The following is a 72089-nucleotide window of genomic DNA, read 5'->3' on the forward strand; positions in this document are numbered from 1 at the left end:
ACAAAACAAGGCATAGATACATAAACTCATACAGACATACTTTGATTCATGAGAGCCTTAACAGGCACCAAATCCGTTACATAGGTGGTACCTTTACGCAGGATTTTGCAGGTAATGCAACGATGAAAACGTTTTTGGCCAAGGCATGTTGGGGGGGGTATGACCCTTGGGGCATTGTTTTTTCATTGTGATTGATGCAGCGGCGGTGTCTGCTGTTATTGTGTGTAGTGTGGGTGGAGGAGTTTCAGGAGAATCAGTGGCAGTAGGCATTGCATTTTTTTTGTGAATTTGTGTTATGGTTGTTGATCGTGTAGTGGTGAGTGTGATCTTGTCATTGAAGTTTCTGGTGGATAAAGTTGTTAGGCTTGTCAACATCGACAAGGTTTATTTGTGCATCCCATAAGGACAGTGTGATCGTGCCAGTCGTGTCCGCCAGGCAGCAGGTCTTTAGTTCACAGTCATTTTCTCTTATGGTCAATGTTGTGTTGGAAATGTCCATTGAGCAGACCAGTGCCTCCAGTTTGGTGATCTGTAATGAATAAAATGTTAATAATTGAAGTACATTATGTTCATTGATTATTAATAACAGTTTAAGTAATAAAGGGAAAAAACATTTGGACAAGCAAAGTTATTGGGAGATTTATATATATTTTTATTTTATTTTAATATTCATATATTTATATAGTAATTCATTGAGATTGTAGTGGTATTTGGTAATGTGATAAATCGTGGTAATGAATATGCACAATCTTGTTATTGCAGGCACTTCAAAATATTTAAAATAATATATCTGAAATGAGATTTTTTTTCAAATGCGCATTATTTTCCATCAATTCCTTAAATAAATAATGTGTATATGCTGCACGAAACAGGTTTGTACTAGTGTAATGTGTGCAATTCTCATAGGAGAAGCGTGGCAGGAAGAGGAACGCTGGTGATGATTTATGCCCTTTAAAAGCAGGGCTGCCAACTCTCACTCATTTAGCTTGAGACTAACGCAATGTACATTTTTCACTCACTTTTACGCCACACATGCATTTTCTCATGTAGAGAAAGATCAGTGCGCAAACAGGACACTTACACTGAATGACAAGACAGACCTTTTGATATGAAAAATTATCATTTAGGTTTGGTCCATTTTATTATTCAATTCAGATAAAATTGTTGCCGCTTGTAGATGTGATGTGATGGATCGCTGTAGTGCCTTCAATTAAACTGATCATCTTTTACTTTTATTTAAAGATACAGTACACTTGGGGAGTCACGTGATCAGCTGGATAAGATGGCGGCATAGTTTGATTCTCCTCACCCAGAATTGTTCATTTGATCGGTAATTCTCCGTTGAAACATTTTTATTTTTGTTCAGTTTGTTTATAATCATTTCAGTTGAAGCAGGATGGCAGAATCGGGTAAAAAGTCTGTATCCAATACCTCGAAAAACAAAGTTAATCGGTCTGACATGGAAGCCATTGCTGAAGCAGTGTTGGAGAAACAGCGTGACTATCTTGAATCCCGTTTTGATCAACTTCAGCAGATGGGAAAAGATACGGAAGGGAAACTGGGCGCTATCCAGACCCACTTAATGACTTTGTCTGAGAGCATCGGAACTATAAATACGGAGATGGGGAAAATAAGATCGGATGTTAAAGGTAACTCAAAGTTGCTAGCCACTCAAGATGCAATGCTACAACAGATGCAACTTAAGTTGGCGGACATGGAGGACAGAAGTCGACGGTGTAACATTCGAATTACGGGCTTGACAGAGGGTCTCGAAGGGTCTAGTGCAATCCAGTACCTGACGCAATCACTCCCTAAATGGTTTCCCTCCCTTGGCAGTCTCCAGGGTGAAATAATGCGTGCCCATCGAGTGTACACTGACAACAAGAATCGAGGGAATGCCCGCACAATGATTTTCAACGTCCTTCGTTTTACCACCTGCCAATCGATTCTTCGAGCTGCCAGGAAAAACCCTCTCACTGTCGAAGGTCGGAGGGTGAGATTTTTTCCAGATTATAGCAGCTACACTCTTAAACGCCGCTTAGCCTTTTCCCAGGCAATGGATAACGCTCGTGCCAAGGGCGTGGAGTTCTTCCTGCTCTACCCTGCAATTTTGAAGATAAAGGTTGGTGGTCGAATGGAGTCGTTCCAGTCTCCTAGAGATGCTGAGGATTTTATCAATACACTGCCTGCGGTGCTCCCCCTTTCCGGTGCGGACGATGGAATTCCAGTGGAAACTGAAGGTACAGATGCTGACGCGGACGCGTGAGCGGTTCGTCAAACAAGATCCTGTTCAGGATTTGTTTTGTTGTTCACTCCCTGGGCCTTTGTTACACAATTGCAGGCTTAGATTGGCTATTTGAATGTTTGGTTTGAAGCAGTTCGACAAGCTGCTTTAGAAGAGGACATTGCGCCGTTGAAGTCACAAACTCATGGTTAATTCTGTATTTATAATGTTAACTTGTTTATTTGAAGTATAATGGTCTGATTTAATTTATATACAAGCTACGATTTGTTTTTGGATTAAGACGACTCGCTCACGCAAGCTCGAGCAGATCTGGATCAACAACTAATGCCCGACTTTGTCTTCTTCTTGATTGATTTATTTGTATTATTTTTTCACTGCGAGGACCAACATTTTGACTGTGTAGTTTACCCTTGGACTTGATTAGTTTATGTTATTGTTTTGTATTCATTGCATATGTAGACCTACATGTTTAGGTTATCTAAGTTACCGAGATGACTATAATACCTGTTCTGGTAGGAGGCCTACAGTGTAAGAAGTGTTTTCATCACTCAGCAAAAAAAATTTATCTATTTTTTTTATTATTATTATTTTTTTTAAAGCAAACAGTGGATATTATATTTTGATTTCAACGGTTATTTAATAGTTTGTAATTCTGGGTTGAATTATCTTTGCTGCCCCGTACCCATAAATGGTCACGGATCAACACGATCTGTATGTACTTTTTATTTACCCTTTTTATTTTGTATCGTTCTATTTTCTTTTCTTATTTGTTGTGTTTATTTATTTGTATATATTTTATTTTGGGGAATGTTCACGGTGCTCTATGTTTGGCAAGGCGAGAATCATTTCACAATACCTTGGAAACCTTAATTGTAGCTATTGGCAAAAAATGGTTAGACCTATATTTAGACTACCAGGGTCTGCTATGAGAACTGTTCATGATGATCATGGGTGAATTATCTATTCTAGTATGGAATTGCAATGGGCTGAATGTACCGCATAAACGGAGCAGTGTCTTAACTTTGCTCCGGCAAAAGAAAATTAATCTTGCGCTTTTACAAGAAACTCATTTGTTAAGTAAAGATTCTGGTCGTATTGCTAATAGATATTATCATACTATTGCTTCCTCTACGGCTAGTACAAAATCCAAAGGGGTAGCCATTGTTTGCAGACGTAATCTCAAAATTAAGGTGTTGGATTTATGGGCGGATGATGCAGGCAGAATTGTTATTGCAAAAGTTGAATTGTATGGCAAAAAGGTTGCTCTTATATCGATCTATGCACCAAATACATTTGATAATTGCTTTTTTGATACATTAACACAAAAGATGTTAGATCTGACTGATTATTCATTCATAGTAGGAGCAGACATGAACGCAATATTGGACATTAACCTTGATCGGTCAAGTTCAACTGCTTCCAGGGAGCAAGAATTAGCTACTGCTGCATTACATTCGTGGGCTAGTAGTCTGGGGCTTATAGATATATGGCGGTCTCTCAATCCCTCATCAAAAGATTATACTTTCTTCTCATCCAGACATAAAACGTTTTCGAGGATAGATTTCTTGTTTTCTTCTCCTTTACTTTTTCAGAAAATTGATCATGCGGTGTTATTGCCTATCGCCCTCTCAGACCACAAAGGAATATGGTGCTGTGCTACTTTGGATGGTTTATCAAAACGAGCCACTAGGTGGCGCTTCAATACTTCCCTATTGGTTAATGAAGACTATAAGTCACAATTCCTATCTCAATTAGAGGAGTTTTTGAAGTTTAATGTAGGATCAGTTGAGGACCCCAGAATATTATGGGAGGCGATAAAAGGCTTTATACGGAGTAATGCTATACTGTTTTCTTCCAATTTGCGCAAAGCCAGATCTGCCAAATTGCAAGCTCTTGAAGCAGATTTTGTTAGACTAGATTCCACCTTACAGAGCAATTACTCTTCACAAATAGCAGTGGAATGTGACCTTGTTAAGAAAGAAATAAATGATATTCTGAAGCGACGGTCAGAGTTTTTAATCCATAGAACTAGACAACGATACTATTTCCATGGATCTAGACCTAGTCATCTGTTGGCTATGAAAATTAGATCAAATGAGCATTTTGCTGATATTTCCTCCATCAAATCCTCAATGGGCATCATCACAACTGAACCCAAACAAATTAACAAGACATTTTGTGTCTTTTATTCTAATTTGTATAAATCGGAGCTTCAGCCTGAACAAGATAGATGTAATCATTTTCTTAAAAAATTACAGTTACCACGGTTGGCAACAAATGCTTCCGTTCTACTTGACAACAACATTTCTTTAGAAGAATTGAAAGAAGCAGCCCTTGCCATGCAAAGGAATAAATCACCTGGTTTAGATGGGATACCTCCTGAGTTTTATGTTATATTCTGGAACGTATTGGGTCCCTTGCTTCTAGACATGATAACAGCTTCAGTTGAAAAAGGCAGCTTTCCTAGAGATGTTAATACTGCCCTAATATCTGTACTTTTAAAGAAAGATAAGGATCCTACAGAATGCGCAAACTATAGGCCATTAAGTCTGCTAAACGCAGATTTAAAAATGTATGCAAAGGTTCTTGCCCGACGCATTCAGGATCACATGCCCTTGTTAGTCCATTGTGATCAGACGGGTTTTATTAAGTCCAGACTCGCAGTGGATAATGTCAGGCGCCTCCTGCATATAATCGATGCAACAGTGGATGCTAAGGCTCCGTCAGTAGTGATGTCCCTTGATGCGATGAAGGCCTTTGATAGGATGGAGTGGTCATTCTTGTGGTCTGTTCTGGAAAATATGGGTTTTGGTAAAGGTTTTATACATATGATTAAAGTCCTTTACGCTAATCCCACAGCATTAGTACTCACTGGGCAATTGCTTTCCTCTCCATTTTCTATAACTAGGTCTTCGCGACAAGGGTGTCCTTTGAGTCCAGCTCTTTTTGCTCTTTCCCTTGAACCTCTTGCCCAGATGATTCGACAATGCACTGAGATACAACCTATTTCCATTCACAATACTTTGCATCATGTAGCATTATATGCTGATGATGTTCTGGTTTTCATGGAAAATCCAATACACTCTATTTCTAACCTGCTGTCTATTTGTGAAGAGTTTGGCTGCTTATCTGGTTTTAAGGTTAACTGGTCTAAATCTGCCCTTTTACCTTTAAATGAGTCAGCTAAAATATTGCAGTATCCACCTATTATTTCTGTTGTTCAGAACTTTAAATATCTTGGGATACAAATTTTTCCCTCTTTGAACCATACTGTAACGCACAACTTTTCAGAAGTAACCAAGGACATCAAGAGAGATTTGGACAGATGGATTAATCTGCCCAATTCTCTGCAGGCCCGGATCTCTATTGTAAAAATGAATATTTTGCCTCGACTGAATTATTTTAGTTCGATGATACCCCTGTCCCCCCCTGTCAATTTCTGGAATAAAATCCATGGTAATATCTCACAATTCATCTGGAACAGGAAAAGACCGCGTTTGAAGTTGACTACTTTACAGAGGAAGAGGGTAGATGGGGGCTTAGCAGTACCTAATTGTAAGCTTTATTTTTGGTCTTTTGTGCTCCGGCCTCTGTTTATATGGTTTAACCCTCATATCTCTGTCTCTTGGCGTAAGATTGAGGAACATATTGTGCATCCATGGAATTTGGAAGACGTTCTTTTTTCTAATGTATCAAATAAGCAATGTCAGCTGCGCTTTGGTCCCATAGTTTCTCATCTTATTCAAATTTGGAGGTTGGTTGAATCTAGATGCAAGATCTCCTGTAGGTGGCATACACAGTCTCCCATATTCAATAATAAAGGTCTGACAATTGGTGGCAGACCCATTCCTCCTTCGCTTTGGAGTAGGAGAGGTGTTCGTCACTTGAAAGATGTTTATAATGATTCTGGTTTGTGCTCTTTTCAAGATATTGCAAACTCATTCAATCTGCCAGCCTCCTCATTTTTCTTTTATTTACAGCTTAGATCGGCCCTCAAAGCATATGGTGTACCTTGGCAACAACCTTTGTGTGTACACCCATTGCATAATTTGATTATTGCTCAAGGAAATAGAGGATTGGTGTCCATATTATATAATTTTATTTTGGAGGCCTCGAATGCCAAACTGCCTTTAGATAGACTATGGATACGTGATTGCCCAAATTTGGATCCAGATTTTACTTGGGAGGATGTTTGGGTAAATATAAAGGAGGCCTCTCGTAATCCTGACCACCAACAGATTCATTTCAACTTTGTACATAGAACATATTTAACCCCTCGCAAGCTCCATTTAATGAAGAGATTAACCGACCCAGCTTGTACCCTATGTACCCTCAAGGTACCAGGTACTTTCTTACATATGATGTGGGAATGCCCGCCTGTTGCTCAGTTTTGGACAGAGGTAGCATCCAGATTGTCTGATTTGGTTTCAGTAACAATACCCGTAACAGTGCCCGTTTTGTTATTGAATAAGTTAACAATGTTGAACACTAATATTCAGCATAAGCGCACAGTATTAGCTGGCCTCACAGCTGCTAAAAAGATGATTGCATTGAGATGGAAACCTCCTCATTCACTTTCTGTTAAATGTTGGATTCTTACATTTCTGGATGTGATCTTTTTAGAATTGTCTACTGCTCGAGTTAATGGTGCGAATGAAAAGACAATCTGTAGTTGGAACACACTTGCTGAGTCACTGAAAGCCTGGTTAAGATAAATAATTTTTGTTTTATTTATTTACATTTTTTGCCTGACTTGAGTTGTTTATTTGTTAATCTGAGCTCCTGAACATGAGTAATTCCCTGTTATTTATATATAATTTATTTTATTTATATTTATTTTTTCCCCTCCATGTGTATATTGTATATGTATGTAAACGTTATTTTATTTGTGTGTATATGTTATATGTATATTTGACTTTGACCTTTTTTTTTTTTTTTTTTTTTTTGAAATGCCTTGTAATATTTTGTTCTTTTCCTTCCAATAAACATTTGATCGCAAAAAAAAAAAAAAAGATACAGTACACTTTGCTGAAAGGTATATGGCTCATACATTACATTGATTGATCAGTGTTTTTCAATCACAAAAAGAGGTCAATAAAATTGCAAGAGAGTTTACCTTAGGAAAGCCATATAATTTAATGTTAGTTAACAAGAAAAAATGGCTATAGAGGAGTATTTTTGTAGATATGTTCACTATATTACATATTTATTATATTTTACTTGTGTTGTTACTAGGGGTGTAACGATTCGTTTTAACAACGATTCGATTCGTATCACGATTTGAGGTTGTCTATACGATTCAAGGACGATTTTGGTTCATTTAGAACGATACGATCCGAAACGATTCAGTGACCTGAAATCGATTCAGTAACTTTTTAGCCAAAAATTGTGTGACTGAAATAAATATCTGGATACTGGTCAGTGCAGGTGAAGTTTCCTAGATTCCTGTTGTTTTTTGTAAGGGAATCAGGTATCAATTAATTATGGATATAAACAAACAAGTAAACAACAATTAATGGCAAATGCATTCAAATTTTATTTGAATAAAGTGCAACCAACAGTTTAGGTTGAATTAACAGGAAGATAACCTTTTCTGCTCTCATTTTCAATATTCAATACATTTTCAATAAAAGCACAGTAAGTGCAACCAACATTTCAACAGTAGGTTAACCTGCTACTTCTGCTTTTGTTATCCAACATAATAATATTACAATATTAATATCAAAAATAAAGTGCAACTAACTTCTCTTCAGGTTTAATTAATAGTAGGTGTACCTGTTACTTTTGCTGTTGTTTTTCAACATTAAAATAATACAAATACAATATTAATATCAAAAATAAAGTGCAACCAACATTTCTTCAGATTGAATAAACTGGCTGAACCTGCTACTACTCTCAGTTTAATAAACAAACAATATTTAACAAAAGATCAAATGTAACCAACTACTCTTCAATGACTCTAACGTACATATTTCTTTTTCAAAAATATCAACATGATCTGACCGCAGAACACTTCTCTGTGCGTTCACTATGTCATTCAAAAACTAAAAACTAAAAACTCGCTCTGCTGGCACACTGGTGTCAGGAATGCACAGGTAACATTTAGCAAGGGTTGAAAGTACAGGTAACACGTTACTAACTTAGCTCTTTCTCCTGGTGGCTTGATAATTTCTCGCTGGTTGGCTTCTCTGTCATCCGCCATGCTATGTTTTGTTTTCATTTCAATGAGCGCTGCTGCTGGTGCGTGCGTTGCGATGATGTCACAGATAGGCAGACTGAATCGAGTAACGTTTAACGCCTTTATCATTAAAAGTGCTAAGAAAAAACATCCATTTAAAGTCTGACGTGCTTAAATCCAATGCGTTATTTCCTATGATCGATACAATCGATTGATTACCTTTTAAAACGATGTTAGATCGATATATGTCGTCCGGAAGGCCAACTTGCCGAGCACAGATCGATGTAGTTAGATCGTAGGAAAATAAATCGATACATCGATGTAGTAGATGAATCGTTACACCCCTAGTTGTTACATAATTAAAAGTGAGTGAAGTGAAAAAAGTGAGTCTTCATTTTCTTGAATTGTTTTCATTTTCTTTATTGTTATTATAATGAAAAGATGGTCCCAATAATGTGCTTAAAGTGAAGTAAATTTACTTTGTGCATGATAACATGATATAACATTTATTAATGCTGCATCCTAAATTGTGGATAATTAAACTATATATCATATGCTGAAGTTCTGGAGTGTTAAAAAACAACAACAAGAATTGTACAGAATTGAAAATTGTGACCCTAAAATTGCGATACAAACTGAATTGTGGGTTTTCAGCCTCCTCTATTCAGCAGTGAAAATAGTTATAAACAACAGAACCATAGCATCTCACAGCAACACTCAGCCATGATTCAATACGGAATGATTCAGCGTTTTGAATGAATCACTTGTCAAAGATTCAGTTACTCATTCATAAAGTGCCTCATTCTGAATAAATGAGTTGTTTGAACGAATTGTTTGACTCAATGACTTGCTCGATGTTCGCATGCTTCCTATTACTGGCGGTTTAGTTTCTAAGTATCATTCTTTTCAAGTTATTTGTATGTTCAAAACATTTTTCAATGTTAATTTGATTCGTAACAGCCTAGTGTCTTATTTTAATTGAATGTATGGATAAATTGTAAGAATTTTAAATTAAATTTAGTGCATACATTTAATACAATTATGGGGAAAATGCTCTTTATAAAAGTACAAAAAATTATTTCAATAAGAGTTTTCAAACAGTGATGTGAAGTTTGAAGGGAGTAAAGCTTCTGTTTAGGACATAAAGGAAATGTAATTTTGCCAAAAGAAGAACTTTTAATTTAAATAAATTGAGTTTTAAATCAGCCTAATTCAGTGTGATATGTTACTGTATTATTATGCTTCACAATTGTAATGTAAAAAAGAATTTTACAAAAATAATTGTAATGTGATGATCGGATGCAGATATATAAACAAAGAAGATTTTAGAAGAATTTAAATAGAAGATATGGTGTCATATTTTGAAAAGTCAATTTTCCAATCCGTGTTTTTGTCTTATCCTGAACCACTATGGTCTATTTTACACTGGTTCGGATCGCTGCCGCTGCGGAGTAGCCCAGTACCTGTTTGACTCTTCTACTAAAGTTTTTGTTATTGTATTTTCAATATTATAGGCCAGGGGTTTTCAAAGTGTGGGGCGCGCCTCCTCTGGGGGGCGCCAGAGCATGCCAGGGGAGGCGTGGAGAGTGGTAAAAATATAAAATTATAGCCTAATAATTAGTTTATTGTTGAGTTTAATCATAATATGTATTTTTTCTATATTTAAATATTTTCATTTCTGTTTGGTAAGCCTGCCAATAAAGGCCTAGATGTCAGCGGCTGCTACAGAAGAAAACGAATAGATGGACAGAGAAAGAGCCTTTACACATCAGCTGACTTACCAGTAAAATACTAATTATTTACTTTTCCAAAAATGTATGTGTGATTTTTCTTCTTCTTCTCCTGTTAGAGACTGGTTGAATTATGAATATGGTGATAATGCGGTGTATTCACAATACTGATGTAAATGATAATTATTGATATAGATTGAGTGAGTCCCAGCTCATTCTCACCAGCACGTGCTTTTGCTCAAGCTCAAGTTTCTCTTCATTTTCTTTGCAGTTGTAATATTACATTTACATTATGCTGCTGTTCCCCTGAATATACATGTGTGGAAGCATTATAGTGCTGTCAATCAATTAAACATAATGTATTGTGTTGATTTTATTATTGTTTTGGTTGTTTGACCCATAATATCCTGTATTTTAATAAATATGGTTTTACCTTTTTCTTCATGAAGACACGAGAATGTTTTGATTCCAATTTTTATACCACAAAAAAACTACTAGCCTAACTAATATAAAGTTAAATGTACGAAGGCAAGGCAATGGTGGTGCACAAAATATGAAATGGGAGTTAAATAAATGTCAATGCTTTTGCGTTCTCTCACTCGTAAATAACTTAAATGTTTGTGAGCGAACACAGCGTTTCTTGAGGGAACAGAAGCCCACAGACAGAACACAGTCGAGAGGAAGACAATAGTATTCAGAACAAAAACATTCATTTAGCTGAAATATCTGCTGCTGGATGCACTGTAACGCAATATTATGATATTTGTTCATAAGCAGATTGTGGAGACATTTTAATTGTCCACGATTAAAAATTGTAATATCGTACACCCCTATTTTAATTTGCTTTCACAGAAATGTATGCATACAAACAGCATTTGTAATTTAAAAAAATGATGTACAACAATAAGTAAAATAAATTATTGTCTATTTAATTTAATCAGTATTAATATTAATCAATATTAATGTTTATACAGTGAAGTTTGCCAAATCTAAATGCATATAGTGATAAGTGAATAAAAGTAATTATCTGAAGAAAAAAAAAACTTTTATCATTTATTTTGTTTGTGGATGTTGACATCAAGATGTGTGATATAAAGTTGTAAAATATGTGAGCTGAAATTATGAATTATTATAATCTACTGTTGTGAGTCATGTTAAGACAAGAAGAAAATAACACTATATATATTACAGCTCTTGTTGGCCATGTCATGTTTTTAATGTAAAATATTTGGTATATTTATGTATTCTTTGAGGGAAGAAACATGCTACATCATTTTTTAAAGAGCAGGAAAATATAGATAATTATGATTATTTTGTGTTAAGTATAAATATTATTTCCCCCTTTATCTAGAAGGGTGGTGTGAATTTTGAGTGCTATAAACATAAGTCTACATTCAATTGATGTATAATATAGTAGGGGTGTAACAATATATCATTCCGCTATATACTGCAATAGAAAAATGCATGTGTGTATTGTGGATAGTGACAATCTGTATTGTGTATAGTTCAAGGAAAGGAAATTGTGTTTTAGTTTTAGTGTCACTGCCAAATTAAAGTACTACATATAATGTTGAATATAATATGCAATGGGGGAATATTAGTTGGTCCTGAAAATACATTTGTGTTGAAATCCAATGGCTCAGTGAGGCCTGCATAGCCAGCAATTTCCTCTCTCAAGATCCTAAAAACTAAAATGTTTTTATAACTAAAAACATATTTAAATCAGTTCATGCGAGTACAGTGGTTCAATATTAATATAATAAAGCAACGAGAATAGTTTTGGTGCACCAAAAATACTAAATAACGACTTATATAGTGATGGCCGATTTCAAAACACTGCTTCATGAAGCTTCGGAGCGTTATGGATCAGTGGTTCGGAGCGCCAAAGTCCTGTGATTTCAGCAGTTTGACACATGATCCGAATCATCGACACACACTGTTCATTAAATGTTGGTTGACTTTTTGTATTCTTCATAGAATTACTTCAGGCAGTGCCGCAAACAGTGTGAGGTGGAGCTGCAAGTTCTGCTGTTTCACGACAAACAAACAACTATGGTACTGTAGGATTACAAATTTAGGAAGGTACATAACTTTAGCATTTAAGGTAAAAATGATGATATCAGATTAGTTAGTCTGCTATGCAAATCTTCCAGGCCAGTTAGTGTTTTCTCTTCATTGTAAGTAAGATGAGCACCATTTGTCTTTAATGGCTCTTGGAGCCTCTGAGTGATTGGATTAGCATCTATGCATTTGAATGACACTGTTATGCTGATTTGAATCAGGACTGATGACAGGAATGTGTGGGGTGTGTCCCTATTTTCCTATACAACATTTGCATTGTATTGTTCAGAGTGTCTCCTCCCCTGCTGTATAATCCCTCCCCCTGAAACGTAGATAAATTACAGTGTTTGGTACTGTTAAGTTAGACTTGATGACCTCAGCGGAAAGACAGCACGTTTTCTCATTAAAGAATCCTGCTGAAGAAAAAAACCTATCCAAGTCTCCTGGTCTCTTCTTCAAACGAGGAAAAGGAAATTCACAACAGTACGTTAAATATTAAGCCTATGAAAACAAATATGGCAAGTGTGTCTATGTAGGCTTTTACTTATTTGTATAGGTAATGACATTATGTGCCTTAATGAGAGGCTTAAATGTTGTTATATATGTACATTTTTAAATATGTACAAATAACTTTTTAACATATGCTTTTCTGGTAACAGGGCTGACACAAAGAGTGTGTCCCTGTATTTCAGACATTACATAAACATTAAAAGAAGAGAACACTTACTTGTCTTCTACCATCAACTTCATGAAAGGCAGATGATGTCACTTCCTGGAACTGATGCAACTTTTGGAACAGTCCATTATCTTTAAAGAGGTGTTTTCATAAAAAGTAACAGGGTTGACGAGAACCTAGGGACCCGACTAAATTGTGTTTTCTTTTCCAAATTTGACACATGTTAAGAATAAAATCTAATCATGACTAATGAACTGACACTTAAGGCTTAAGTATATATACTATGTCTTACTTAAGACAACGGATGTTTAGTGAACCATATATTTGAAGCCTTAGTCAGTCCTTTGAAAAGCTGTTATAGATACACTTCTAGGTTAAGACGACATTGGTGCAATAGCCTGTATATCCTATAGGCTAATATGGAGGTTTTTTTAATGTATATTTTGTATCTCCTTTGTATCTCCTATTTTTGTACTGTATGATGTGTTATATGGACCTGTGTCTGCAATAAAGTTTATGGGCCCTATTTTAACGATCTGAAACGCAAGTGTCAAAGCGCGAAGCGCAAGTAACTTTGTTGGCGGGTCTCGGCGCTGTTGCTATTTTCCCGGCGGGATAAATGGCTCTTGTGCCCGGCGCAAATCTAAAATGGGTTGGTCTGAAGTAGCTTCATTATTCATAGGTGTGGTTTGGGCGTAACGTGAATAAACCAATCAGAGCGTCATCCAACATTCCCTGTAAAAGCAGGTGCGCAAGTTCCATTATGGATTGCTATTATTATGGCGTATTTACCAGGCGCACGCCAGGAGCGGTTCACAGCCGAGGAGACTGATGTTCTTGTAAGAGCAGTGAAAGACAGAGAAGTTGTGTTGTATGGGGATGGGAGAAACCCACCCAAAATAGCGTCGGTTAAACAGGCGTGGGAGGAAATAGCCACAATTGTTTCATCAGCTGGCATCCCCAGGACGTCGCACCAGTGCCGCAAGCGCTACAATGACATCAGAAGACGGGGAAAGTCCAAGCTTGCCAGCATCAATCAGGCACGCCGTGTAACGGGAGGTGGATCTGCCTCTACTCAGGACCTGACGCCAGCAGAGGACATCGCTGCGTCCACCCTCACCGATTTTCTTGACGGACAAACCAATTTGTTAGATGTCCTTATATACATATATATGTCTTGCCAGAAGTTGCCACTATTGGGCAAACAGGTCTCCTTAATTATTAGACTACAATTAGCCTGAATAATTTGTAAGCTAGATTTATGCCTATTTTTTCACATCTTCGTGGCACACCACAATGATTTCCGTCATCTCATGTGTTAATATTTTTTAGTGTAACAATTTATGATTTGCAAAAATAACTGTTGCATCTGTGTAGATTACATGAGCAAAGTGTATGCGCGTTGTGCACGCTATACATTATGGTCAAGCATGCGCCCTTAAAATAGCATAATGAACAACGCACAACGCGCCACTGACTTTAGACTAGGTTTTTTCTGGTCAGTGGCGCAATTGTTTAACCCTTTAAGACCTAAGGGTATTTTTACAATTAATTTTCCGCCTGGTGTTATTTACTAAAAAAGCTTGTAAAACATCAACCCTGTTGTGCACAGACAATTGACACACATCTTTTTTTTCAAGACAAGCTGCACTGTCAGTATATTTGTGTTGCATTGATGTCACCTGAATGTAAAATAAGTTATGGGACCATAAAGACAAATGAAAACATAAAACGGAAATTGAATCACTCAAATATTTATTGAAAACACACACAAATAAATAAAAGCTAAGCATATTTCCTCTGGAAAACAGTTTGTTCAAGTCTTTGGAGTCCTGGAACTCAGGAATAAACATGATAACTTATACAGAACCAAAACTATTTACATTTTTCCAAAAAAAGTCCAGGCGCTTTTGGCCTCTTTGGATTTTGGATATTTACTGGTGCCAAGCCTCAAAACAGTTCCTATCAGGAACTTCTCCTCAAACTTTCTCCTCAAACTTTCTCCACAAAACTACTAAAAACTGCAGCACGTCTCTCTCTCTCTCTCTCTCCTCAACACTAGCCGTGCGTCTGTCTCTCTCCACAATAATAGAGCTGTGGTTCATGCGTAATGACGCACACCAACGTGGATGACGGATCAGCCTGTCATTGGTCAAACCCTCCTCCAAAATGGCAGCTAGCATCGCGCTAGCGGCAAAAATGACGGAAAATTTATAAATTATGGACATCAAGTGGATAAATTTTGGATGTAAGCGTTTTGATTTATTGCTGAACAACTCCAAAAAGATGCACATGTTCCAGGCTGGATAGAAAACCTTCTGTAAAGGCTACAAAGACACCAAAGACACCCCCGTGATGGCTAGCTCGTTAGCTTTCTGCTGGAAAAAACGGTAAGAAAATCGATAAAAGTTTCATGAAGTAATATAGATATTTATCGGAGGTGCCGTGTGACGTCGTGGGCGATGCCGTCGGGCTCTGAGGGTTAATGGAACAGCAAAATAGCACCAGGGATTGTTTGCGTCGGAACACGCCTCCTTTTTTGCGCTGAACCGCCCAGGGAGCGCAAGTTCATTCACTAGTTTAGCGACGTGCTTCTGTGGAGGGAAAAGCGTGCTTTGCGCGGGTGCAAAATAGGAATGACACATGCGTCGATGTACAAAGTCAATTGCGCTGGGTGCAAGATAGGGCCCTATAAGTTTATATATGTTTTTTATGATAGTTTGACTTTTTTGGCCTTGACATTTCAACATTTCTGCAAGATGCTTTGCACAAAAATGTGATTAAAATCCTTTAAAAACAAAAGAAACAGAAAGTAATGTATTCTTATATTATGAGACATATTATGGAAACTAAATTATTAAATATTTTATTTGTTTTATGGTTTATTAAGATTTACAGAGCTTTTTTTCCTGAGGGACACAAAATGGCATGTTTTCATATAATGACCCAGTAGCTTCCCCAACACTGGCCCTTGAGGTCTGTTTTTCCAGACACACTTGAACAAGTGAATCAATGTCTTCAGGATCACTAGAAAGTTATAGGTCGTGACATTAAGCAAGGCAGGAGCTAGACTCTGCAGAAAAGTGAATCTCGAGGGCCAGAGTCGAGAACCCTGGTCTAATGTCTGTGATTTTAGGTATAACATTGTCTTATTTGGAGGGGTGGAGGGCTTTTCACGAAAGGCGATTTTTTTTCTTCTCTTTGTGTACAGTGTTGGGATGGGTGTAGCTAAATAATGATTTTATCACTGATACTTATCAGTACTCTCATATTTAAAAAATATATATATTCCTGTGATCAAAGATGAATTTTTAACATAATTACTCCTGTCTTCAGTCACACGATCCTTTAGAAATCATTCTAATATGAGGATTTGCTGCTCAAGAAACATTTATGATTATTATCAGTGGTCAAAAACATTTGTGCCGCTTCATATTTTTGTGTAAACCATGGTGCACTTTTCAGGATTATTGATGAATAAAAAGTTCCCTTTCGTTCAGTCACTACGACGTACGTTAGTGACTAACGAATGGGGGTTTCGCTTAGAAGCCAATCATCTTCGAGTATTCAACAGTGCCCAATGGCAGTGCCAATGCCATGGGCATGCGGAATTTGCATGCGTAACTCCGCCCCACCTCGTGGGTATATAAGGAAGTACGCTGGCAACATCGCATTATGTTTCTGCTTTGGAGCCAAGAGGATCTCTTCACTCCTTCAAGCCTGAATTCTGAAGTCTTCTCTTCAGTCTTCGAGACGAGCGGTTCTCCAGGGTGTTGGTGTGACGGCGCGTTCCAGCGATCTCATGCTGCCTGCCTGCTGATCTGTGCAGTGGTCTGCAACAGCTGTGTGTGTGTTTCCCTGGGCGCTTCGGCACTCTGCAGAGCTTTCCTCTCACAAAAAGAGCTTGCGCGTGGCACGTCTTTTTCAAGACGGTTCGCCCGTGCACTTCCGGGTGCGATCGATCTCCGTTGCTGTCTATGGGCACATTCACTGCTCGATGTGTTTGGGCTTCAGCACGTTCGGGCAGTGTTTGTGGATGCGTCATGTTCCCACTGCGGGAACGTGACCATCGCGATGTTGCGGTCGAGACTCAGTGATCTCCGTGAGGAGAGAGAGTCCCCTCTGCCACACCCCAATCTACCATCTCCGAGAGAGGTGGTACTTTGGCTGGTGGCCAGGGTGACCTGAGTGCGGTGCTGTGGTATTAAGAACCCCGACGATCAATCCTCGGGCCACGCCCCCTCTCGCACATTGCTTAACCCGCGAGTGTTGGACTGAAACAGCGGCCCGTCTCTGACGCCTCGTTCGTTTCGTTCACGCTCCAGATAGCAGTGAGATGTCGATCGCAGCATCCCAAGGTGGGCTGGAGTCCTTTGGGGATGACGATTAGGTTGTGCTCCGCCTCCGGGTGTGTCAGCGCTGCCTGATCCGACCTAAAGTTGACAGCCATGTTATCTCGGGCAGCCGCGAGTCTCGCGCTGGTGTGGAACTCCGCCCAGTCGCGAGTGCTCGTGGTTGCGCGATTGGTTTTTGGGGACGGCACCCGACAGCTGTTGGGCCCCGCCCCCAATGCCTTTCGCTCCCGAGGTGCATGAGGAGATCACGCGGTCCGGGAAGTCCCCGTGCTTCCCGCGATCGTTTGGTGGCCTCCTCCGCCTTCTCTGCCCTTGATGGGGCCGCGGCCTAGGGTACACTGGGGCCCCCTCACCCCCACTGTTGAACTCTCTGTTGCGCACTACGGTGTCCACAGAGGGCTTGACGTGGCTTGGTGTGGCTGTCCTAAGCACCCTCCCAAAGCCTGTGGGCTCGTCTACTTCGGTGGCGTGGTCCTGCAGAGCTACGGGCAGGCCGCCGCCCCTTTGCACATGCACAAGGGTGGAGCCGACCCAGGGCTCTTCATTGAGCTGCGTGCCACAACTGATCCCGCCCCCGGGCGGTGAAGGTGGCCACACGCTCCCTGGGTCGGGCGATGTCCACAGCTGTGGTCCGGGAGAACACCTGGCCTTACCTGGTGATGTGGAGGACGTTGAGCGGGCCCGCCTCCTCAACTCACCCATATCCCAGGCTGGCCTCTTCGGCGGCGCGGCTGAGAACTGCGCCCAACGGTTCTTGGCCGCCCCAGAGCAGACTGAGGCTGTAACACGTACTGCCCCGGCGGCCAGCTGCTGCACCAGCCGCCGGCTCAGTCGCCTCAGTCCGCTCGCCGCCGAGGGCGCCCTCCCTCCTCCCGCCCGGCCCCAGCAGCAGCCTTCACCCGGGCCGCGCCGTGGAGGTGGTTGAGGATGACGCCCAGTCCGCTCCCCAGCCTGGTTAAACGCCAGGCTGGAGGTGGACAACTCAGAGATGGGTTCCAGTTCTTCCCAGGGGATGGTAGCAGGGCCTCTCCTTCCCCCGGTGGAGGGCCGGGGGAAAAATCCTTCCGCTGCTGGCCCCCGGGCTAGCAGCGCTTGGGAAGAACTCATGTCCCTGTCTCTGAGGACCCAGAGACCGGTGATGACAGTGTGCGCCACCCACGGGTCCCGCCACTCGCATCCCTCTCTGTCGCCAGCCTCCTGGCAGAGCAGACCCCAGTGGAACGCGCGTCCTTCCCTGGTCTCCTCTGTCAGGACGCAGCCGTTAACCGCACCCCCACACCGGGACGCCCAACAGCCTCCCTTGTCCGGGTCGGTAACGCTGCATCGCTGCCCCACACCGGGTACACCTGAAGTCCGATTGACCCCGCTGGTGCAGTTCCTGGGAGCCTGGCTTCAGATTCCAGGGCTGTCCCGCTGGGTCGCGAAGACAGTCAGGTGCGGCTACGCGATTCAGTTCGCGCAGGTTCCTCCCTGCTTCCGGGGAGTCCGTTCCACTATGATCGGGGCCAATGCCCCCGTCATGCGAGCGGAGGTTGCCACCCTACTGGCGAAGGGTGCGATCGAACCTGTCCCTCCAGCCGAGATGAATTCCGGGTTTTACAGCCCGTACTTCATTGTACCCAAAAAGACCGGTGGGCTATGACCGATCCTGGACCTGCGCGTCTTGAACCGTTACCTTCACCGGTTTCCGTTCAAGGCATATCAGTACGCAGTTCTACCATTCGGGCTATCTCTGTCCCCTCGCGTCTTTACGAAGATTGCCGAGGCAGCCCTTGCGCCCCTTTGGTAGCACGGGGTTCGCATCCTGAACTACCTCGACGACTGGCTCATTCTGGGTCACTCTCGAGAGCAGGTTTGCGGACACAGAGATTTGGTGCTCCATCACCTAGCCCGTTTGGGCCTTCGGGTCAACTGGGAGAAGAGCAAACTTTGCCCCGCGCAGAGGATCTCTTTTCTCGGTATGGATATCGACTCGGTCGCCATGTGCGCGCAGCTTTCGAGCGAGCGCGCGCAGTCTCTGCTGACTTCCCTTCGGCAAATCGAGGGCAAGAGTGCGGTTCCACTGATACTGTTTCAGAGGCTCCTGGGGCATATGGCAGGTCCAAGTGACCCGGGCCTGCTTACAGACACTCACCCCGTGGTCGAACCTCAGTTTTCTACGGACCGGAGTGTCCTTAGAACGAGCTTCCAGGCATGTTGTTGTGACAACAGATGCATCATCCACGGGCTGGGGTGCCATGTGCAATGGACAAGCAGCCGTGGGCTCCTGGACAGGACCCCAGCGCCTTCTGCATGTCAATTGCCTCGAGTTACTGGCAGTACGGTTCGCCCTGCACCGCTTCCGAGCGTTGCTGAGGGGTCAACATGTACTAGTCAGGACAGACAACACGGCCGTAGTAGCCTACATCAACCACCAGGGCGGTCTACGCTCCCACCGTATGTCTCAACTCGCCCGCCATCTCGTTTTTTGGAGTCAGAAGCGCCTGAGGTCCCTTCGTGCTGTCCACATCCCGGGAGACCTGAACCGTGCAGCCGACGAGCTCTCACGGATTCAGCCTCTCCCCGGAGAGTGGAGACTCCACCCCCAGACGGTCCAGTTGATATTGGAACGGTTCGGCGACGCAACTGTTGCCTCCCAGGACTCTTCCCATTGCTCCCTGTATTATTCCCTGACCTATGGTCGGCACGGATGCACTGGCGCACAGCTGATCGTCGGGGCTACGCAATTATGCGTTTCCCCCAGTGAGCCTTCTCGCACAGGTACTGTGCAAGATCAGGGAGGACAAGGAGCAGGTCATGTTGGTCGCCCCGTTGGCATGGCCGGACCTGGTTCTCAGAACTGCTACTCCTTGCGACAGCCCCTCCCTGGCCTATTCCTCTGAGTCTAGACCTTCTCACTCAGAGACGGGGCACCCCTTGGCACCCGCGTCCAGCGTTCTGGAAGCTCCACGTGTGGCTTCTGGACGGGACGCGGCTGGTTTGAGTAGCCCTCCACCTGCGGTGGTCGCTACCATCACTTCCGCTAGGGCAGAGTCTACACGACACCTCTATGCGTTGAAGTGGGACCTCTTCGTCACATGGTGCTCTTCCCGCCAGGAAGACCCCTGGAAATGCCCGATCGGGTCTGTGCTTCGTTTCTCCAGGAGGGGGTGGGACGAAGGCTGTCTCCTTCCACCCTTAAGTGTACGTGGCCGCAATATCTGCCTACCACGATCTCCTGGGAGACAAAAAGGTAAGTCAGCACGACCTGATCATCAGGTTCCTGAGGGGGGCGAGGAGACTGAATCCTCCTCGCTCTCCTCTCGTTCCCTCTTGGGACCTCTCAGTAGTCTTAAGTGCTCTGCAGAGGCCTCCCTTGAGCCTTTGCGGTCGGCTGAGATTAAGTTCTTGTCTATGAAGACGGCTCTGCTGACCGCATTGGCCTCGCTTAAGAGGGTCGGGGACCTGCAAGCATTTTCGGTTGACGAAGCGTGCCTTGAGTTCGGGCCGGCTAACTCTCACGTGATCCTGAGACCCCGGCCCGGATATGTGCCCAAGGTTCCCACCACTCCGTTCCGAGATCAGGTGGTGAACCTGCAAGCGCTGCCTTTGGAGGAGGCAGACCCAGCCTTGGCATTGCTCTGTCCAGTACACGCTCTCCGCGCCTATGTAGACAGTACGCGATGTTTCAGGACCTCAGACCAGCTCTTTGTCTGTTATGGTGGAGAGCGGAAGGGAAGTGCTCTCTCAAAGCAGAGGTTGTCTCACTGGATAGTGGACACCATTGTTTTGGCTTACCAGCAGCAAGGTCGACCATGTCCCCTTGGTGTGAGGGCACACTCCACCCGGAGTGTGGCCTCCTCTTGGGCTCTAGCGCATGGCGCCTCGCTAACAGACATCTGCAGAGCTGCAGGCTGGGCGACACCCAACACATTCGCCAGATTCTACAATCTCCGAGTGGAGCCAGTGTCCGACTATGTACTCGCCCCTACGGGTGGCCGGTAATGGGCCAGGCTCAGGTGTCTTCGCTTGCTCGCCATTCCACTCCAAGGACTGGATACGTGCGATATTTTCCCTCAGGTGAGCTCCCCCGAGAGCCCTGAGCTCCTCCAGCACTGCTTACGCCGACATCAGTTCAGTCTGCCCTTTCGAGCCCAGACCCTCATGTCCGGCCAGGTGCTCCGTGTGCATGGTTCCCCTCCGGCAACCCCCACACGAGTATTTCCACCGTAAGCCTCCTCAGCGAGCAGGTGTCTTTCCCTTGGCAAGTCCCTGCCACCCCTAGGGTTAAAAATCCACCTTCGGCTGGTACCCTAGTGATCTTCCATATGCAGCCCTCAGCGGGTCATATGTGTATTCTCTAAGCCCTCCCTACGGTAGGCATCTTGGCATTCCCTCTCTGGGATATGCTTCCCAGTGTACCTTGGTATTCCTGTGTTAAGTGGGAGTCCTACGGCCTTAAGTGGCGGGATCTCACACTTACGCAGGGCACTGGATGACAGCTGAGTGGCGTTGTATTGGAACCCCCATTCGTTAGTCACTAACGTACGTCGTAGTGACTGAACGAAAGGGAACGTCTCGGTTACGTATGTAACCCTCGTTCCCTGAGGAGGGAACGGAGACGTACGTTTCCTTTGCCACGTCAGCTGTGCTGCCTGGAACGCGGAGTTCAGTCTTGGCTCCTGCAGCAGTAACATAATGCGATGTTGCCAGCGTACTTCCTTATATACCCACGAGGTGGGGCGGAGTTAGGCATGCAAATTCCGCATGCCCATGGCATTGGCACTGCCATTGGGCGCTGTTGAATACTCGAAGATGATTGGCTTCTAAGCGAAACCCCCACTAACGTACGTCTCCGTTCCCTCCTCAGGGAACGAGGGTTACATACGTAACCGAGAGGGTTTTTTTAAAAGTTTGAAATTTTAAAAATCCTATAACGTTATAAAAGTCTTTACTGTCACTTTTGATCAACTGAATGTATTTTTGTTATTGTCTTCCAAAAAATATAAAGCAGCACAACTGTTTTCAACAAATCATCATATTAGGTTCATGTGACAATTATTTTAATATTATTTCACAATATTATTGTTTTTATTGTATTTTTTAATCAAACTAATTCAGTCTTGGTGAGCATTAGAGACTTTTTTCAGACATAAACAATTGTACCAACACCAAACTTTTGAAAATTAGTGTATGTTTGAGGTTTTACTCCTAGTGCTTAAGAGATGTTGTCCGACAGGAGATCCACTCCAACAGGGCATCCGCATAGAAGCATCAACATACACAATTTATCACAGAGCCAACAATATTAAGTATACAACGCCAGGTTTATTAAAAGGAAAGAAGCTACAGCAGAGGCGAAATGCAGAAAAGAGAAAGAAGAATATAGAAAATAATTAGGAATTTAAGACTATAGATTTACTCATTTGATCAATGCAGATATCAAAGGGTTAGTTCACCCCAAAATGTCAATTCTGTCATTAATTCCTCTCCCTCGTGTCGTACCAAACCCGTAAGACCTTCGTTCAGCTTCAGAACACAATGAAGATATTTTTGATGAAATCCGAGAGCTCACTGACCTCTCCATAGACAGCAATTTAATTAACACTTTCACTTCATAGAAATGTCATTAAAATAGTCCATGTGACTCGAGTGGTTCAACCTTCATGTTATGAAGCGATGAGAATACTTCTCATGCGCAAACAAATAAACAAAAATAATGACTTTATTCGAGAATTAATAATATATTTATCAGTGAGAATATCTAGATCTAAAAATCATCAGTTGTCATTAGTACAATTATTTTAAGGTATTTTTAGACTCAAATGAACTTTATATGTATTTATATATTATAGAAATAATTTATTCCCCTAAACAATACCGTTTTAACTTTTAGACAAAGTCTCTCAGTCTTTACTAGTTTCCTAATATTTTCAACACATCATTGAACAACATGTATTTAAATATGTATGTCACCAATACATTCAACTCTGAATTTCTGTCATCTCTTGTATTATTTGTATTTGTGCACTTCTGTGACTGTAGACTGTAGCCTGTGAACGGGACTTTTATTTTGGTGTGGTGGTGTGACGTCATAAGGCCGCGCCGCGCTCCTGCATGTGTTGTGATTCAGCTGAAGAAAGGTTTGTGGTTTAAGCGTTTAAAGTGTTTAAAACTATAGAAACCATCTTCAAAGTTTTACAAGCAACGCAGATTGAATGATTTATTATTAAATGTAACATTGCATTGCTTTATCTAACATTTATCAGCGTCGTGTGAGTAAAGTAACAGAATAAACTCATGAGTAACAGAAGGAGCGGCTCATTTCTCTCTCTATCATGAATCAGTTCAAACTTGAGTTCAGTCTCTGACGAGTAGAGATGAGAGAAATTAAATAAATAAATATATAGTGTTTGTGTAATTTGTTTTCTTTTATTAGTTTGTAGTGCTAGTTTTGAGTGTTACTGAGACTGTTGATACTGAAATAGAGCTGATTGAGACACTCAGAGATTTAATGTGGATTAATTTTTCGTCTTAAACAGGACAAACACACAGAAAAACTCCTGGAGAAGCGGCTGAGATCATTAATAAAGATGGTGTTTATTAAAGAGGAGAGTGTAGACCTGAGGATTGAAAATGTATTCAGTTTGAAACATGAAGAAACTGAGGAACAAAGAAAGAAAGAGGAGAGAGAAGACGTGAAGATTGAAGAAACATTGAGAGTGAAACATGAAGAAACTGAGGAACAAACAGAGAAAGAGGAGAGAGAAGACCTGAAGATTGAAGAAACATTGAGAGTGAAACATGAAGAAACTGAGGAACAAACAGAGAAAGAGGAGAGTGAAGACATGAACATTGAAGAAACATTGAGAGTCAAACATGAAGAAACTGAGGAACAAAGAAAGAAAGAGGAGAGTGAAGACTTGAGGATTGAAAATGTATTCAGTTTGAAACATGAAGAAACTGAGGAACAAACAGAGAAAGAGGAGAGAGAAGACGTGAAGATTGAAGAAACATTGAGAGTGAAACATGAAGAAACTGAGGAACACACAGAGAAAGAGGAGAGAGAAGACATGAAGATTGAAAATGTATTCAGTTTGAAACATGAAGAAACTGAGGAACAAAGAAAGAAAGAGGAGAGTGAAGACGTGAAGATTGAAGAAACATTGAGAGTGAAACATGAAGAAACTGAGGAACAAAGAAAGAAAGAGGAGAGTGAAGACTTGAGGATTGAAAATGTATTCAGTTTGAAACATGAAGAAACTGAGGAACAAAGAAAGAAAGAGGAGAGAGAAGACGTGAAGATTGAAGAAACATTGAGAGTGAAACATGAAGAAACTGAGGAACAAACAGAGAAAGAGGAGAGAGAAGACCTGAAGATTGAAGAAACATTGAGAGTGAAACATGAAGAAACTGAGGAACAAACAGAGAAAGAGGAGAGTGAAGACATGAACATTGAAGAAACATTGAGAGTCAAACATGAAGAAACTGAGGAACAAAGAAAGAAAGAGGAGAGTGAAGACTTGAGGATTGAAAATGTATTCAGTTTGAAACATGAAGAAACTGAGGAACAAACAGAGAAAGAGGAGAGAGAAGACGTGAAGATTGAAGAAACATTGAGAGTGAAACATGAAGAAACTGAGGAACACACAGAGAAAGAGGAGAGAGAAGACATGAAGATTGAAAATGTATTCAGTTTGAAACATGAAGAAACTGAGGAACAAAGAAAGAAAGAGGAGAGTGAAGACGTGAAGATTGAAGAAACATTGAGAGTGAAACATGAAGAAACTGAGGAACAAAGAAAGAAAGAGGAGAGTGAAGACTTGAGGATTGAAAATGTATTCAGTTTGAAACATGAAGAAACTGAGGAACAAACAGAGAAAGAGGAGAGAGAAGACGTGAAGATTGAAGAAACATTGAGAGTGAAACATGAAGAAACTGAGGAACACACAGAGAAAGAGGAGAGAGAAGACATGAAGATTGAAGAAACATTGAGAGTGAAACATGAAGAAACTGAGGAACAAACAGAGAAAGAGGAGAGAGAAGACATGAAGATTGAAGAAACATTGAGAGTGAAAGATGAAGAAACTGAAGAACACACAGGTTGGTTTCATTCTCAAAGCTGAACTCACTCATTTGATGTTTTCAAGTCTACACGCTCACAGATCCTCTCATTATAACAAGCAAAGCTTATACTCAATGTAAATAATTTTTTGTGCTGTTAGATTCATTGGTTTATAGAGGGATTTTCTGTCGATCACTATAACGGCTGCACTGCTTGCTTTCTGTAGTCTAAACTACATTCACAATTTGAAGAAAAGTTTTGTCATGTTTCTTAAGAGGACCAACGTTCACATATACCGCAAAGTTTCCGGAATGACGAGCGCTTTTAATTGACTGAATCCGCTTTCCTGTTCCGCGAGTCGCTCCTGAAATGGCCTAGACCAGGTAAACCCAGCCCAAACTGCAGGCGATTTGATTTCGGCCTGTACCTCAGGCTGGAAACGTGTACATATTTCTATCCTGCTTCTGTTACAAATTTGCGGGGACCAATCAGAAACCGGCTTATTCACCTGGCGTGCTATTGGCGGGTTTAACACAATGACGGATAGTTCGGTGCACGCGTGTAACCGAGTGCAATCTTTAACAGTTCACAGTCGTCTTGTTTCAAGCGCCGAACACACTTCAATCTGAGTTCCCACACTCGCCCCCAGGGTATTTGTAACTTGCGTTTGCAAAATCTTTGCACTCACATCTAGAGCTTAAAGGGATAGAAACTTCTGTCATCATTTACTCACCCTCAAGTTGTTCCAAACCTGAATGAGTTTCTTTGTTCTGCTGAACACAAAAGAAGATATTTTGAATAATGTTTGTAACCAAGCAGAGAGAGCAACCATTGACTACCATAGTATTTTTAATCAATGGTTGCTCTCTCTGCTTGGTTACAAACATTATTCAAAACATCATCTTAGAACAAAGCAGAACAAAGAAACTCATACAGGTTTGGAACAACTTGAGGGTGAGTAAATTATGACAGAAGTTTCATTTTTTGGTGAACTATCCCTTTAACAAGTAAAACGTGACAGACATATTCTCTTCCATTTCTACTCTGTTAAAGAAAAGTTACTGTAATGTTAGCTTTTAGAGACATCAAAGGGGGAATTTCCTTAGGCCAGATTTTGCTCCTGATTAGATAAGATTAGATTATATTAGATTCAACTTTATTGTCATTACACAAGTACAAGTACAAGGCAACGAAATGCAGTTTAGGTCTAACCAGAAGTGCAATAGCAGCAAGTGCAGGATATATACAGTGGTTGCGTAAGTGCAGGACATGGATATGTACTGAATATATATAAATATGTATAAATAGAGAGATGGTTATTACTATAAACAGAACTGAATTTACAGGTGAATATGTACAGTGAATATAATATACAGATGGCTATTACTTTAAACAGAATTTTACAGATAGAGGTATACAATAATATGTTAGGCTAATATGAGGAATAGCAGTGGATTAAGGTAGTGCAATAAATTATGGACAGAGTTATCCGAAAAAAAAAGTGTAAAAGTGCAGTGGAAAGTGGTTGCATATTGCAGTTAGAAGTATGGTGCAAAATGCAAATGTAAACAGTTGGTACTATAAATACAGTCGGCAGTGCAAATGAGCATAATCCAGTTAAGATATGGTAGTGCAGAATGCATAAGTAAACAGTTGTTACTGTAATAAACAGTCGGTAGTGCAAATAACAAAGTGAAGGCGGATGTGAGGTAGGAGAGTTATCAGTATATGAGGGGAGTGGATCAACGGGGGTTTGAGTTCAGAAAAGAGACAGCTCTGGGGAAAAAACTGTTCTTAAGTCTGCTGGTCCTGGTCCGGAGGATCCTGAAACGCCTGCCGGAGGTAATAAATAGTAATAGTGTATAGTAATAAAATCATTGAGTTCAGTTAGAGAACTGACTAAACAATTAAAAACTGAACGTGTCTGCTCAATACAGCACGAGCTGAACGAGCAAACAGCTGACAGACAAGATTATCGAAGATTTGGTTTCAAAGTGTAAAAGCGCCTATTTAAGGGAGTGTGTCATTGTACTGTTTTGTTGTTGTGTTTTTCATTACGAATAATCGGCTAATGAACCCAAAATTCAAGCAACCCGCCCCCAAATTAAAAAAATTGGCTAATTCTAAACCGAAAGTTCAGTCAGATCTGTGTAGGGTTTTGCTCAATATGATGATAAGGGGCAGATCAGAGGCTTGCTGCAGTTGAATATCTAAATATCTGAATATCATAGTATAAAATACTTTGTGGAGGACGCAAGATAATTTAATAATTATAATATGACTGCGTGGTGAACCTTAATCGTATTTAAACTACTATCGCGTTGTTGTTGGTCAGATAAAATGACAGAGAAAAGAAAAACGGACATTAGATAATTTTTCAGTGCACCAAAACGCCAAATAAGTACAAAATGTTTTTTTTTTTTTTTTTGTGGTACACATATCCTTACAAGTACGATTTTGGCTGTATTATGTGTCCCCTTCAAAAATTGCTCTTGAGAAATTTCATGTTTATTGTCCCCCCCAACTTTTAGATTAAATTTACGCCCCTGGTGGCGCGTGTGTATGTGAGAGAGACGCGTGAGTGAGAGACGCAGGGGAAGGAAATGCAGCTGAAGGTTATTTGCTCAATGAAAGACATTGATGAAGACGAAAACTAAGGACATTTAATCTGTAATTTTATTTTAGTTAGTTTTGCCAAACACACATTACAGTTTTGGTTAGTTACCATTTTTTTGTAATGCCTCGTTTTTATTTTTATTTCAGTTAACGACAACCCACCTAGTTTTCGTTTTTTTGTTTGCTTTCGTTAACGATTATAACCGTGGTAATGATGAGACGAGATGAAGTTACTTGCAGTAGTGCTCCGGTCTGCAACGCTGTATCATCTTGATAGCACAACGACTCTTTGTACTTCTGTCCAACTTCCGACTTTTTGGCTATTTTTTTGTAGCTGGATATAAATCATTTGTTGCGTCTAAATATGAATGAGGATAGGGTTATTGATAAATCGAATTGTTATTGTGGTTCTTATTATCATTTAGGGGGGCTTAGGAACATTTTGGGGTAGCTTCAGCCCCCCTAAAATAGGCCTAACGACGTCCCTGATGCTGAGGATACATTACAACTTACTGTCATGTGGTGTAATGGCTAAATCAGTGTTTCAACAGGGGAAAGACGTCAATATAACTGCTTGTAAACTAAACAATGTCATGTAACATTAGCATCACATTTACCTCAGGCAGTCATTCAGTGTCAACATATATTTAGTGAAAGAGTTGATTTCTCTAGTGAATAAAATTATGCTCTATATTAGCCATTATATTCATTATATTCTACTTAACCTGTTAGTGATGTCTTGATTATTTCATGCATGTTAAATAAACCTGTCGTGAAAATGACAGACACTGTGTATAAAATTATATTTCAACAATGAATTGGAGAAAAAACTATTTTATAATTGGAGTTAAGGGTCCTGCACACTGTGCGATTTTTCTAAATCCTCTGTGAATGTTGCTTGTCAGACTGTATGAACATAATCCCCGATGTAATACATGTCACACTGTAGGATCTCAGTTGTCATTATGTCAGACTGTACGACTGTCAGACTGCACGACAGTCAGACGCGAAAAACGGACGCAAGCCAGAGACTCGTACGGACTGAGTTTTACGTCATCAATCCGTGACACGTTCAGTAACGGTGAGCCGCATTCACATACACAACGGTAGCGTTCAGCAAACAACAAAAACAAGCGCTGACATTTTTCATTCACCTGACTCTTTTCGACATGTTCCCTGTTGTGATTTGATGTTGTCACACGAAATGCGTCATCAGGTTCTGCGCTCCTATTGGTTCTTGATTTGACGGTCGTCCTAGGAGAAGTCACACTGCAGGATTGCGCCTCAAATCTTCTGACACTGCCAGAATTTTGTCCGAGGTAAAATTTGATCGCAACGGTCATTAATCGGTTGTCGGTGCACATGTCAAACTAAGGATCAAAGACTTCAGATTTTAGCCTAGGATCAGAGAAATCTTTTAGGATTTCAAAATTTGTCTCAGACGGCCAAATCGTGGCCAAAATCGCACAGTGTGCACCCGGCTTTAGAGGGTGTGCAGCTGAAGCTTGACCTAACAGAATTAAAGGGGTGGTAAAACACATTCTTTCGAAGGCTTGATTGTGTTTGTGGGGTGCACTGTAACGTGTTCATGCTTCGTTTTTAAAAAATTGCATTATTTATCATATATTTTACTTTTATTCTACACTACTCTGTCCCTCTTTGTAAAAACGGTCTGATGGTTTCCGGGTTGTATGAAGCCAGTCCCTCAAAAATACGCAATGGGCTCAGATTGGTTAGCTGGCCCAGTGTGTTGTGATTCGCTAACCGCCTAGTGCACGTTTGTGCCCCTTACCTTTACCGGTAGCCTGTGCTTTGGGTAGTATTTAGAAACAATGGCATCAATAAAACCATACCAATTTGAGCCAGAATCGGACCCAGACAATTTTAGTGAAGATGATCGAGCAGGCCCTGTTCAGTCCTCAAGAGTAAAGACTGCGGATCTATAGTGATCGCTACTGAATGGCACCGTTACTTTTGTATTTTTAGAATGATTATAGCCAAATATCTGTCGCAAGAACTATTAACCCAAAACGAACACTAAACATTGGCTTTACTAGTAGCCAAATCAAACACAGAAGCATGTTTAGTATGCCTGTAGATAAACAATACATAAAAGCTCTAATCAAAGAATAATTTACACTAATGCCAAGTTCGCTGTTGAGATTTAAAAAAAAGTTTGTAACGTTAGGTGTTTGTCGGATAACGTTAACCCCTCTTTCTGTAGCTTACTGGGTATAGGATGTAACATACATGTTTCTGGTTTAATGTCTTTGTCTGTTGTTTTGTGCCATTGAACTGGGGTTAACTTGTTTTTTGTCTCTTTTAGATCTGATGGCACTAAAAGTGGAGAGCCAAGAACTAAATAAAATGGAAGAGAAAGATCCGTATGGGCAACATCGTGATTTCATAGCTGGAGAAAAATCTTTTAGTTGCTCACAGACTGAAAAGATTTCCTCACAAAAAAAGTCTGGAAAGAGTTTAATTGAAAAACAGCACCTTAAAGTCCCAATGAGACTTCACACTGGAGAGAAGCCTTACAGCTGCCCTCAGTGTGGAAAGAGCTTCACTCAAAAAGAGTCTCTTAAAGTCCACATGAGAATTCACACTGGAGAGAAGCCTTACACCTGCCAGCAGTGTGGAAAGAGTTTCACTCGAAAAGGGCATGTTAAAGGCCACATGAGAATTCACACAGGAGAGAAGCCTTACAGCTGCCAACAGTGTGGAAAGAGTTTCACTGAAAAACGAAACCTTGAGAAACACATGAGAATTCACACTGGAGAGAAGCCTTACACCTGCCAACAGTGTGGAAAGAGTTTCGCTCGTAAAGAGTCTCTTAAAGTCCACATGAGAATTCACACTGGAGAGAAGCCTTACACCTGCCAACAGTGTGGAAAGAGTTTCACTCGAAAAGGGCATGTTAAAGTCCACATGAGAGTTCACACTGGAGAGAAGCCTTGCACCTGCCAACAGTGTGGAAAGAGTTACAGCGATAAAGGAACCCTTGAGAAACACATGAGAATTCACACTGGAGAGAAGCCTCACACCTGCCAACAGTGTGGAAAGAGTTTCACTGATAAAGGAACCCTTGAGAAACACATGAGAATTCACACTGGAGAGAAGCCTTACACCTGCCAGCAGTGTGGAAAGAGTTTCACTCGAAAAGGGCATCTTAAAGGCCACATGAGAGTTCACACTGGAGAGAAGCCTTACACCTGCCAACAGTGTGGAAAGAGTTTCACTCATAAAGGAAACCTTGAGAAACACATGAGAGTTCACACTGGAGAGAAGCCTTACACCTGCCAACAGTGTGGAAAGAGCTTCACTCATAAAGGAACCCTTGAGAAACACATGAGAGTTCACACTGGAGAGAAGCCTTGCACCTGCCAACAGTGTGGAAAGAGTTTCACTCATAAAGGAAACCTTGAGAAACACATGAGAATTCACACTGGAGAGAAGCCTTACACCTGCCAACAGTGTGGAAAGAGTTTCACTCATAAAGGAACCCTTGAGAAACACATGAGAATTCACACTGGAGAGAAGCCTTACACCTGCCAACAGTGTGGAAAGAGCTTCACTCATAAAGAGTCTCTTAAAGTCCACATGAGACTTCACACTGGAGAGAAGCCTTACACCTGCCAACAGTGTGGAAAGAGTTTCACTCATAAAGGAAACCTTGAGAAACACATGAGAATTCACACAGGAGAGAAGCCTCACACCTGCCAAGAGGTAATGACCCCTTCCTCTCAAAACATGACTCTGCTCCAGTGCACAAAGCAAGATCCATAAAGACATGGAAGTGGAGGAACTTGACTGGCCTGCACCTCAACCCCGATAGAACACCTTTGGGATGAATTAGAGCAGAGACTGAGAGCCAGGCCTTCTCTTCCAACATCAGTGCCTGACCTCACAAATGTGCTTCTAGAAGAATGATAAAATAAAATAAAATTACTAAACACAATTTAAATCAGTTCATGTGAGTATCACTGCATGTATTTAAAACAAAATGAAATATAACATTCAACCTATAAATATGTGGTTCAGTCAATATGTGAATATGTACTCTGATTATCTTCACTGTAATAAAATGAAATATGACAAACACAACTCTCTTTTTGTTAAACGTCAGTTTTAATAATCAATAATGGCCATTATAAAAGTATAAGTAAAAGGTATAAGAAGCTCTCCAATAAGAAATAAAGCAAACCATTCAGTCAAAAGTACAAAGTCAGCACTTTAGTAGGCTATGGTGGTTAAGTTAAATAAGGCATGTTTATTTATATATCACATTTCATACACAATGGTAAATCAAAATGCTTTATAGGGCTGGGCGATATAACCAAAAAAACATATCTGTATTTTTTGGTTGAATGGTGATACACGGTATACATCCTGGTATTTCCTAAGTTTTCCTATTTGGATGCAAAAAAATCAGTATAAATTTTTTTTCTAATATATTTTTTTTACATCCTGCCCAGTGATGTCCTAGAAACAATGTTGATATTGAAAGCTATAAACCAATATAGTGAATGTAATGTAGGATATACAGGTCCTTCTCAAAAAATTTGCATATTGTGATAAAGTTCATTATTTTCCATAATGTAATGATAAAAATTAAACTTTCATATATTTTAGATTCATTGCACACCAACTGAAATATTTCAGGTCTTTTATTGTTTTAATACTGATGATTTCGGCATACAGCTCATGAAAACCCCAAATTCTCAATAAATTAGCATATTTCATCCGACCAATAAAAGAAAAGTGTTTTTAATACAAAAAAAAAGTCAACCTTCAAATAATTATGTTCAGTTATGCACTCAATACTTGGTGGGGAATCCTTTTGCAGAAATGACTGCTTCAATGCGGCGTGGCATGGAGGCAATCAGCCTGTGGCACTGCTGAGGTGTTATAGAGGCCCAGGATGCTTCGATAGCGGCCTTAAGCTCATCCAGAGTGTTGGGTCTTGCGTCTCTCAACTTTCTCTTCACAATATCCCACAGATTCTCTATGGGGTTCAGGTCAGGAGAGTTGGCAGGCCAATTGAGCACAGTAATGCATGGTCAGTAAACCATTTACCAGTGGTTTTGGCACTGTGAGCAGGTGCCAGGTCGTGCTGAAAAATGAAATCTTCATCTCCATAAAGCTTTTCAGCAGATGGAAGCATGAAGTGCTCCAAAATCTCCTGATAGCTAGCTGCATTGACCCTGCCCTTGATAAAACACAGTGGACCAACACCAGCAGCTGACATGGCACCCCAGACCATCACTGACTGTGGGTACTTGACACTGGACTTCAGGCATTTTGGCATTTCCTTCTCCCCAGTCTTCCTCCAGACTCTGACACCTTGATTTCCCAATGACATGCAAAATTTGCTTTCATCCGAAAAAAGTACTGAGCAACAGTCCAATGCTGCTTCTCTGTAGCCCAGGTCAGGCGGTTCTGCCGCTGTTTCTGGGTCAAAAGTGGCTTGACCTGGGGAATGCGGCACCTGTAGCCCATTTCCTTCACACGCCTGTGCACGGTGGCTCTGGATGTTTCTACTCCAGACTCAGTCCACTGCTTCCGCAGGTCCCCCAAGGTCTGGAATCGGTCCTTCTCCACAATCTTCCTCAGGGTCTCTTCTCGTTGTGCAGCGTTTTTTGCCACACTTTTTCCTTCCCACAGACTTCCCACTGAGGTGCCTTGATACAGCACTCTGGGAACAGCCTATTCGTTCAGAAATTTCTTTCTGTGTCTTACCCTCTTGCTTGAGGGTGTCAATGATGGCCTTCTGGACAGCAGTCAGGTCGGCAGTCTCACCCATGATTGCGGTTTTGAGTAATGAACCAGGCTGGGAGTTTTTAAAAGCCTCAGGAATCTTTTGCAGGTGTAATTAGTTGATTCAGATGATTAGGTTAATAGCTCGTTTAGAGAACCTTTTCATGATATGCTAATTTTTTTTCAGGGTGCAGCCGTCAGAAAGAGCAGAACACAATTGGCGACTTGCATGATGACATACACCACAGAAATCATCAAAAGTTCACGAAAGTTTATAATTTTCTCGTGTTTAAAGCCTTGCAAAAAGCAGCGCGCACTAATCTCAGACAGAGCACAAATAGGCCACTGAATTGAGTCTTCTTTTATTTACTTTTTTAATTTATCTGTATTTAGGGTATGCGTGTGACGTCACCGTCATCTGGAGTGACTGCAGTTATGAATTGTGATCTATTTTTTTACGATCTATGATCGTGATGAACTGTCCAATTTACTACACTAGTGCCGACTATCAGCGGGAACACATCCAATCAGTTCCACCCCGATAGAATATTCTGAGAGTCAGAAGATGAAGGTTGTGTTTTCAGCAAATCTCAGCACTTTTCATATTCTTTATCCTGTATTATATTATAATTATATAAGAATATATTAAGAATAATATAATCATATAATTAATATCATACAAAATTAATAAAGTGGAATAATGCAAATTAACACATTAAAACAATTAAAACAAGACCAGACTTAATTTCCGAGTGAGTGAGTGAGTGAGTGAGAGAGAGAGAGAGAGAGAGAGAGAGAGAGAGAGAGAGAGAGGTTTAAACACACCTTTATTTTAAAACCAATTATAAACAAACATATTCATTCACCACAATATGATGATAAAATGATCATCCACCACAAAAAACGAAACCAAAAAAATAAATAAATAAATAAACAAAACCTAAAAATTCAACACCAATTCATTTTCATAGACAGTACATAAAACATGATTTATCCCCCACATTTCCATAAAAAGGGGTAGACGCCCAACCAACTTGTAATATGCGTATTCCACTCTTAGACGAGAACCCACTAGGCCCAAAAACATAAAAATTGGATTTACTGCACCTTGCCCTAATATCTTGTTTTTCCTGGTTTTCCAGATTGCTAATTTTGCATTACCAAATAAGAAATTAAGCAAAACCAAAACATTCTTTTGCTCAACAGTATACTTTGGACCAAAGATAAACAACTGAAAAGAAAACTTTTCTCCCAAAGATGTAACCCACTCTGTTAACAAGGAAAAAAGATCCATCAACCTTGTACACTGCATAAACAAATGACTAACAGATTCAATCTCTGCACAAAAAGGACAACCCACACTAACATTAGGATCAAGATGCACCACATGTCTGTTTGTAGCTATAGATCCGTGTACAATCCTCCACTGGAGGTCACCCGTCCGCTTGTCAATCGGACGTTTGTACAGGATACGCCAACTACCTTTAGGGGAAGAATCAGTCCCAAAAATATCTGTCCATTTCGTTGAGAGGACCCCAGTCAAAGAGCGTAAATTAGACACCTTAACACAGGTGACATACAGGGCTTTCTTTCCCACTGTCTCAAATTCATCCATTTGTGGGGTTTTAAAAGACAGTAGACATTTCTTCTCTTCCTGCCAGTCCCCCACAGCAGCTTTTACAGTCAGACAGGGAAAACCATACTCGAATCCACTTCTCCATCCATCTATTATAGCTGGGTTATCCAAGAAAGAACGATAGATAAAGTCCAGTTCTCCAACCACCTCTGTGGTGAGTTTTTGTAATATTCGTGTTGACTTAATCCCAGCTTGCCTGCCCAATGATTCCAAACTGGTGTGTAGTATATGACCCAGCTTTGTGCACCCAGCAGACAGTAAACGTGTACGCAAAAAAGCTGAGGATAAGAGTCTCGAAGGCAGAAAAGGGTTAAGAAACAAAGGTTCCTCCAACAGCCACATCCCAGCAGGTACTGCAGGTGATCTTGAAAAAGCAAAAACCTTCCAGGCTTCCAGGACAGATTTGTAGAAAGCAGTAAGATCTGTAAGCTCAGTCTCTTCTAGCTTCATCAGAAACAAATGCTTATCAAGTCCCATTCCACCAGCTCTTCTCAAAAGTACCACTGCAGTGTCAAACCAAACACTCTCGTTGTTATATAACAGTCTCTGGGCAGCTTGTAAACGGAAAGTCATTAATCTGGACCTGATATCCACCAAACTGTGGCCTCCTTCTTGTATCGGGAGAAACAGTACAGAAGAACGCACCCAATGTTGTCCGGACCAGAAAAAGGTCACCAACTTTCTTTGTACTTCTTGCACCAGTCCAGCAGGTGGTTGTAGCACATTAAATCTGTGCCACAAGGTGGAAGCAACCAGATTATTTACAATCAAGACTCTCCCCCTATAGGATAGTTTGGGTAGCAACCAAGTCCAGCGAGACAATCGGGTGCAAACTTTCTCCATTACACCCTCCCAATTTAACTTCTGAAACTCATTTGAACCAAAATGAACTCCCAAGATTTTTAACCCTTCTTTGCCCCACTTAAGCTTCCCTGGCAGTAATGGTACACAACATAAAGTATCTTGACCTGCCCAAAAAGCGTCACTTTTATCCCAATTAACTTTTGCTGATGAAGCCTTCTCATATAACTGGAGGGCTTCGGACAGAGCATTAATATCCTTCCCATTGCCAACCAACACAGTCACATCATCGGCATAAGCAGTAAGAGATACATTTACATTTAAAGTCATATTTGGTATTGAAAACCCACATATAGTCTTTCTTAAAATGGAAAGTAAGGGTTCGATGGCAATACTATACAGCAACCCAGACAATGGACAACCTTGCCGTATTCCCCTTTGGACAGAAATTGGTTTACTCAAATCTCCCCCAACTTTTACCATACATGAAGTACCGGCATAAAGAAGTTTTATCCAATTTAAAAAACCTTCTCCAAAATCAAAAACTTTAAGTAAATTAAATAAGTAACTGTGATCTACCCGATCAAAAGCTTTTTCCTGATCAAGGGCAATTAATCCAACTCCTAAATTAAAAACTTTACAAATGTCTAGTATGTCTCGTACTAAAAACAAATTATCCATTATTGACCTATTTGGTATGCAATATGTCTGATCTTTATGCACTATTGTATGTACATATTTCTTTAACCTGTTAGCAAGACATTTTGACAAGATCTTATATTCTGTGGTCAATAAAGAAACAGGCCTCCAGTTCTTTAACAAAGACAAATCACCTTTTTTAGGAAGCAAAGAAAGAACAGCACGCCGACATGTAACAGGCAAAAATCCATCTTTGTAACATTCACAAAATACCTCATAGAGATCAAGACCAATAAGGTTCCAAAAGTGTTTATAAAACTCTGATGTCAACCCATCAACACCAGGGGAACGCCCCGAGCTGAGCTGTGTTGCAGCAGATGTAAGCTCCTCGAAAGATAAAAAAGAGTCCAAAGCAGTCTTTGAATCAGAGTCCAGTTTAGGAAGACCTTGAAATAACTGTTCAGCACAGTCCAAGTCACAATGTTCTGCAGTATATAAACGGGAATAAAAATCCACTGCATGACGACGCATTTCTGAAATGTTTGTGGTAACCCTTCCATCAGGCAGACGGAGGCAAGCCATTTGTTTGTGCTGTGCTACTGAACGTTCCAAGTTAAAAAAATATGCACTTGGGACATCCATCTCATTTACTGAGACAAAACGAGACCTCACCAAGGCTCCTTTCACCCTTTCATTTAAAAAGGACCCCAATTCAATCTTTTTTTGTTGTAAACAATGAGACAAACCAGGATCATGTCTCTCCAACAAATCTTTTTCAATTGAATCAATAGATCTTTCAAGAATTTGAATAGCTTTTTTTGTCATATTTGTGGAATTGACAGTATATTGTTGACAAAACATTTGTATTTGTGTTTTCCCAATTTCCCACCATTGTCTTAAATTTTCAAAAGTATGTTTAGTTTTTTTCCAACATTCCCAGAAAACCACAAAATGTTTACAGAAATTGACATCTTGTAATAACTTTCCATTAAAATGCCAGTGTGAAGATTTCCTTGAACACTGTGACAAAACTAATGACATAAAGACCATATGATGATCTGAAAACCCCACTGGTAAAATTGAGCACTCAATGACACGATTACTAAGACATTTAGATATATAAATTCTGTCCAACCGAGCAGCACTCACTCTATTTTCAGATACCTTTACCCAAGTGTATTGTCTAGCAGTATTGTTTTTTATCCTCCACATATCTAAAAGTGCCGTTTCTTTTACTAAATTGGACAAGTAACTAGAGGATTGCATATGAGGTTCCTCAGAAGTTCGATCAATGGTAAAATTTTCTGTGCAATTCCAATCTCCCCCGATTATCACATTGTCATTATTGTGACACTGTTTCAATATTCCACTTAAAATCCTAAAAAAGGTCATCCTCTCATGCCCTACATTTGGTACATAGATAAATAACATTTATAAAACAAAAAAGAAAACCTTCAATTTCAGCCTTCACTAAAACAAGACGACCTTTTATAACTTCTTCAGAGCTTAAAATATTAGCTCTAGTTTCTGGAGAAAAAAGAATGGCCACACCTGCACTATAATTTGTCCCATGACTAAGTATCTGTTGACCCTTCCAGCACATTTTCCAATCAATTTCATTTTCTGCATCACTATGAGTTTCTTGAAGCAATACAACATTTAATCTTTTTAGCTGTATACTTTCCAATAACAAATCTCGTTTATGTCTATCCCTCCCACCATTAACATTAATGGAGCCCACCCTTAAATTATCCATATATGTATTTAAGAGGAAGAACGACAGACATAACAGAAAGGGGGAAAAAGTAAGAAACACCATGTGATGCATTTCTGATCAGTTATTCAAAAACCTTTTTTTCCTCCTTTCCTACCCTTTCTTATCATTGTAAGATGCTTCTTTAACCGAAAACGCTTCTTTTCACTCAAAAGATCAAAACCAACTGCTTTCTGAAGGACTGTAACAGACCTAACAAACTTCTCAATATCCGGAAAAAAATCTTTGACATTCACCTGTTTCCCAAAAGTATCATCCAAAAAAAGATTTATTTCCTCAAGAGGATATAAGGACATTTCCTTTTGAAAATCTCCCTGTAAACTATCAATATCAATAGAATCTGTTTCATCAGACATGGCATCAATAGTGTCATTGTTTGTACAGCTTAATGACCCACTCAGATGAATTTCACCAGATTCCTCAACATTATAGTCACTTTGCTCAACGTTACTGTTCTCCGCTACATTAACAGTATTTCCAGCTGTGGCCTTCTCATCATTACCGCTGCGCGAGCCGTCACTAACGCTGCACTCAGCTGACTGTACCGGCACTTCAGGCGCCGCTTCAGAGATGACGCGCGTTACCGTTCCAGTATCTATTTGAAAACCAGAATGACCTGCGATTTCATTATCAACAACATTTTCTGAGTTGATCCTAGCATCAACCTCCCCCTCTGAAACAACATGTTTCGCTGCTCCTTGCTCCTTATGTGGACAAGCAATGCGCTTATGGCCGATGTCACCACAATCAAAACATCGCAAATTACCAGTAGTCGCATAAACCATATATGATCGTCCTTCATGCTTAACACGAAAAGAAACATCCAAGGAATTTTCTGGGGAATCCAAAAACATATATACTTGTCTTCTAAAAGACTGAACATGTTTTAAAGACGGGTGTCTGCAACCTAAGGAGATCGTTCTAAACTCACTAGCAAACTTGCCGAATCTCAATAATTCACGTTCCAACGCCTCACTAGAAATGAAAGGCGGAACATTTGAAATTATGATTTTACTGGAAGGTGCGTAAAGCGGTGTAACTTGCACGAGATTCCCACGTATGACAATGCCATTTTCGATCAACCTGCTAGCAGTATTTTTCTCCTTAACGAACACAACAACCGCTTTATTCATTCGAGAGGCAGAAATAATACTTTCAAACCCTACCTCATCTCCCACTGCCACAAGAACCTCCTCCACGTTAACTCCATCGTCAGGTACACACCGCACACCATGCTGTAAGGATAGAGATGGCGTCTCTTGAGACGCCATCCTATCGCACAACTTTGTTGCGCTCAAACGTTTACTAAAACTGTCAAAAACATGCAAAAGAAAAAGAAAAGGTGAGAAAAAAGAAAAAGATATTATAGAAAAGAAAAAAAAAAAAAAAAAGAAAAAAAAAAGAAAAAGGAAAAGTTTTGCAGCTCGATTCTCACTCGACGCTACTCTCACCCCAAAGCTCCCAACATGCAAAGCGAGAGAGAGAGAGAGAGAGAGAGAGAACATCGTGAAAAACACACTCATGATAAACTGACGCTGATTATCTGGGAAACATTCTCTAACAGCAGTCAAATTGTCATTGTTAGTGTCAAACAATTTGTGAATTTATTGTAACATTAAAACCAAAGTTGCCCTGACACACGAAGCCGACGATTGACATCCGACGGCCAAGTAGCACATCCGTTCTGCGCCTGCGTAAGAGGAAATAGTTTTCTGTACCAGCTGGTGGCAGTCGTCTGTTTTTGTTATTCAAAGTGGGAAATCGGAAGAGCTACAGGGATATAAACAAAGCAGCTCATAATCTCGCTCGCCACAGACGATCACTTCTGGGGGTTTTTTCTCGTGCACTGGTTCGCTAGCTGAACAGCCAATCAGAATGATCAGATGGCCCGACTGAAAGACAAGCACCAATTCAACATGTTGAATCGGCTGAAAAATAGCCGACGAGGACCAATGTCAAGCGGTGTGGTCATTTATTAAGTGGTGGTCATTTTTTTAGGATTCTTAACTTAAGTCTCTGAGATCCTGACACCTGCACTTCTTGAGACTCCAGGTAGTTTGCAGTTCTGGAAAATGGTGGCGCTGGAGACTAAAGGGTTCCTGATGGTTTCCAAGTTGTTCCAAACCTGTATGAGTTTCTTTGTTCTGCTGAACACAAAAGATGATATTTAGAAGAATGTTTGTAACAAAGCAGAGAAAGCAACTATTGACTACCATAGTATTTTTTGCTTGGTTACAAACATTCTTCTAAATATCTTCTTTTGTGTTCAGCAGAACAAAGAAACTCATACAGGTTTGGAACAACTCGAGGGGGAGTAAATGATGACAGAATTTTCATTTTTGGGTGAACTATCCCTTTAACATTAGCATTGGACACTGAGATACATTCTTCCAAAATAGCCTTAATTTCTGAAGAGCTGGAGATTTTAATAATGATCAACTGAGTTCAGCTTTGAGAATGAAACCAACCTGTTTGTTCCTCAGTTTCTTCATGTTTCACTCTCAATGTTTCTTCAATCTTCACGTCTTCTCTCTCCTCTGTCTCTGTTTGTTCCTCAGTTTCTTCATGTTTCACTCTCAATGTTTCTTCAATCTTCATGTCTTCTCTCTCCTCTTTCTCTGTTTGTTCCTCAGTTTCTTCATGTTTCACTCTCAATGTTTCTTCAATCTTCATGTCTTCTCTCTCCTCTTTCTCTGTTTGTTCCTCAGTTTCTTCATGTTTCACTCTCAATGTTTCTTCAATCTTCACGTCTTCTCTCTCCTCTTTCTCTGTGTGTTCCTCAGTTTCTTCATGTTTCACTCTCAATGTTTCTTCAATCTTCATGTCTTCTCTCTCCTCTTTCTCTGTTTGTTCCTCAGTTTCTTCATGTTTCACTCTCAATGTTTCTTCAATCTTTACGTCTTCACTCTCCTCTTTAATAAACACCATCTTCACGTCTTCACTCTCCTCTTTAATAAATGCCATCATTATAATAGTATGTCACGTGGATCTCAGCCGCTTCTCTAGGAGTTTTTCTGTGTGTTTGTCCTGTTTAAGATAAGCATAATTAACAGAAAGAAAAGCACATAAAAAATAAATCTCCTAGTCTCAATCAGCTCTAGTTGAGTAGTTCAGTCACCGGTAAGAAAGTCAGAGAGAGAGTTAATACAATAATTTAAATAAAAAGAAACAAAAATTAACTTAAAATGAAAGCGTATCACTTAGAAATTGAGACATCTCATATCTAATGTGTCTTTCACAGGATATATTCTGTACCAACTAAGAAAACCCCCAAAATGTTCCCACTCAAATGAGGAAAACATCAAATGAGGGTCCATTAGTTAACATTAGTTAAAGCTACACTATGTAACTTTTCCGTCCACTAGAGGTCGACTGTTCAAAACAAAGGCGTAGTTTGATGACGCCACGTTTGAGCGCAGAATCTTGGGACATGTGGTCTTTACCTCACAGCCGGTGGAAGAGGCTTAATGGTGCGAGCGCGCCGGAGCTCTGTTTTGGACCATTTTACAGCTAGAGTTACACCTTCATCTTGACTACAAGTTTGCATGTGCATTCGCAGCCTTTTGCTTTGTGCAAATGTAAGTTGTAATAGTGTTTATTTTGTGTGGGCCTATCTATAGTTGATTTTTTAATCTCATATAGGATGCATCTGGTTAAGAATTAATGCAGTAGTGAAGCGTGCCGGTGATCAGCTTCAGCGCATGCAGCTCCAACAGCAATGCACAACTTATAATGACTATGATTGGGACTGTCATGTTACACATCATTAAAAAGAGAACAATATTGTAATACATCGTTGTGATTTAATGGGTCTAGTTGGCGTTTTCAGCGCGTTGTTACAGGAAGAGCACGTCCACACATTCTGAAGAGCACGCATCTGAGGTGGAGTTGGTGATACGTTGTATTACTCATATTTGATTATTAAATAAGTAATTGATTTAATGATCAATCACATCGATTCATTTCACAATCCTATAGCCCTTTATTTTGATTAAAAACCCTTCTCATTGATTTAGTGAGGAACATGGTGTCTTGAGCAGCGTTTGCACACCCTGTCATGGGGTCGGCTAGAAGCCACAGCTGTAGATGCATGTAGTGTTAAGGCTAATGATTAATCGATTAATTGATCGTTAATTAAAAAGACAATCGATCATGGAAATTTGTGTAAATTGACATCCCTAGAGGTAACGCAGCTCTGTTTATCATATTAGATATATCTGTGTGTTGAAAAGGAAGTTATGACGTTCGTTCGCTCGGCGGCTGCTATGACACTTGTTCACACTGCAGTTAGAGTAAAGCGTTTCTGCAAAATAAAACCGAGGGTAACGCAGATATGACCCATTGACAGGCGACTCCCTCACACATTCCGGTTCCTTGGTTAAAATAGCAATTTCTCACGATTTACAAGTAGTTGGAAAACTTTGGGATATTGTAAGTACTCAACTGAACAAAATATATAACACTGGCCTAGTGGTTTTTGGATATTTTACTGAAAAAATGTTACATAGTTCACCTTTAACTACATTACTTAACATGAACAAATAATGAACTGCACTTATACGGCATTCATTTACCTTTGTTAATGTTAATTTCAACATTTATTAATGCATTATTAAAATTAGGGATGCCACAATTCTCAATATAATATTGAACCATTCGGTACGGCATTCACGGTTCAATACAGGCTTGTGAATTGCGTTTTTTTCGGTTTTGCATTTAATTAATTATTTTTCTACAAATTCTATCATTTGCCTCCATCCCAATATAATGAACGTGACATACATTCACATCACACGTTAGTGGTAGAGTTATACTCACGGAACACTTATAGTTATTCACAATCACGAAAGTTTATTTGCATGCGTTTTAAAGACTTGCCGGCTCATTCGCGTGTGCGGCTTTAACATGTGCTTTTCTGAGCGCGCACACTAAACGCCTGTCAAACACGTGATTATTGAACTAAGTAGTCGTCTTACTGCGCTTATACTGTCAAATACACACAAGGTTAACATAAACACAGTCGGTTATGTCTAAAGTGAAAGTAAAATCGCATGTGTCTGTATATTAGATGTGTGCAGGTCTTAAATTGACAGCAGCGCAGCCTATAATGAACACGCTGTCCTTAAAGGGAAGTTCACCTCTAAAATAATGTAATTTACTCGCTATAATATTGTTCCAAACCTGTATTCATTTCTTGATGAATTTATATTTGAGCGAAATATCTCTTTAATGTTAATACAACAACAAAAGACAAAGAGAAAATCACTCACTGCTCTTGACTGATAAACTTTAATACAGTAGCTTTAATAAGAATCACTGTATATTTTATAGTGAAGTCTATGTAGCGTTTTATTTTTACATTTATTCATTCAGTGTCATATTTAAATGCTGCTGTACTGCTCTGAGCTGCCAGTGTACATCTTTATATATATTTATTTTATATTATACAATACACTAGAAATGTGTACAAGGGTTTTTTTTTAAAGTAAAGTTTTAAGTTTAAGTAAGGGTTTTCAAGTCTTTTAAGTAAAATAAAGAAAGTATTGCAATAAAAAAGTATTTTTTCTCTTAACCTCTTGCTGTTCCTGTCGCCTAAGAATTGAATAGCAAAAAAAAAAGATGTGATAAGCCATCAGAACCGAACCGAACCGAACCGAAAACTGTGGTTAAAAACCGAGGTATGTATTGAACCGTGGACTAACTGTATTGTTGCATCCCTAATTAAAATCTTGTTAACATTAGTTAATGAACTGTGAACTAACATGAACAAACCATGAAGGGCTGGATTTTTATGAACTAATGTTAACAAAGATGAACTAATGCTGAACAGAGGTGTTGTTCATGGTTAGTTCATGTTAACTAATGCATTAAATAATGTTAACTAATACAACCTTATTGTAAAGTGTTAAAGGTGGGGTAAGTGTTATTTCAAAACTGCTTTAGAAATGTGACTCTGGCCGAGTGCAATAACAAACTGATAGCCAATCAGCAGTAAGGGGGCGTGTCTACTAATGACAGGGAAAAGAGAGTGCTCAGTCATTATTCAAAAGACACGACACACTGGATGGACATTAGCCAAGTGACGACAGAAAGAGAGAGATGGCAGATAAAAAAACAAATGTGGAAGATGTCTGTGGAACAAAAGAAGAAGTCTCAGCTTTCCAGCGCTGGAGAGAACTCAATGAGCGAAGGCCGAGGTTGCTTTGTGTCTTCTCGATAGGCGAGTAACATTGGTTTTGTTTTGTTTCACATAGGGCTGTGCAATATGGTCAGAATAATCATATTGCGATTTTTTTTTTTTTTAATGAATATTGCAATTGCGATTTTATTTGCAATTTTGGCAATTGTTTTTGCTTTTTCAAACATGCCAGTGCACAAGAAGTGCATAACAACACATTTCACAATGAAATAACACAGTATTGATAAACAAAAATAGACAACATAAATTAAGGTTAACTAACCTAAATTCCAGTCATAACAATCAATAAACTTCAAAACCGTTACATTTATATCGTTCTGCTGGAGCACATATCTGAAGTCATGGCGTAGTAAATGTTTTTATTCACTAGTAACATTTGTTTAATAAAAAACAAATAAATTACAGTGCATTGATTCTAAAATTGGTTGACAGATTATTTTTGACAGCATTAAAGTTGTGAAAATAATTGAAATAGCTTTGGAATTATATTCATTGTGAAATGTGATCTATTTTAAATGAATTATTCATTATGCAAGTGGGTGGTAAAAAAACTGAACATGAAATAAATATTTCCAGATAATTTTCTAAAGTTTGCTTTGGCATTAGTGGCAATATAAAAGCTAATTATTCAAGGGTGTAGTTTTGGCACAGTAGTCATTTCCCTTCAGAGATACATTAATAGAATTCAGACCTACTTTAATTCATATAGGCCGATTTCCCTCAGCCATTGCTCGTACAGGTTGTAAAACCTCTCAGTTCTTTCCGTAAAGAAACCTGCACTGCATGCTGTGTCTGCGTGAGACTGTTGCTTGCTTTCTACTTCAATAAGTCAAACTAACTTTACTTTTTTTTTTACTATAGCATGATCGGAACGGCTCGCGCAAATCTCATCACCCTTTTGGAGCGCGCTGGTGAACGCGCGAAGAGTAGCCTATACAACGTTGATTCGCGCGCCACTAATAAACCAGGCTTCAGCCATGAAGCGCTGATAATCGGTCTTTTTAGTTAGCACGGGAACTTATAGCGATTATAAAAGCTCCGAACGCATGATGCATATAATTCATTAGTTAGCCTAATTCACTCACCACCATATTTGTTACGCTGTGTCCGTTCCACTGCAGTGAGAGAACTGCATGCGCTGAGTGATCTCTGATTGGTTAAAATCTTAAACGTGCACAAGAACGTTATAGTATTCTGAATTCAAATATAAATAAATAAATACAATCAGCCTTATGCGGCTTAGAAATCGCATGTGCTCAAAGCGCGATTGTTTTGCGATGGGGATTAATTGCACATCCCTAGTTTCACAGAACTAATATAAGCTGGCTTTTGCTTGAATATGCTCACGTGTCATGTTCGCTTGCTTGTCCATTTGCGATCGTATTGTCGTTCACTTCAGTGATGATAAAGACTCATTGATTTCCACACCGTATAAGCCTGGAGCGTCTAAACCTCCTCCACTGTCTGTTTCAAGCATCAGCTCACAAAGTGTGTCCGACAAGATAATATAATCCTAATATATGTTTGTTTCCTCTTTTCATGATCGATATCCCTCTAATCTTGTCATAATTGTAATTTGTGTGTTAGTTAGACTGTCGTGCTCATGCCATCGAGTTGTTCATGAGAACTGTGTTTTTGGCATGGAAGGGATGACTTTTTTCATTGAACATTCGACCTGGATTACCACAGATTCGCCATAGTCATTGTATGTGTGGGGCGGAGCTTTCAAAATAGGGGCGTGTTTGTTTGGGTGATTTGAAATATCAACATCGGTTACCAGAAAGCACTTATCCCACCTTTAACCCAAACTAATTCAGATGGAGGAGAAGAGATACAAACAAACAGAGATCTAATCGATTGATTACTGCATTTTTCATTCATTAAATCAAGTTTATCTAAAAACAAATGTTTGGAGACTTAATTTTTTTTATTAAAAATAATTGCTCTGTTGAATATTTCCCCCTAATTATTTATTTAAACAATTTGGTGGTATATATTTTTTTTCTTAGGTGCAGTTTTGATATTAACAAAACACCTCTGAGATTATCTAATTTTAACTGGCAAGTCCTTTTGATACAGAGTTTGGTTTTTATACTTCTCTCCTCACCCCTTTTTTAATTTGTAATATCACACCAAAAAAAAAACGTTATTTTTTAGACATTAATTTGACTGTAATATATTATTAGTTGGTCAGTTGTTGAATTATGATGGTCAGCATATGAGTATTTATGAACTTTGTCTTAAATGTAAGTGTCATATTTCTGTTAAATAATATTGTATTCTATTCTATTTCTGCCCAATTATATCTCTATTCATCAGTCAGAGCAATAGTGAATGGACCTAAATGACCTGATTAGATAAAAAACACTCTAACGCTACAGAGGAATATATTAATTAAAATTATACAGACCCTTGATATATTAGGCAGTTTATTTATTTAATGATTTGTAGACATCGAGATAGAAATAGAGCGATTTGAATCACTGAATCATTTGTTCAATTGACTCTGAGAGTCTAAAGCTCCGGTTCTCTCTCCAGAGACTGAACTCATGTTTGAACTGATTCACGATAAAGAGAGAAATGAGCCGCTCCTTCTGTTACTCATGAGTTTATTCTGTTACTTTACTCACACAACGCTGATAAATGTTGGATAAATCACTGAATCATTTGTTGTGAATCAATCGGTTCAATTGACTCTGAGAGTCTAAAGCTCCGGTTCTCTCTCCAGAGACTGAACTCATGTTTGAACTGATTCACGATAAAGAGAGAAATGAGCCGCTCCTTCTGTTACTCATGAGTTTATTCTGTTACTTTACTCACACAACACTGATAAATGTTAGATAAAGCAATGCAGTGTTACATTTAATAATACATCATTCATTCTGTTTTGCTTTAAACACTTTAAAAGCTTAAAACTCAAACCTTCCTCCAGCAGAATCGCAACAGATGCAGGAGCGGCGCGGCCTTATGACATCACTCTTAGATACCAAAATAAAAGTCCCGTTCACTGCTGAGTCTAAAATCACAGAAGAGCATAGAAATTCACATAAAATGAAAAAAAAAAAAAGTTTTAACATTTAATAACACAATGGTAATTTACATTTCTGTAACATTGTAAGGACACATGGTAACTTGATCAAAACAAAAATACGTTTCTGCAATGTTGTGAAAAAACTTGTGAAAAAAGTTTTAATTTTAATACAGGGATTATCTGGTAAAATAGTAGACAGACATTTCTCTTGGTGTGGTGATGTGACATCTTAAAGAAATAATTACTTAGTAATAAGGAATAAGAGACAAAAACAAATTATTATGAATTTTTTGCACCGGACTGGATTATGTATAAGGATATAATCTAATAAATCTATGAATTCTTTAAATGAACTGAGGAGGGCAGCAATACGCCACTGATGCGTCTATTCTGCCGCAGAAGAAGAAGAAGAAGAAGAAGAAGAAGAGGACGTCATAAAGCTGCGCTCCTGCATCTGTTGTTTATTTTAAGATTTAATCTGTTTAAATTTATAGAAACCGTTCAATGTTTTACGGTTTTTACAAGCAATGTGAAAGTAGTTTATTCATTATTGAATGTAACATTGTAATGCTTTATCTAACTTTAATGAAGGATATTTTGAGTGAGTAAATCGCATCCACAGCAGTAACAAAAAAAGTCTAATTTCTCTCCCTCTATCGTGAATCAGTTCATCATAAACACGTAATTCAACTTAAAAGGTGAAACTAATATATTAGTATAGTTACTCATAAAATGAGAATATTGTGAAAAGGTTCAGTATTGTGGGCTCAAAGTGTCACACTCTCATCGGATAATTAATCCAAAACACCTGCAAAGGGTTCCTGAGCCTTTAACATTTACATTTACATTTAGTCATTTAGCAGACGCTTTTATCCAAAGCGACGTACAAATGAGAGCGATAGAAGCAACTAGAACAGTCAAGGGCAACAGTGTGCAAGTGCTGTAACAAGTCTCAGTTAATCTAACACAGAACACGCAACTTTTTTTTTTTTTTTTTTTTTTAAATAAATTAGACAGACAGAGAATGAATAGAGTGATAAGTGCTATTCTTGATTGATCAGGTGCTGCTGGAAAAGACGTGTCTTTAGCCGTTTTTTGAAAATGGCTACAGACTCGGCTGCTCGAATTGCGATAGGCAGGTCATTCCACCAGGTGGGGGCGGTCCTTTAAAGAGTCATGAAACCCTAAACCACATTTATTGAGATTTTAACAAAAGTACCAAAACCTGGCTCAATGACCATGGGATTACTGTGCTTGATTGGCCAGCAAACTCACCTGACCTGAACCCCATAAAGACATTGCTAAGAGAAAGATGAGAGACATGAACAATGCAGAAGAGCTGAAGGCCGCTATTAAAGCATCCTGGTCTTCATAACACCTCAGCAGAGATTCATTTGACGATGCTGATTGATCTTCTCTACAGTGGACACACATACCGGTATGCACATTTCATACTGATTACATAATCTGAGAATATTGTTTTCCACTTGAATTGTTAGAATGACAATGGACGTAGTGTAAGCATTTTAAACGGAGAGAGGTGCTACAGAGAGTTGTCTTATACAAATGCATTGATTTGCTTCAGAAGGCCTTTATTAATCCCCCAGAGCCGTGTGGAGCATCTTTATAACGGATGGATAAACTTTTATGGGCTTCAAGACAGAAACACCCATTCACTGCCATTATAAAGCTGGGAAGACCTAGGACATTTTATTAATGAAACTCCAAATGTCTGAAACTAGAATGTCATTTATACTAGGGTGACTTGAGGGTGATTAAATCATGGACTCATTTTTATTTTTGGGTAAACATTCCCTTTAAGCAAATTTACCTGCCATAAAATTGTATTTACCACCCATGAAAATGTTTTTGCAGAACAGGCAGTTATGACTTATACTTAAAAACACAAATTCTCCTTTGAGTAAAAGTTACTGTTGAACTGTTGCACTTAAAAGTACACTTTGTTTTACTTATATTTAAGCAGATGACAAATTTTATCTGCCCATTTCTGTCATATTTTCAGTGCTGTATATGTGTAACTACACCAACCTAAAGCAGTCAACTGGATTTTTAAAAATATGTAAATATTAAATATGTAAATATCAAATCCAATATGCTGTGTTCTCAAATGCCATAGATAAAGAAAGGTTTAAAATATGAAAATTATACATCTGGCTCTACAACCCTACAACTATAAGCTGTAATGTTTCTTATTTCACTTGTTCTCCCGTCTTGATTCAAATAATGTCTTTCTTTGTGTTATTTCTTGCAGATTTCAGACCGATCTGCATCTGTCTACAGTGTGAACGCCGCCAGTGCGCCGGTTACTGCATATGGAGCGGAATGAGAAGACAAAAACTGACCATAGCAGACAGCACAGGGACTATCCCAATCTCACTGTACACCCGCATATCATTCATCCTCCACAGAACCGTGAGCTACAACAGCCTCCTCTACTGATATAACAGCAGACGCTGAAGGAGCTGTGGGAAATATAACAAAGAGGTTCCCAAAATGCAACAGTCCACAAAACTTAGACCTCAAACAAACGTTCCATCGCTGCCAAGTGTGCAAGATGAACAGAAAAGCCACCCACTGACGTTCAGACAGAAGTTGAACTAACTATAACCAACTCAGCCCTAAACAACTTCTTCACAAGCCTACGAGACATTCATACTACACCAATCAGCTTTCAGCTTCACTAATGCGTCCTCAAACCAGTTAGTAGTAGTGGTGAAGAAATCTAAATTCAAATGAATATCAAATATTTTCTGAGTCCTATAATGTCCTACAAGGCCTTCTCGTTTAACTCTGCATGGAGGACACTTGGTATACAGCAGCCTACAGACTGGTCTGGACTGGTCCAACATAATTCAAGGCCAGACAAAAAGTACTTTGAAATTAAAATGAATAAGATTAAACCAGAACCAGAGTACTGTGAATACGCCTCACTTCAAACTGTAACGGTCTGTAATATATATATATATATATATATATATATATATATATATATATATATATATATATATATATATATATATATATATGTGTGTGTGTATCAAATGAAAGGGTGAAATGTTGATGAAGTGACTCTGAGAGCAGCTCTGCAGATGAAGTTCATGTGCTCATGTATAGCGAGACAGCAGACGCTGAAATCATCACGAGCTTCAGTTTGTGTAGTAGAAGACGAAACTGCAGCGCTCACTCACACAGACACAGCACAACATACAGACTTCAGATTTCATTAACATCAGCTTTAATATTCACAGACACTAGTCCGTATCAATATCTGATTCATTGTACAGCCCTATGTGAGTTATTTATTGTTGTGTTATGAAGAAATTATCATTAGTGTACGCATGGTGTGCAGTTAATAAAGCACTCAACACACTCTACACAGCTCTCTCTATGGCCACTGAATAAACACAGCAGCTGTTTCAGCAACGGTCCGCTGTTTGAAAAACACATGACGGTTTTGTTCAATGTTCAGAAAATGTCCTTGTTTACATCCTCATTTCATTCCAGTGTTGTGTCGAATTCTGTGACCTTTAATTTAATTTTGTATTATTATTAATGAGATCTCTGATTGTAGTCCTTGAAAATAATCTTGAAAAGTCCTTGAAAGTCCTGGAATTTCATTTTACATGATCGAACAATGAAAAGGCTGTTATCATTGAGCACTTTTTTGTTATTTCAAACGTTTATGACTTTGTTAGACGTTGGGCGAACAGCAGATATTAATAATAATGTTCTTATTCACCTTTGAACCAAAGAAAGAATACGGTTAACATTAACACCCCCTTTGTGTTCAACAGAGGAAATAAAGTCACACAGGTTTAGATTGGAATAATGTGAGGATGAGGAAACACATTAATACAATAAATTCAATAATTATTTATTTGTGCATCACATAAGCAGGACATTTATTGAACTGACAGATTTTAATATATATAATAGAAACTGGAGCAGGTGTGAAGGAGGTCTGTGTTCACTCATTAGTGAGCGACTTCAGTCACTACATAGGCAGCAACTCACACAAATGAACCTTGACATTGAAGACTTATTGATTTCATTACAATTCAGTAAAATATTACATTTTGTATTTGGGCTGAACCTTTTAGCAATAGTTGGCATTTAAGAAATTACATTTACATGTATAACATTTTATTGCTTCTTTTTCTTATATTGCTTCTTGATATATCTTTTTTTTTCTTTTACACATTTTTAGACTCAGATTAACTTTATTTGTCCATATTTTTAATATTGGCAAAACACACTGACTCTCATATGTTTCAACTCGGACACATGTATGAACTTTGCTTTATTAACTCACACACTCTTTTTAACATGTTTGTTTTTATCACATTTCTTATTGTTTTACGTTTATTATTGTTTAACGTTTATAAATATAAGGATTATCTAGTAAAAAAAATAGTAGACAGACATTTATCTGCACCTCTGGTATTATAAGACAGCAGAGTGTGAACGGGACTTTTATTTTGGTGCGGCGGCGTGACGTCATAACACTGCGCCGCGCTCCTGCATCTGTTATGATTCGGCTGATGAAAGGTTTGTTTCAAGCGTTTAATTTGTTTAAATCGTTATAACCCGTTCAATGTTTCACAGTTTTTTACAAGCACTGTGTTATTCATTATTGAATGTAACATTGTAGTGCTTTAACTAACTTTAATGAAGGATATTTTGTGTGAGTAAGTCTCATTCACACCAGGAACAGAAAAGCTGCGTCTCATTTCTCTCCCTCTATCAGTGAATCAGTTCATCATAAACACATGTGTATAGTACAGTATCTGTAATCCATCACAGGGATAGTTCACCCAAAAATGAAAATTATCCCATGATTTACTCACTTTCAAGCCATCCTAGGTGTGTATGACATACTTCTTTCAGACATTTTTTTTCTTCTGTAAGTTCAGGGTTCCTACGGGGTTTGGAAAAGTATGGAATTTGATTTGAGTAATTTCCAGGTCTGGAAAAGTATGGAAAAAATAAATCAGAGTATGGAAAAATATTTATGTTTCCAGACTATTGTCCCTATTTCGTTTTCTAAATATAAAATTAAGAATTTCTAAATGTATATACCGTAATAAATATATAATATATACAATCGTTTTTTTTTTCATGGCGTTTGGATCAGTCTGCCAGCGCTGCCGATCGTTTTTATGTGGCGTTCACACCGGACGCGATTCGCGCGAATAATTTGCGCTAATGGCGCAAAGGTGGACGCTTGAACATTTTGAGTTCACTCGCTTCATTCGCGCGTGTAATACGCGTGTGACAACTACACACCAGACGCGAATTCGCGTCATGGGCGGGGCTTCTGCTCTATATGAGCCTATATGAGCTTTTTTTGTAAAAAAATACTACTATTAATGTGCGACAAAACGTAATTTAAAGACTTTTTCAGGCGATAATATAGTTGTTTAAAGCTCAAATCTGTGGTTAATTTATAAAAAGAGTGCCTATTTGAGCATTTTATCTGGCGTTTTCGGAGTTGTGAGATCCAGGGGATCAGCGGCGCTCAGCGCTCGTTTACCCGGCGAGACCCTCCTTCCCTCGGCTAGTCCTTCTCACATTTGCCGCTGGCTCTGGCTCTTTTTTTCCTGCTCCTGTCTCGTTGTGAAATGGCTCACTTGGCTCACAATGGCTCACAATAACTCACTTTCTTCCAAGCAAGATCCTTTTTATTCCTTTTATTCCTGTTCCTGTAGTGATAGGATGATGTATCATACAGCTCCGGGTCTCCACATACGGCCACCATTATCTTGTCCTCCATTGTTGTTGGGATTTCTGCCTCCGCTTGTAAATGCGTCACTACTAGAGCAAGCTCGTGATTGGTTAACGCGGCGCGAAATATCTGCCAGAGTTCAGATTTTTCAACTTGAGCGATTCGCGCGTTCAAAACGCTCAATTCGCGCCGCCGAATGCCATTTCGCGTCTCTGCATTGACTTAACATGTAAATCACTCGCGCGAATCGCGTCCGGTGTGAACGCAGCATTACACTTGATCTGCTGGAGTTTAGGTCTGCAGTGATTGGTTGTTACGTTGTTAGGCGGCAGTTGCCATCACCTCGCCCCAGCCCCCCACCTCAAACTGCTTGACTAAAAACACCTGGAACCTGAGTTTTACATTTGTGTGGACTTCACGGAAAACAAAATGGGAAAATGCAAGTTTTCCGAGGGCTGGCTTGCAAATCCTAAATATAAAGCCTGGTTAGCCAAAGATTTTAAATTTACAAAGAAAGCGATGTGCAAACTATGTGTCAAATCATTTGACATCTCCAACATGGGGGAGGCGGCAATTGTAAGCCATATGCTAGGCCAAAAGCATCGTCGTCTCATTACAGCATCCAACCACACAATGTCTCACAACGTTTATGGCCCAGACCACATCAAGTCACGAAGCCCACAATGTAACGTTGCCGACTGATCAAAGGTGAGCATTTGAACTAGTCAGTCTATCGTTATCCTTTAATTAACTTAACTTACTATTTAACATTAGCAGGAAGTCTAGAAAGCTGACGATCTAAAGCTAACGTCTGCTTATCAATTCAGTAACACCAAGTTAAATTATGTGAATATAGTGTTGGTGAGAAGATAAAGGCCATTTCTAGAGGGAATTTGGAGCTGCAGCAGTAGTCACATCGGTCAATTTATGACTCTTATCAGGTGCGTTCACACACAGAGTACAATTGCGTTTTCGCGTGATGCGGCGTGAGTGTTGTTTCTCTTTAACGTTACTGTTATATTTGATATTTTCTCAGTGTTACAAATTAAAGTTGTGTATTTCCATTTCGCAAAACTTCGATATTTACTAGAGTATCCAATCTGGGCCGTTGAATGAACATGTGCATCCATCAAATAAGCAAATAAGCAAAATATCGAGGGAGCACGCAATCATTAAGATTAGATTGTGTTTTGTTGTTAAGTGATCTATTATGACGAGGGAATTAATCTGTAGAAAGAATAAATATTTCTAATAAATAAATCATTTACTCACTGAGTTGGTTGCCGTTTTGGATGGCATTGGGGTGAGGAGTAAATGATTAGGACATTTTCATTTTGAGGCGAACTAATCCTTTAAATATCTTCATGTGTCCAAGATTAACAAAATTCTTATTAGTTTAGAATGACATGAGGGTAAGTAAATGATGATAGAAATTTATTTTTTGGGTAAATTAATTGCCCTTTAAAAAAAAATGTGACTGATTTTAGCATTTTGATCGTTAAAAAAGCAATATTTTAATATATGATTTCTAAGTATTTTATTTATAATTACAAGTCTTTACAAGTTTTCTGTACCTAACAGCCAATTAAGCACTGTCAATTGACTTTAGCTCTATTTTCTAATTTTCTGGTTAATTGTACATGAACGTCCCTTCTGTTTCTGTAGGGGTTTACAGTTATTTAAATGTACAAACTTACAAATATGAATAACATTGCACTGATTTAGCATTGCAGTTTGAATAAAATGCTGAGCTTTGACTGGGTTTGGTGTAGGGCTGCACGATTCTTGCTAAAATGTGAATCACGATTTTTCTCCATGGGAATTGAGATCACGATTCTCTTACACGATTCTCATTTTTTCTTATACTTAAATCTAAAAAAAATGAATCAAAATTTTAAATAAAAGTAATTAGTTACAATTAAATTAAATGTAGAAACAACAAATGTAGACAGACTAGATGTAAATCTATGCTTATTACTGTTTATTTCTATTTTTATGATTATTTAATATCTTGCCTTGTGGAGAGAGGGGTTTTGTTGTCTTATTTCGTTGTAAAAAAAGAAACCTATAAATAAAATATATTTTTAAATAAATGTTATAAGAAAACGCTTAACATTGGTTAATGTACTAAGACAGTGTTATTAAGAGACCAAACTCAGGAAACATAAAAATACTGTTGGATAGAACTGCGTGTGCGTGGTTTGTTACCACAGTTATCTGCGAGCTTCCTCAGCGATGAAGTTCCACATTTGCGGCTATCTTTTCTTCAACTCCTCAGGATCCATCTCGACGACTGCAGGCAGATTGCGCTCGCGGTTGTGGTTCTCCTGGGAGGGCGCGTGCGCACTAATAAACTAATATGGATTTGAAATTATTTTATCATCTTGAAATACAGGTGGAGAGAGCATTTTCTTGTGGTGCCCCCGTCAGCACTTGGTGCCCAACGCCCAGCGCGTGATGCGCGTAATGGGAGCGGCGGCACTGTACATGCATATATTTTTTATATTCGTTTGCACGTGACTGTTTAAAATCCGTGTTCTCCCTTGTTCGACCCGACCCGCATCCGACACAGTTGGGATGTTTTTCACCCGTTTCAGCAATATTCGCGGGTCCGCTCTGCATGGCACTTTAAATAAACTATCCGGTTTCTATAGTTCGATTACGGATATTTCACATCATGTTCGAATGCATATTCGAATATCGAATAAAAAGTGACAGCCCTAATGGCTTTTGTTATATCTTTGTGCCGCTGGGAACTTGGAGGGTATGGCAATGCTCCGTACTACAACTTCTGAGTTATGGAAGTTTGCGTGGTCTGGCGGCTGGTATTTTGTGGTGTGGCTCCCTTGTCTCTCATGGCTAACTCGTACTGTATTTTGTGGTGACGTTTGAGGTGATTGTATAGATTAGTGGTGTTACCTTGTGGTGCTGCGATGATGCAAAAGCACTATTTGCAAATAACTCTTTGTGCATCGTCTTCAGGTTTAAACCCGAAAAAGCTCCACACGGTGGAATGTGTGATTTGTGGAAGGATTTTTGGATAAAAGCGTCTGCCAAATTCATGAAATAAATTCATGAATGTGCTCCTTTTTTGTGTACCAATGTGGTTGTTACATCCTCACTCTCACCGTCGCCACAGGGATTTTCCTCACTGGGGTTCATTTTTACCTCTTACCGCTACAAATCTGACTCCGTTTAGGTCTGCCGCCTTGTTACACGTCAGTAACAGCGGAACATGGCCAATGAGGGAGAGGAGAGAAGTGGAGATTTATGATTGATTGGTTAGTGTTTTGTTATAGTGTGAGTGTGGCAAGCTCTGGTGTGACCAATAACGCGTGAACGCAGCATGATCTGAGGGAAATACACGGAAGTGAATCGCCAACATTAAGAAATGAGATTGCATTTATGTTTGAATCGAGATCGTGATTTTTTTTCGATTAATCGTGCAGCCCTAGTTTGGTGTTAAATTGACTTGTACAAGCAACAGTAGCTACAATTTTCAAATGTACAAATTTAACATGATAGCCTACATAGAGGTTTTGACTCAGAGTGTAACAGACTTGCCGGTGCCGATAGCATTGTGGGTAAGTGCGGCGCCTTGTAGTGCTGTTGTGCTTCGGGAGAACCGAGTTCGAGTCCTGCCTCATGGACTTTTCCCAATCCCGCCCCCCTCTCTCTCCCACCTTACTTCCTGTCTAGCTACTTTCCTATCCTAATAAAAGGCAAAAACGCCAATACTAAATCTTTAGAATGTAACATACTTGTTAGCAGTTCGGTCTGGACTTGATCGGTAGAGGAGTAATTATGCCTGAACAGAAACTGTTCGGACCAATGAAATTGTCAGGGCGGGCTTTAGACGATGATGGACAGATGATAAACAGTAACGGAATCAATTGGTTAATGTACTAAGACAGTGTTATTAAGAGACCAAACTCAGGAAACATAAAAATACTGTTGGATAGAACTGCGTGTGCGTGGTTTGTTACCACAGTTATCTGCGAGCTTCCTCAGCGATGAAGTTCCACATTTGCGGCTATCTTTTCTTCAACTCCTCAGGATCCATCTCGACGACTGCAGGCAGATTGTGCTCGCGGTTGTGAATCATCCACATCATCAAAGGCGCTTGGGTTGAATTTGTTCTAATCCTAAACGGAGAACTTGTTCGTATACATTTACCTTTACTATTTCTCTCAGAAATGATGATCGTGTTGGTTAGTACTCAGTGTATCCTTAAATTCTTTTTTTCGTTTACACTCATCTTTTTCTTCTAACGTTAGGCTACTTATTCCAGCGTGCCGGCAGACAGGGTTGTCAAGTTTTTACAACAAAACCCACCCAATTGCTAACGTTCCTCAAAACTAGCCAAAAACAAGCCCCAATAGCTTTCCAGGGGGGTTCTCCGGGCAACACTGTGTGCAGTTGAGTTCTGTTGACATTTGACAACTAACATTATGCGTCGCTCTGATTGGTTGTAGGTCTATCCAATTGAGGCCTTTCCTGGTTGGGTTGAAACACGCCCCATAATCACAGCCCAATAGAGCAGTATCAGACTCATATTCTGACTAGAATTGAGTATGACGACGTCAGGCTACAAAACAAGTTAAATATGGTTGGAAAAATCTGTAGGGAAGTCTGGAAATTTGAGTCTGGAAAAGTATGGAATTTTGAAATTAAAATTGTGTAGGAACCCTGTAAGTTGAATACAGAAGGCGATTCACCGGAAGCTAGACAATTTACTTTATAAAGTTTTAAATATGTATGTATGTATATATATATATATATATATATATATATATATATATATATATATATATATATATATATATATATATATATATATATATATATATATATATATATATATATATATATATATATATATATATATATATATATATATTTATTTATTTATTTATTTTTTATTTATTTATTTATTTATTTTTTACACAAAATTGACTTTTTTATGGACTTCAAAAATGACCCAACAGTCACTGCCATTATAAACCTGGGAAGAGCCAGGACTTTTTTAATATAACTCTGATTGTGTTCGTCTGAAAGAAGAATGTCATACACACCTAGATTAACTCACTCTCTCTCTCTCTCTCTCTCTCTCTCTCTCTGACTGACTGACTGACTGACTGACTGACTCTTTTACCTGAGACTGAACTTCTGAACTAGAGCTGATTGAGACTCTCAGAGATTTAGTTTTGAGTGTTTTTATTTTTGTTAATTATTCTCATCTTAAACAGGACAAACACACTGAAAAACTCCAGGAGAAGCAGCTGAGATCCACATGACACACTATTATAAAGATGGAGTTTATTAAAGAGGAGAGTGAAGAAATGAAGATTGAAGAACCATTGAGAGTGAAACATGAAGAAACTGAGGAACACACAGAGAAAGAGGAGAGTGAAGACGTGAAGATTGAAGAAACATTGAGAGTGAAACATGAAGAAACTGAGGAACACACAGGTTGGTTTCATTCTCAAAGCTGAACTCAGTCATTTGATCATTATTAAAATCTCCAGCTCTACAGAAATGAGTGATATTTTTGAATAATCAGAATTGAAGCGCTTTTTTTGACATGGAACTGGTCAGACGTGTTGAGATCACATGACCAGATACATTTTTTTTCCAGGCACATTTGACCAATTCCAAACCACAGTAATACTAATAACTACTATTAAATTAGTATTTAATAATGTATAAGTGATATATAATTGCTCATGAAGGCTGGAAATGAAAAACACCTTGTATTCAGAATTATTAGGCATGTTTTCTTTTACAGATAAATTGAGCCAAAAAAGAGATTTAACTCAGACTGAAAAGTCAAAAAGTATTAAATGCCCATGAGAAGGATGTAATACTAATGCAAAACTAGACATTGCAGTTAAATACTGCAATTCACAATTTATATTGTGCAACTGGGGGAAATTAAACTGGGATATATATATATATATATATATGTATATATGTATGTGTGTGTGTGTGTGTGTATATATATATATATATATATATATATATATATATATATATATATATATATATATATATATATATATATATATATATATATATACTACGGGGCCGTTGAATGCTTGAATCTGATTGGCTGATGAACGTTCTGAGGTGTGCAATTATTTTCTGGGAGATGCACAGCGAACGTAGTTCCAGGCAGCTCTCTTGACCGCATTACAGTTCCATATCACTTTGCATAGTTAACTGTAATAACGGAAATTACAGGACTAAAAAACAACAATATGACAGACGATTTTCCTAAAGTAAATCTTAATATTTACGGTGAATATAAAACGTTTAACAACTGGGCGGCAGCAGTATTAGACAGTCCAGATGAAAACCAACAGACGGAAGCGGACATCAAAGGCAAGCTTTTCTGTCTCATTACTGAAATCACACATGCTCGCACACACACTACAGTTTGCACAAAAAGGTGTCAGCGCTGCCCTGACCATTTGATCAGTTAGCCTATATAGTGGAGCAACTTAAAGGCTACACGTGACATTTTTTCACTAGCGAGGTAATAACAGCGCTGTTTAGAGATGCACAGAGGTAGCCTAATTCACACAAGCACTCGCGCTCTCTCTCTCTCTCTCTCTCTCGCTCTGTCTCTCTCTTTCTCTCGCTCTCTTTCTAATAACTTTATTAATAACTGCAGTAGAATGCTATCAACGGCTCAAGCCTTCGTTAACAGCTTTAAAATTACGTTTCAGAACTAGCAAAAGAGCCGTTGGATGAGACGCGGAAGAAATAGTACTACTCACAATAGCGATTTAAGTACAAAAACCGGACGAATCCCTTTAAATATTTCTTCGGATCGATGTCTTGAGGTGTGGTAATCGTAGTATAAGCGGAATAATTGACTCCGGGGCGTTCAATTATTAGAACTCCGCTTCGCGTCGTGACCGCATCACCACCTCGGGTGTGCATTATTGTTCTAATAATTGAAACTCCCGTCGTCAATTATTCCTTACACACATATATATATACACTCACCTAAAGGATTATTAGGAACACCATACTAATACTGTGTTTGACCCCCTTTCACCTTCAGAACTGCCTTAATTCTACGTGGCATTGATTCAACAAGGTGCTGAAAGCATTCTTTAGAAATGTTGGCCCATATTGATAGGATAGCATCTTGCAGTTGATGGAGATTTGTGGGATGCACATCCAGGGCATGAAGCTCCCATTCCACCACATCCCAAAGATGCTCTATTGGGTTGAGATCTGGTGACTGTGGGGGCCATTTTAATACATTAAACTCATTGTCATGTTCAACAAACCAATTTGAAATGATTGGAGCTTTGTGACATGGGGCATTATCCTGCTGGAAGTAGCCATCAGAAGATGGGTACATGGTGGTCATAAAGGGATGGACATGGTCAGAAACAATGCTCAGGTAGGCCGTGGCATTTAAACGATGCCCAATTGGCACTAAGGGGCCTAAAGTGTGTCAAGAAAACATCCCCCACACCATTACACCACCACCAGCCTGCACAGTGGTAACAAGGCATGATGGATCCATGTTCTCATTCTGTTTACGCCAAATTCTGACTCTACCATCTGAATGTCTCAACAGAAATAGAGAGACTCATCAGACCAGGCAACATTTTTCCAGTCTTCAACTGTCCAATTTTGGTGAGCTTGTGCAAATTGTAGCCTCTTTTTCTATTTGTAGTGGAGATGAGTGGTACCCGGTGGGGTCTTCTGCTGTTGTAGCCCATCCGCCTCAAGGTTGTGCGTGTTGTGGCTTCACAAATGCTTTGCTGCATACCTCGGTTGTAACAAGTGGTTATTTCAGTCAAAGTTGCTCTTCTATCAGCTTGAATCAGTCGGCCCATTCTCCTCTGACCTCTAGCATCAACAAGGCATTTTCACCCACAGGACTGCCGCATACTGGATGTTTTTCCCTTTTCACACCATTCTTTGTAAACCCTAGAAATGGTTGTGCGTGAAAATCCCAGTAACTGAGCAGATTGTGAAATACTCAGACCGGCCCATCTGGCACCAACAACAATGCCACACTCAAAATTGCTTAAATCACCTTTCTTTCCCATTCTGACATTCAGTTTGGAGTTCAGGAGATTGTCTTGACCAGGACCACACCCCTAAATGCATTGAAGCAACTGCCATGTGATTGGTTGATTAGATAATTGCATTAATGAGAAATTGAACAGGTGTTCCTAATAATCCTTTAGGTGAGTGTATATATATATATATATATATATATATATATATATATAGCTAATAACACAAGTCTGTCAACTGTCTCTGGTTTAAGAGAAGCTCTGTGGCATGAAACTATGTTCCCACTGGCACTAAGAACCCTCTCAGATGGGGGGCTAGTTGCTGGAATTAATAGGTATTTCTTAGCTAATTTTGCACATTTGGGGAAATGTGCCTCATGGATGCTCCACCACATTAGTGGCTTTGTGTCACTGTCAGCATTTGCAGCGTGCAAGTAGCTTTCCAGTTCCTTTTCAATTGCCTCCCTCTGGGACAACCCTAAGAAGTAGAAGAGGATGTTGCCTGTTTGAAGAAGGTCCCCAATGTCTTCTTTTTTCGGGCTGGTGGCTCTGGTGGAGCTTCTGCACTTGCTGTTGAACTGGACTCCACAGTGTCAGACGCAGAATGCGTGCTAGCAAGTAGGGACTCGATCTCGTCAATAGCTTGGCTTTCACCTCCTGAATTTTGTTGTGTTCAATATAAGTGGTTTTAAACCTCGGATCAGTGAGGGAGCAAATGGTCTCAGGATCAGAATATTTGTCTTTGAAATACTCCAGAATTTAGCTTTTGATTGATTTTGTGAGGTCTGTATCTTCCTCTTGAGGTGCAAGGATGTCAGTGTTCAACAGAGAAAGCACTGGTTTGATACAAGGAACCGTGACATGATCCTCACCTGACAATGCGTCAGTGAAATCTAGAAGTGGCCGTAGTAGAGCTTTGTGAACAGACTCCAGGACCTAAAGATCATACCAGGTGGGCACCTTTTATCAGAGGCAAGGACTTTGCCTATGGCTGGCTCTTACTCCAGAACTCGAGCAATCATTTGTTCCCTGGATCCGCACCTGGTAGGCGACTTGGTAATAAGCTGGTGGTTTGGTAGATGGAGATCTCTCTGGACATTGGCAAGTTCTCTTCTCCTTCTCCAGCTGTGTGAGAAGCTGGCCACAATTTTCTTGCACACACCGATACTCATGTTCAATGCGGGCATCCCTCATGCTTCTCTCTGTGAAAAAAATTAAATAAATAATTAGCATACAATCCTTTAACCTAACATTAAAAGTCAAACTATTTCACAAATTATGGCATGCATGGCAACACTGCAGCCTTGTATATTTATTCAATTCAGTCGCTTTGACTATATTGCTCCCGTTATCTGTTGTGATGCAAACTTGTTGCTCCTCTCTCAAATTCCAAGACACAAGTGTGGCAGGTAATCCATCTGCGATGTTCTCTCTGGTGTGTGCATTTGGAAAGTAACTGGTTTGCAGACAAGCGGATTTCAGCTCCCAGCCATCAATAAAATGAATGGTAAGACTGATGTAGGTTTTGCAGGTTCGGCTCGTCCATAGAACTTTAAAATATGTTTTTTTGAAATGTAATTTCTTCCCGCTTTTTACTATTTCTCGCAAATAGCACACCACAAGAGAATGAATCGACCAGCTTTATTTGTTTAGAGACGACAGGCCTACCAGATTTCTCTGCAGATGAAGAGGGCGAGGCTAGTGTTACAACCCTGGCTCTAGGGATGCAACATAAAGGACACAAAGACAGAAATCTGCCAATCAAAGTGAATTTATTAAATATAAAAAGAAAAAAAGGGACTGTAGAGAAAAAAACAGTGCCACTGCTACTGCAGTGTTGGCTGCAAGACGAGAGATAGAGAGAGAGAAAGAGAGCATGTGTCCTAGGTTGAAATAGGCTCCCCTCAGTTGACACCAATTAACCAGTTGATTGCAGGTGAGCTACCAGGTAAACCGCAATGAAACGTAGATTAGAACACTCCCACATAACACTCCCACCCATAAAATGTTGCTATAGGATAACCTATGGCAAAATCAAAAAGTGCATGGGATAAACGAACACAACAACTTACGACCTTGACAGAGCATCCGCCAAAACATCCTTCCCACGAATGTGGCGGACTGTAAGGTCATATCTCTGCAAAAACAGACTCCATCGCATTAAGCGCTGGTTAGAGTTTCTCATGCTGTGGAGGAACACTAGAGGGTTATGTTCAGTGTACACAATAAGTGAAACACTGGATGAAACGTACACCTCAAAATGATTCAGAGCAAGGACAAGGGCCAAAGCTTCCTTTTCGATTGTAGAATAGTGTAATACGTAATATTGGGGAGTTTGGCGCATTCTTTGGGAAGGTATACTTGAATTTGAAATATTCGATATTCACAATATTTTTAAGTTTTACATCGTCGTCAAAATTCGCTAATATTCGATACATCGCCCAGCCCTAGTCAGATGTAATGTTTGTTCTGTACATCAGTGTCGGGGGAATATAATTTTCTGCTTTGTGGTAGAAAAGCTGCTTGCATGTACACAGGAAGGGAAACTATGACTCTTAATTAAATGTAAATGTAGCTTTTATCTCTCATACAGTTTTTCTGCATATATAGGCAACTGGTCCTGATAATAGTAACATACTACTTGTTCCTTTTCTGTAAGTCAGTTTTTGTGAAGGAATGATTCTCTCTTTCTTTTGCTCTGGATTTGTATCAGGTATCAGTGCTTTACTGCTATTCCTGCAGTTCCCATGTGTGCAAATGTTGAATAGTCTGTCAAAAAAGTGAATTTGTATAGCGAAATAAAGTGGAAGGAAAATTTCCTGTTAAATATTATAGGTTTTATTTTTAAACTCAGTTAATATGTTGCAAATTAAGTCTGCAAAAGTAATTATGAATGATTTTTTTTGTTAATGAAATTGCGTGTGAAAATGTTTTCAGTAGAAATATTCACAGCTTAAATACACAACCATTCAGAATTTTAGCCTGTAAAAATATAAAATTAAACATACTTTTGTGTTTCAAAGACATTTGTCATTATTTTACTTTGATACACAATCATATGGCAAAAGTAGGTCAGGCCATCCTTAAAAATATTTTGGTTTGCAGCAACAGTAAAAAAGAAAAGGGTCGGTAGGTAGGTCTATTTTTTTTTTTTTCAAGTTTCAATGTAAAAAAAAAGTACAATTTTGGTGATGGTGATTACGTAGGTATGAATTTAAACAAATTAGCATATCATGACGTCACTGAGTCTACAACCTGTGCCTTCGGGCGCATGATTGCAAACCTCATTTTGATGCAGGCTATATTGACAACAAACAATTTGAAATCTTTGTCAATTTGTTTATTGCATGAATTTCAGGTGCATTCATTTGAAGAAATAAGAGGTAGAATCAAGATATAAAGAAGCCACTAGATTTTAATTAAAGTGCGAAAATAGAGGAATTATATAGGGGTAAATTTGACCCGCTGGCGCTTATAGGTTTAAATGCCCCGTTTTTAAATCTGGTTTTATCTAAACAATTTTTAACAACAAGGGATTGTAAATAACACAGTTTTAGTAAAGGTCAGTGACTGGGAGACTTGGATATTTTATTGAAAATCTTATGTACATTTGAAAAACAGCCATGGATAAATTTTACCCCGTGGCCGTTCTAGTGTTTAAGGCAATTTGAAAAAGGAAATTTTCGCAAAACTGCAATGTAAAAAGTTTTCGTATTTACAGGTCACCTGGTATGGTCACACATTGCTCCCACACAGGGCCTACATATTATTTTTTTTCCATTCAAGTATGTCTAATAACTAGATAGGCTATATTTTCTCCTAATAAGCAAAGTGGCGTAACTTTATAATGACGGACCCGGTGCAACCACAAATATCTTAACTATCTATAGGCCTACTGTAATTAAGACATATATTCAAGAAATGTGTTAAAACAGAAAGACGCTGTAGTTTCAGCCTTGCTCAAAGACTGAGGAAACAGGCCAGTTACGCATGTCAATCCATTCCCGACGATCTTGGTTTGCTTCTTATTTCTTAAATATACTGCCAAATAGTTGATTAAACATTGATCAAAATTAATTATACAAAACGAAATTCATTTTAAAGAAAGACTTTCTAGAAAACAAATTCAATGAAATGCTCAAAATCCATGTCTCCAGACATATGTGCATCTGATTATGTGCCTTACTAATGCTGCTCACTTTTCATAATCAACATATGAAATTAAAAGATTATAATATTTAGACATAGCCTAACTATATGGAACTAAATAGGCTACGTTTTCTTTAACCCTCTGTCCGGTGAAGTCGTCGGCGCCTTTTGATGGATTTTTTTTTCCTTATTCCAGCGGACACAACTCACAATACTCCATAATTTTTAGCCATACAGATCAGTGCAAGACATAATTATAAACAGTAAACGGTCTACTTTTATTTGTGTACACTCACAATAACAGCAAAGGCCGTGGACTCAGGGAACGGATTATTTTGCACTCCACTCCAAACGCTGTCTTCATTTCAAAAATATATTTTGTTTATTAAACGCAAAGTTTTCCATTTCAAAAGCATTTTTAAATTCAGTTCATATTTCCAACAAACGAAATTCCAAGCCAAAATAACGAAGTGGTAAAAAAAACCTTTGAGTTACCACCTTCAAATTAAATCTTTTCGCTCGTCTCTGTATGTGGCAATGCATCAAAATAACCTGACGTTTGTAAAAGTCGATCATTCTTTACAGATGATGGTATGTTTGAACAGAAGATGAGTTCTTTATTAAACTCTTAAAAAACAACAGAATATAAAATGTCACAATTTATCATAACACCTCATGTGTGCCGCTCAAGTATAAGGTGGTTTCCTTGTCATCAGTGCTTGGATAACACACACGTCTCTTACCATTAAAAATAATGGCGTGCAGTGGCTGGGATATAGGCTACATAAACCTAACCACATGTAGCATGATTTTTGGAATGATTTATCACGAAAATGTTTTAATCGCATAACATCAGTTAATGGAAACGCTGTCATTTCCCAATATTTTTTTATCGACTTTTAGAAAATATTGCAAAAGTTGAGCAAATCTGTAATGGAAACGCGGCTACTGTCTGAGTGACAAAAGACCACCTATGGAATATGACTACATGACGGAGTGCACATAACCTAAATGGACAGAGACTTGCCTTCTACAGTCAACATGGAACCACAGCTGTAGTCATATTTGAAGAGCATTCTCTGGAGTGCCCGCTGAGCCCGAACTGTCAGCGACTTTCTGGCAAAGATGCAATGTGGTTCTGGGCACAGTTTTTCCAGAACTTCGTGCCAAGTTAAAGCGGTGTCGAGATTTTAGATGTATTATGGTGCCTGAACTAGTATGACTTTGAACGGTGACCACGAACATTTTGTTTACTGCAGCCGCAGCCATCATTACCAAGCGCGAACCGTTGACTCTGACAGTGAATGAGAGTATGAGACGAAGCGAACTCACAGGCCATAGTGTGACATCCGTTAACCAATAGTGTAAACATAGATGATGCCACGGGTTTTTATTTAAAAGAAAGAACGTAGCCTTCGTTTGTATGTAGGCCTAGGCAATTTATATATTTACAATACTTACTATAATATAATTAATATTATTTTATTGCTTTTGTATTAGTTGTTTGAAGAGTAAAGAAATTGATCGGTCTTAACGCAAATTTATAACCGGCAAGTCGGTCGGACTAAAAGCAAAAAAAAAAAAAAAAAATTTGAGTTGGTCCTAAATTGACAGGGTCGGTTGGGTTACGGCAAACAAGAATATTTTTAAGGATGGCCTCATTTGTATCTTCAACAAACCGTTTCTGTACAATGATGGGAATTCTTCACAAATACTGTTTCTCTGGGAAATTAAACATTAATAATAAATAAAACTCTGATATTTAAACATAAAATTATGTCTTGTGTTGTTTTTTACATATCGTTTTATTTTTATTTTGTTCTGCTGTGCTCTTTTGCTTGCAGTTGGTTTTGTTGCTTAACATGCATGTTTGGATGTCTGTTGCTTTGTGCTGTTAAATTGATGTTAACTTCTTTCTTTCTTTTTTTGCCTTAGACCTGATAGCACTGAAAGAGGAGAGCGAAGTGTTGAATGAAATGGAAAGGAAAGATCAATATAACAATCATGATTTCATTACTGGAGAAAAAACTTTTAGTCGCTCACAGACTGAAAACACTTCTTCACGAAAAATAGCTCAAATGACTGGAACTGGAAGTAATTTTGCCTGCCAACAGTGTGGAAAGACTTTCAGTAGAGAAGGAAACCTTATCAGTCACATGACAATTCATACTGGAGAGAAGCCGTTCACCTGCTGTCAGTGTGGAAAGAGTTTCAATCATAAAGGAGATTTTAAAAACCACTTGAGAATTCACACTGGAGAGAAGCCTTTCACCTGCCAACAGTGTGGAAAGAGTTTCAAACAACAAGGAAACCTTAAAGCCCACATGAGAATCCACTCTGGAGAGAAGCCTTTCACCTGCCAACAGTGTGGAAAGAGTTTCAAACAACAAGGAAACCTTAAAGCCCACATGAGAATCCACTCTGGAGAGAAACCGTACACCTGCTCTCAGTGTGGAAAGAGTTTCACTTGTAAAGGAAGCCTTATCTATCACATGATAATTCATACTGGAAAGAAGCCTTTCACCTGCCAACAGTGTGGAAAGAGTTTCAATCATAAATTATATCTTAAATACCACTTGAGAATTCACTCTGGAGAGAAACCTTACACCTGCTCTCAGTGTGGAAAGAGTTTCACTTGTAAAGGAAGCCTTATCTATCACATGATAATTCATACTGGAAAGAAGCCTTTCACCTGCCAACAGTGTGGAAAGAGTTTCAATAGAGAAGGAAACCTTAAAGCCCACATGAGAATCCACTCTGGAGAGAAGCCTTTCAGCTGCTCTCAGTGTGGAAAGAGTTTCAATCGTAAAGGAGATTTTAAATACCACTTGAGAATTCACTCTGGAGAGAAGCCTTTCATCTGCTCTCAGTGTGGAAAGAGTTTCAATCATAAATTATATCTTAAATACCACTTGAGAATTCACTCTGGAGAGAAACCTTACACCTGCTCTCAGTGTGGAAAGAGTTTCAATCAGAAAGCAAATTTTAAATACCACTTGTCAGTCCACTCCAGAAAGAAACTCCACACATGCCCTCAGTGTGGAAAGAGTTTCAATCAAATAGAACATCTTAAAAACCATTTGATAATTCACTCTGGAGAGGGCCCCTACACATGCCTTCAGTGTGGAAAGAGTTTCAGTTTTAAAGGAAACTTTGAAGACCACTTGTCAATTCACTCTGGAGAGAAGCCCCACACATGCCCTCAGTGTGGAAAGAGTTTCAATCTGAAAGGACATCTTAAAAAACACTTGAGAATTCATGCTGGAGAGAAACCAGATTTAGAATGGAGTGAATGAGACTAGAAACATCATCTTCGCAGGAACTTTACTGATCAAAGTTTGATGAGAAACAAAACAACTGTATATGTTTAACAGGCAAAGAAATATAGAGGGCACAATCCCGACCGTTCCCAGCATTCTCTGCCGACCATCTCGCGCGCGGCTTCTCATGGGAAATGTAGTTTGTTTTAACATATTGTGAAGGTAAACAAACAAAACTATCATAAACATTAAAGCAATGATGATCATCTTTAACTTTATAAAGATTCAGCATTATTCAATATTGATAAACTGGAAATAATAAATTGCAACATCTGTATTTCCATCTCTTTGACAAGGTTTCTCTATTCTGAGCAGCTGGCGGAGGGTTAGATGGTCTTGGGTGGTAGTTACAGACCAGAAAATGAGCAGGTGTCATTGGCTGTGGTTCATTGGATTTGTTGTGAACTTTAGTTAGTTAGTCACTTTATTGTCCACAAGTGGAAATTTGTCTTTGGCTTCACCACAAAGAAACGCATTCAATATCATCACACAAATCAAATAAAAAGACATCAAGTAACACAATCCCCCTCACGCTCAGGTCCCAGTATTTAAAGTTCTGACTGCAGTGGGCACAAATGATATTTGATACACCCTTGTCCTTGCTTGAGGTTGCCTAAACCGTCTTTTTGATGGTAAAAGCTGAAATTTAATATTCAACAATCTTCAATAAAAATTCTGTGCTTTTTGTTTGACTCTGGTTTGATAAATTTCATTCAATTGTCTTTGTGGTTGTCCTCCAATTGCACTAGCAATTTTAAAGGGTTCATATAATGCCATTTTTGTACAAATTAATATGATTCTTTAGTGTCTGAATGAAAAGTTAGTCTCTCTGAGGACACATCTGTGCAACCGTATCAATTTGAACTGGAGTCGGACCCGGAACAAGATAACGTCCCCAACAAAGTTCGACGATTAAGGCTCGAACAGGACGTTTCTGAATGGTTGGTTAACGTAATGTCACTTTGATCTATCTTTGTACTGGCAGGGTAGCAGTAGGGCTGCAACAAATGATTATTTTGATAATCGATTAATCTGACGATTATCAAACCAATTAATCGACTAATCATCGATTATTGTCATCTGTTTGACGACTAATCAGTAAGTTTTGAACGATTATTCAGCTTTTTCGAATAGTTAAAACATTGAGTTATACATATTCTTACTATAATATAAAAAAAGAATCACTTCAGTTTTTGAAATGGTTGTTTAAATGAACCAATTGAGTAAACAGGTCATTCTCTTTAAGTTCTCAGGTTTCTGTCCAACTAAAATTACACACAAATGCTCTCTTTCAATTGACAAAAATAAACAAATTTATCAGCTGCATTACAGAAACGAAAAAAAAATGTATATATATATATATATTATATATATATATAATATATATATATATATATATATATATATACAGTGAGGAAAATAAGTATTTGAACACCCTGCTATTTTGCAAGTTCTGAAAATGGGTCTGAAATTGTCATCGTAGGTGCATGTCCACTGTGAGAGACATAATCACAAAAAAATATCCAGAAATCACAATATATGATTTTTTAACTATTTATTTGTATGATACAGCTGCAAATAAGTATTTGAACACCTGTCTATCAGCTAGAATTCTGACCCTCAAAGACCTGTTAGTCTGCCTTTAAAATGTCCACCTCCACTCCATTTATTATCCTAAATTAGATGCACCTGTTTGAGGTCGTTAGCTGCATAAAGACACCTGTCCACCCCATACAATCAGTAAGAATCCAACTTCTAACATGGCCAAGACCAAAGAGCTGTCCAAAGACACTAGAGACAAAATTGTACACCTCCACAAGGCTGGAAAGGGCTACGGAGAAATTGCCAAGCAGCTTGGTGAAAAAAGGTCAACTGTTGGAGCAATCATTAGAAAATGGAAGAAGCTAAACATGACTGTCAATCTCCCTCGGACTGGGACTCCATGCAAGATCTCACCTCGTGGGGTCTCAATAATCCTAAGAAAGGTGAGAAATCAGCCCAGAACTACACGGGATGAGCTGGTCAATGACCTGAAAAGAGCTGGGACCACCGTTTCCAAGGTTACTGTTGGTAATACACTAAGACAGTGGTTCCCAACCACGTTCCTGGAGGACCCCCAACAGTGCACATTTTGCATGTCTCCTCAATCAAACACACCTGATTCAGGTCATCAGCTCATTAGTAGCTACTCCAAGACCTGATGTGGGTGTGTCAGACAAAGGACACATCCAAAATGTGCACTGTTGGGGGTCCTCCAGGAACGTGGTTGGGAACCACTGCACTAAGACGTCATGGTTTGAAATCATGCATGGCACGGAAGGTTCCCCTGCTTAAACCAGCACATGTCAAGGCCCGTCTTAAGTTTCACCTGCTGTTGCACTTGTGCATATGGCTGTGTGACAATAAAGTGATTTGATTTGATTTTGATTGACATGCACCTACGATGACAATTTCAGACCCCTCCATGATTTCTAAGTGGGAGAACTTGCAAAATAGGAGGGTGTTCAAATACTTATTTTCCTCTCTGTATCTCAGTGAAATACAGCGCCATCGGAGATCCTGATTAATGGCGCTAATGCTGTGTGAGAGAGTACAAGCTGCCAATACAGAAGAGGAGCCGATGAGGCGAGCAGTTCACGGTATTTCTCATATTTACACACCATCGCACACACACTTTATACAGTTTGATGAAGCGACAGGCTAATTTTTGTATTGTTCTCAACTTGAGCGTCTTTTCTGGCATCTTCCTCCTGAAATAATAATTTAGTGCAGCAGCAGCAGCGTGAGAGGAACATGTGTTGAGTTCATTCAGACCTGATTGTTTCGATGTTTGGACTGAGAACTGTTACTGAGTGTCAAGTCAAAAGTCAAAGTTTGAGATCTGTGAGGGGAATGGATGGAAATCCATCTCAAGTGTTGCTGCTCACGTTTTATTTCTCCTCTTTTCACATCTTTGACTGATCAGACATGTTAGTTACATGACATTGTTAAAATATACTAAAACAGATAGCCTACTGCTAAATACATTCTATTGAGCCTATAATGAGCCACGTGAGACATTTAAAATCTAGATGTAAATGTATA

The 72089-nt window shown here is 39.3% G+C and overlaps 2 protein-coding genes and 1 long non-coding RNA gene across 3 annotated transcripts in view; all 3 read left to right on the forward strand.

The window, feature by feature from the left end:
* Positions 1-1396: 1396 nt before the first annotated feature.
* On the forward strand, positions 1397-32001 carry LOC307116797 (uncharacterized protein; the record flags this gene model as incomplete). Its single annotated transcript, XM_079801174.1, has 3 exons — positions 1397-2240; positions 24710-25327; positions 30232-32001. 3 exons carry the CDS (start codon positions 1397-1399, stop codon positions 31689-31691), a joined length of 2922 nt encoding a protein of 973 aa, XP_079657300.1. The 3' UTR covers positions 31692-32001.
* A 20242-nt stretch (positions 32002-52243) lies between these two features.
* The window catches only part of LOC307131184, a 403239-nt gene continuing 383393 nt past the window's right edge, over positions 52244-72089 (forward strand). The window contains exon 1 of the long non-coding RNA XR_013817132.1: positions 52244-52536. This is a non-coding gene — a long non-coding RNA (uncharacterized lncRNA). The remainder of the gene's footprint in view (positions 52537-72089) is intronic.
* Positions 52252-69696, forward strand: LOC307131164 (uncharacterized protein). The gene is made up of 3 exons (XM_079824656.1): positions 52252-52311; positions 58738-58960; positions 67621-69696. Exons 2-3 carry the CDS (start codon positions 58801-58803, stop codon positions 68979-68981), a joined length of 1521 nt encoding a protein of 506 aa, XP_079680782.1. The 5' UTR covers positions 52252-52311; positions 58738-58800; the 3' UTR covers positions 68982-69696.

Source organism: Gobio gobio (assembly GCF_949357685.1).
Source record: "Gobio gobio genome assembly, chromosome: 1".
Lineage (NCBI taxonomy): Eukaryota > Metazoa > Chordata > Actinopteri > Cypriniformes > Gobionidae > Gobio > Gobio gobio.

Excerpts from the sequence above, each read along its gene's own strand:
- LOC307131164 (XM_079824656.1), top strand. The coding sequence starts at position 58,801 with ATGGAGTTTATTAAAGAGGAGAGTGAAGAAATGAAGATTGAAGAACCA. Across the intron at positions 58,961-67,620 it reads AGAAACTGAGGAACACACAG|ACCTGATAGCACTGAAAGAG; the intron begins GTTGGTTTCATT and ends TTTTTGCCTTAG.